Here is a 72,089-nt window from a genome sequence, read left to right as displayed (position 1 = left end):
ACATCCAAGATGTAAATATTTCATTCTGCTTGACCCAACCACATTATTCTAGTTTGAGTCAAACAGTTTGTAAAATAAACACATTTTGAGGGGGAAAAAAAAGTACTTTTTTCCATTTGACCAAACGAAAGTCAACTATTTGCTTGATTCTGTTTGTAACCAAGCTATTCTCAAAACAACAGCAAAGACACTGACTCATCTGTATACTAAGATCCTGACCTTGCCAGGAGTAGAAATCTACTCTGAAGAGCAGCCATGCAAGCCACCAGCCATCAGAGGAAAGCAGAAGTGCAATGTATATGTCTGACACAATGACAACTCTACACAAATCATGAACTCGACCTTCTCTTCTTCAGTTAGTTACGTAAAGCTTAAAACAGCACACTAATATACAGTATACAGAGTGCAAAATATCCCTGGATCAGCCTGCAACAGCCACACATAAAATATTCCATAGCATTTACATTTTCTAACCTCTTCCTAATGGGTCCTTGCCTTTGTCCAAAAGCTTGTAATGCAAATATGAATGTGTCAATGCATCTCTGCTGTGATTCATGTTTGTAGTAGCTAGAGGAGCACAAAGGCACCTGCACAATTGATGTGATGCTGTTTGACTTCTGGGAAGTTGTTTACCCTATGCAACTCTGGTTCTTTCAGAAATGGCACTCTGTGTCTCCAGGGCACGCTGCCAGAGTAATGTTTAGCGGATTCAGTTATGGATGTTGTCAGAGACTAAAGAGTTAGTGGCATTTTTGAAGCCATTACTTGTGCCTGCTTTAACAAGTGTACTCCTATTCTTTAGATTGCTTACACAAGAAATGTGCTCACTGAAATATGTCAGCTGGATTCTTTCTATTTGTTAGATACAGGACTGTCTGGAAGATTCACTGTTAAAGAATAGCGAATGACCCTGAGTTCAAGATGATGGAACATCTTGCCACTGTTCATAGAGGCCAAAGATTTCACCATAGCTTTGGCACTTTATTATCATGTTTGTCTTTATGCCTCTGCCTCTGGTCCCTCTTGCACCCCTAGCTAGGCTCACACATTCCTCGTAGTCAACACTGGGATTTCTGCAGATAGTGAGGAGGATGCTGATGAACCACAAGAAATCATAAACATTAATGAATAATTGGATTTCAATGCAACATGAATGGCAGGGAGGAGAGGAGTGCCAACGAACCCATGACCCTGAGCATTCTTATCACAGAATGAAAATCAGATAGAGGTAAGGCACTGTACATGTGCCTCTAAGCCTTTATAAATCCCTAAATGGATTGTGTGCTGTATAAAAAGAAAGGGAAATGGGCCAAGCTTGCACTGGGCAGAAACCTGAAAGGCCACAGCAAACAATGTGCTTGAGTGAATTGCGGTGCTTTGAGACTAATGCCTTTGGCTGTTGTCCCTCACTGCTGGAATGAACAACGATGCTACAGCACCACAACGAGGCAACCCTTCATACCGCTCTACTTTCACTAGAACTCTTTCCTCAGGGATATTTTTGTCCACCCAACACTTCTTTTCTCCCTGCTCAACACGATATTTTGCCCAGGGAGACCTCTGAGGGTTCACAAGCGTCTTTATGTGGTCTTACGCTCTGTCTGAGAGATTATGTGCGTTGCGTGCTGAGCCGTGCCCTTTTGTTTCAGCCAGTCCTGCAATTTCCCAGAGCAGCGCTAGCTGGATTAGCGGCTTTGTGAGCGCTCGGCAGTGGCACCGGGGCTTTCGCATGGAGATTCTGCTGCTAGAACTGGGGAAAGAGGCTTTAAAAAGAGAAAGATACATAAAAGATAAAAATATGTTTAAAAAAAAAAAAAGATACTTTACCTTTACCCTTAGCAGTTGAAAGGCACTGAGTTGAATAATTGAAATATGCATTATGTTGCTTAACAAAAACTTGAAAAATATACAGATATACTAGTAGGAGGCAGGGAGCAGATGCTATGGGTGTTGAGAATTCCTCTGGCATTCCCCATACATCCTCATCCCATGGATAGGGATTGATTTTGTCCAACTACTGTGGTCCCCAGTTCTCATTATCCAGCCCACATCATTCATTTTTCTTTTGCAGTAGATATGTTTCTAGATAGGAAGGATTTCTCAGGTTCCTCTGCTCTTTCCAGAGCCCATCTGCATTACTCCCATCAGAATTTTCATCAGTAATAAACTCAGTGCCCCTGAAGAAATAATTCAAAGTGCCTTTAAAAAGACAGGAACAAAATGGAAGAAATAAGAAGGGTGAAGAGTCAGAAATCCTTATAATGCATACATGGAGCCCTCATAGGGCCATCTCAAGGCTAATCCTAATGGAGGAGTGAGTAACAGTAACAGAACCATCATCAGCAGTTCAGAGAAATGCTTAATAGGAGAATTGTTCTGCCAATATTCAGAGGGGATTAAATGAACAACCAGAGTAATTACAGCTCTCAGCATGACACTGATCCCAGGCAAAATATTAGAAAGTCTGATATGATACTCAATAAAGAGTTAGAGGGCAATTTAATTAATGTCAATTAGCATGGCTTAAAAGAAAATAGATCATTCCAAGCTAGTCCATTTTTCAATTAATTTCAAATGTGTTTGCTGGGGAAAATGAGGCTATGCAATGTGATTCTGTAAGGCATTTGATGTTGCACCATATGGCATTTTGATTAAAGAACAACAATAATACGGTATCAATATTACATTATTCGCAAAATAATGAAAACATTTAAGAACTGGATTAAAAATGTGTGTTGAATGTGGCTGCAAGTGGAAAACCTTCATCAGGAGAAGAAAGAGTCTGGTTCTTTATCCTGTTCTGTTCTTGCCAATGAGTACAATACATACTGCTTTCTGATTAAGCCTACAGTAACAGAAAGCAGCTCAGAAAAACTGGAAGATCACAAACAAGGGGCACATGGAATTACGCAAGAGAAGGTCCAATAAATAATGGTGTCTTTTGTTTACACCCTACTGCACAGACATTCAGCCAAAAGCCAAAAATGTATTTTTCCGTTGTTTTATGCAAAACGTAGCTAGGTAAATTCTCTGCAAATGCTCCATCAAAAATACACTCATATTACCTGAAGATGGCTTCAGCAGGACATACTACCTGCACTGTCTTTCTCCTTGATGGATTCTTGTTTGGTATTTTGAGGTAATGCATTCAGTTCTGCTTGTGCCCAGGAACCCTGACTTTGTAAACCAGCTCTCAGCTCTGTTTTTATCAAAGCCACGACCTTTTCGTATAGAATTTTAGAATCACTGGGGTTGGAAGACACCACTAGGATCATCTAGTCCAACCATCAACCCATCACCACCGCGTCCACTAAGCCTGTCCCTCATATATTCCTGGCTACTTCAGTACGGCTCCTTTTTCCTAAGAGCTTTGCAAGTCTTTTCCCCAGTTACTGTAAAGTTTCTGTCTAAATATTCAGTCTCAAGAGGACTTGCCTTGAGATCCCCATCTTTTGGAATTACTCACTTCCATGGGTGGCCATCTGACAGACCCATCAACCAGCCAGTTCTGAGATATTTCATGGTTTTACACTAACATTAGAATATGACTGCAGATCTGGGCAGCTCTAATTGTAATATTACTTGAATTTCTCTGCTGAAATGACATTAGTCTAGTGCTTAGATGTACTGAAGCTCTGTGAATTATACAATCATTTGGAAAATTACCACTTGGCTCTGCAATCCATCTTCATCACCATAATACTGATGCCCCAACAAAACAAACAAACAAACAAAAAAAAAACCAACAAACCAAGCAACAAAACTACATAAGTACACAGAAACAAAACCTGATATCATCAACTGCACAGAAACACACCAGCCCTGCATAAATAGGAAGGTAACAGTAAACTGGGACCACAGATCTATAATATGCCATTGTGATGTCTATGGACGCAATCTAAAAGCTGCCAGATGGATTATAAAAGATGACTATCAAATTGCACAGATAGATAGACTCATCTGACACAGCTTCACTGCTACAGCTGGTGATGGTTACTGCCTTCTGCTCTCACTCTACTTGCAGTTTCTCCTGGTCTTCAGAACCACAACAAAACAGGAATGTCCCAATACACATTCCCCACCCCACCTCCCTTTAGCCCATTGCCAGGAAGTGTAACTCCATTGCAGTGCCACTGCTTTGTTCTCTAGATTTATGCAGGAAAACTGGATTTATTTTAGACCATTTTCACCAATTAATTTCCTGTCAAAAATTTTTATGCTAGCTATAACTTAGCCTCTGCTCCTATGGCTCTTTTTCTTCAGATTACATATGGCATAACATGGGAAGATAGAAGACTGTAATTAGGAAAACATTAGTCTGCTTGGAATAATTAATTGAAATAAAATGTTAATAGGAAGTCTTGTTTTGTGTCAAGAGACTGCAAGTGCGAAAGAGTCAGCAGAGAAGTATGTAGCACAGAAATCACTGTCACTGGCAACTGAGCCAGTTTGGTGTACCTGTAGAGCTTCCTGAGTGCCAGAGTCCTACTTGTCCCTCTGCAGGAAGAGGGGCTCCTCAGGTGTAACCACAGACCCCTCTTGGAAGAAGCTTATGGGGCACAAAGACAGAAAAGTCACCCAGAGGAGCCAGTTCATTGTTTTGCCTGTGTGACCCAAAAAACAAACTTCCTTTGAAGTATAATACTGGTGACCAACTTAATTCTGGGCACATGCAAGAAAACACATCAAGCAGACACCTAAAATTTTCACAGAAGGATCTGAATGGGAGACATCAGCACCCAGTGCCCTGCCTCCTTCTGTTGCTGATCCCTGCTGCACCAAAGACAAAACAACAGGCCACCTGCCCTTTCTCTCACCCAATCATACCATCTACATTTTTTTATTAGTGGAATCTGGTATCTGGTTTCTTCCCATTCCTAGGCATGGTTTGGGAGCCATGCATTTCATGACACAACCACAGCCTAGAAATGATGTATTTACCACCTGTCATGATTTTACTTTCTCTCTTTGGTCTGCAAAAATATCGGAATCTTTATACAGGTATGAACTGAGCCTTAAGAGAAAATCTTGATGTTTGCACTTCCTCTCTAATCAGTACACAGCAAGGAACAGGCTTGACTTCCTCTATGATCTACTAATAAAGTCCTGAGGGTACATTCAACTCTTACTCCTGGGAGATCTAATTCAGACAAGGTTTCTCAGGGCCCTGTACAATTTTGGATTCCTCCAAGTGACAATTCTGCAGCCTTCGTGAGCAGCTGTATCTTGCAGCTGTCATTACTGGGGGAGGCAGCGTGCCCTGCACTGAGCAGGGAGCAGTGATTCAGCAGGGGACAGCCAGCTCAGCAAGGGCAGGAAGGACTTGACCTGCAATGAGCAGAATCTGCCCAGGAAAAATAGAGCACCAGATGTTGAAAAGGAAGGGGCTATAGTGTCAGGATTGTAATGTGGTAGATGAGCTGTGTTACAAGAAAAGCTAGTGTTTGTTGTTTTTTTCCACTTACTCACATGGTTTTACCATTGTTTCTTATTGTCCCTTCCAAACCAGGTCAATGCCAGTTATATGAATCCATGCACATCCCCCATGCACTACAGAGGTCACATGCTGAGAACATTGCAAAGAGTCACTGATGTGTGTGATAGCAGTGCCAGGGAAGGGGGGCACAGAAGTTCTGCCAGAAAGGTCCTAGTGGCCAGTAAGGGGAAACAAGATGAAGAATTGGCAATCTCATTCACATTCCTCAGTTTTCAGACAAAATGAACGGGATGCATGCATCCCCACGAGCACAGGTACACCCATAAAATAAGAAAGCCTCAGCTAACACCCTGACATAATAAATACAGGGTTTGTGTGTTCTCACATCATCGCTTCTTGATGCACATCTGTACTCTTCCTACATTTGTCCTTTCTTTACCCTCTCTGATCATTCACTCTATTTCTTCTTGTGCTTTCAATCTGGAACACTGCCTTAGTACTTTTTTGCTTTGCCAGCTCCCTGCAGTTCTGGGGGTGAGTTTGAGAGTGAGCAGGCAGCGGCACAGGCAGGAAAGTGGGCAGTGGTGCAGGCAGGCTCCCACCTGCTGGAGACAGGCAGCTCTGCAACCACTTCTCCCGGCTGCTCAGCATTGCTGTTCCTATTATACAGCAAGCACCAACCCCCAGTCTAGGAGGTGATGGAGGTGTATCCATCACTTTGGTTGACACATCCTTTGGGTTGTGTCAAGAGAAGCTACCCCAGCAAGAAAAAGAGATTGCAACTAGATGAGTGTTTGTATCTGGAAAGAAACAACAAACCAAGCAGTTTCCAGGGATAGAAAGACTGACGAAGAGATATCAAAAACAAAAGAAAAAGTGCCAAACCTTTTTCCTCTATCCCTCTCCCAAAGACATCACAACAATTAGGGAAAGCTGCCCAGCAATAGGGGTCTTGTATACGGCTTGTGTACAACCAGGAGTTTCACTGAACCATCTTAACAAGCTTGATTTCTTAGGTCAAGAGGGGAATTTGTTATCAGAGACTTGATACTAATGGCATTTGAATGCTTTATCTTTAAAGGCAAAAGGTGTTGTGTTTTTTTTCAGAGAGAAACCCAGAGCGAACCTAATAGAAAGGGAGACATTGTTTCGGGATGCTCTGAGTGAGGACCCAAAAAGTGGACAGCTGGAAGATATGCTGATGTGAGCCCAGAAATTCTCCAGAAGCAGCAGAAATATCTCCGGGCAATTCAGCCCTTGGTATGTAGGAACGTGATGGCTGAGTTTTGTGCTGAATTTATAATGAACAAAGTCTGGAAAACAAAGCATCATTATCAAAAGAGTGAATATTCTAAGATCTAGCTTCATCTTTTTAACAAGAGAAGGTTGCTTTCCCATGATCAAAAATGGAATTATGACATGATTACTCTCTTCCCTGCATAATACACCTGGAAACACTGTAGAAAAAATGGAACTGTGTATTCCTTACAAGCAGACACTTTCTGAGTGTTACTGAGGGGCTTGGGATGTGGTCTCATACACCTGATTCTTCTAAAACCCCAAAGTCAAGAACACCTCAGTGTTCCTGCAAACTATTGTCTGATCTTTTTTCCTTTCTCTAGTGATGGAGTAAATTAACTATATATATATACATATGGTTAATTTGTGCATGCTTTTTGCATGTAGCTTTGTATGTGGCTTCTGCAGCTATTCAGAAAACTCATCTCTCCCTTAAAGATGGACAGTGTGCTAGATCCAAAAAGCCACTTACAGCCTCCAGGCTGGCAGCCCTCTAACAGGAACTCCTTTTGTGGGCCAAAGAGTTAGAAGACATTCAGCATGCTAGAGGGATGATTAAGGTAACCTAGCAGGGCTGTTTCTTCTCTGATGTCAATAACTGAAAGCTACTCATGTCACCGCTCACTTTGTGTTAGTGTCACAACTTATTCAGATGTTTATGGATATGCCATGTAATTTCCATTACATCATATGCAGGCTTGGACATGGGCAGAAAGGAGGTGGATTTTGCTTTGTGCTGAGAAGTCCAGAGCTGCTCCTGGGCTTCTCTGCTCATCCAGGTCTTCTTCCTGTACCTCACACAAATGGCAAGAACTTGAATTAATATCTCAAAAAGGAAAATGAAGCATTGAGCTTCTCTGAGCCCTTAGCAATTACAGCATTAATCACCTGATGCACCTCTTCGGAAGGCTCTGCTGTGAAACTTCTCCCTGCCAGCCCTTCCTGCTCCTTGACGCCCCTGTTTATGCAGGGCTGGCTTTGTTCTATGCTTCCTTCAGGTTTATCTGCTGCCTGCAGGTCTGGCATCACTGCAGGAAGGCGAGGAGAAAGGAAAAGAAGAAAGAAAACTCAAACATCTCAGACACCCCATCCCTTTCTGTCTCTTCCCATTTCACCTGCTGATTAGTCTCATCTGTCCTTGTCTATTTACATGGCATATCTTGGCTGCAGGGGGTCATACTGTAGGAACATTTATTTTGTTTATGTCAAGATACTGTGAAATATTAAATGCTGAAATAAAATGAAGCGATTCTCTCTTTTAACTACAGTTGTGAATTTAATTCTGGTTATTTCCTAGGAGATTATCAGTAAATCAGTAGGAAGCTGTCTGACGATAAGTAAGATGAAAGGCAGTAGAAGCCAGCACTCATATGCACAGTTCTCTTTCCCTTCCCAGTGTGTGAATCACATCTATTGTATTAGCATCCTTGTGTCACAGGATAGCCATAGCAACATTTCTTTGTGACTAGATTTATTACTGACATTACTCAATGATGTTTCAGTGGATCTGGCATTCATGTTGATTTTGCTTTTCATCTCCCAGCTTTGGGGCACATCTCAATCCCTCATTCCTGGCTGCAGAGTCCCACTGGTGCCACCTCCTGCTCCCACATGCTGCTTCTACACAGGGGGCTGTGGCCAGGGAACCTCCTGCCTCCACACCTCCTCCACACTCAGCATCGGCACTCTGTGGTGAAGCACACTGTGCTCTTGAGGACACAAGTGCAGATGTCCTGGAATTAGGATCTAATTGATGTTGGCTGAGCTGCAACCTCTCTCCATATATACATTTTATCTATACTTCCTGCAGTGGAACAAAGCCGGATTTGGAGGTCTGCTGTGGGTGGATGATTGCAACCTCTGGTCCATGGCCAGAAGCGTTACATTACATAAAGAGGTTTTCTCTTCATTAGGGATTAATCTGTGCTAACCAACTGTCAGCTGTTGGTAACGAGGGGTTATTAACATGCTGCCTGCCCCAGGCTAGGAGAGTTCATCTGACTTATGACATTAGATGCAGTATGAAATTGCACTTATCCATATCCCAGATGCAGGAGCCCAGCTCTTGGGATTCCTACACCAGCAGCACTGAGAGGAGTGAGGGCAGGGCTCTATCACCTGGCTATCGTTGCTTGGTTGGGAGGGACTGTGCTTGTCCTCAGCAGGCATCGAAATCCAGCGCCAAAGTTGCACGGCTCCTCCTTCTTTGAATATTGTTCCCTGTGCAACGTCCCTACCTATGCTGGGAAATGTTACCCTTGGGCAGAGAGAAACATGATGGCAGAGACACCTGTGCCAGCTGTCATGAGCTATGGACACAGAGCATGCAGGCAGGCCATCACTCAGCAGAAAAGCAGGTGGAGCTAAGGCAGGCAAGAAACGCATTTAAGAAACATTTATATGCTGTGTTAAGGTACATGGTTTAGTAGGGAAATACAATACAGACAATTGGACTGGATGACCTTTGAGGTCTTTTCCAACCTTGATGATTCTATGATTCTAAGAAGCTTTGTTAGGCCAGTCTATGAAAAGTCTGCAGTTGGATACCCATCCATAGAGATCCGTCCTGCTGCTGCTCCTGCAGGAGGGAAGATTACATGTTGGCAGGGCTGCAACAACGGGGTTTTTGTTGGGATTTCCTTTATACAAGCTGGGGAATCTTCGGTGTGCTATGCCAGAGCTCTGGTGCCCAACAGCTCTTGACTCCAAGCTCTCCTGAAGCACCCAAGGACTGATCTCAGTGACCACCCAGCCCCATCTTCCCACATCTTGAAAATCTCTGCAGCCTCTTTTCCCTTCCTTTTTCACCTGGCTGCCACTGACCTGTCTCGGTTCAGTGCCTACTCACCTTACAAGGGGCAGAAACTGATGGCAGACACCAGCAGATAGCTGGAAGGGGTTGGCAGCCAAGCAACATGAAGTTCTCCCCTCTGAGTTTTCTATCTGTGGTATGAAATGAAAACAGAGAGCAGGGAGGTAATAATGATTTGCTATGCCTGAGACATAGCAAAGTGTTCACAGTGTTCAGGCATGTCCACACTGAGGGATCAAGATGGGAGCTGGCACCAAAGGCAGTTCAGCCAGTACAGTGCTGAATAACCAGTGTATGCAAGCCTGAATTTGTCCTCCAAAACATCAAGAGAGGACAAGTAAATCTGTGCAGAATATTTTTTCTATTTGCATCAAGTTGTTTCACCTCCTGCCAATTAACTTGGTTAAATTAATTGCTGATTGGATTGACATGGTAAGGAAAAGGCCTTGTGGATGGGGTTTGTACTGCAAAACAGCCCTAGTGATCTCTCCCTTTGGCAGAGCACTGGAGCCATTAGTCACATATTTTCATGCCATTTGTCACCAGCTGTGACGTGGGAAGAATATTGACATGCTGTAATTTTTACATCAGCTCTGAGAGGACTAAGGGAGAGAAAGCACAAATGTTACAGCCATGGTTAAAGAAGAAATAGAGAAGTAAGGAACAGCTAACGGCTTGGCAAAACTCTGCCTTTAGCATGGTCACAGTAATACTTTCAGTTGGGATGGGGGGAAGTGTTTCCAAGCCTTGCCTCTTTCTCTTCCCCCTTTTTCTTTGTTTTTTATGGAAGCTGTGTCCTCCTAAGCTCGGCCTGAGGATGGTGAGGACAGATGGTGAGAACCCTCCTGTGGGAGGGCTGAGCTTGGGGAAGAGAGGCCAGGGGCAACATCACCCCTGGGCCACATCGCCTCAATGCCAGGCCTTACTGCATCGCTGAGGTAACAAATGACATGCACTGAGCTCATGCTCAAGCCCAGCTCTGTACAAATGTCGGAGAGGGCTCTGGGCAGCTCAGCAAAGTGCTATTTCCATCTAACAGCTCCACTCAAAATTGAGTTACACGGTTTTCACTTCTTTGATCATGTAGGGCACAGAGTGCCCGAGAGCCTGAGGCAGGCCAGTTGGCTGCATGTCATCAGCAAGTCCTCCCATTTCAATCCTGTTCTTGCTTTCTGTGCTATATACCAGCTGCTCTTCAAACTGGCCAACCCTATGAAGCAAGGGCTCCCCCTCCTCCCCTGGGCTTTCACAGGTAGGTATGGCAGGTCTGATATGACAGACATCTGGCAGCAAAGTCTGCAAACAGCCATCACACCGAGGCACTGAGCTCCTCCATGGACAAAATGGAAAGGGCAACCCCTGCCCCCTGAGAAAAAGAAGCCTTTCTTTCCACACACCGACTTTGGGGCAGAACACAGCCACCTGGCAGCACTGACCCCACAAAGAAAGGGTGCCCATAGGGGCATAGTGTGTGGGACCACGAGTTGAGGAAATGTCCTTGTTATCTACCTTCTCCAAGGTAGTGGTTTGCATCCATATCATGGTCACAACTGGGGGGACTCTCCAAGCTGGTTATGGTCTCCAGATCTGACCCAATCAGACCTTCTCATGCATACAAAGTCTGCTTGAGCACTGCACCGAGCATCTAGCAACTCAGCAAGGTGTGCTAGCCAAGACCACTGCCTCCTGCAATTACATGGCCTTTCACTTGTGTGGCTCTTTGAAGAGTGTCGTTTCTCCCCACCTAGTTGTTGAATAGTTCCACCTTTCCCATTTTCTGTCCTGAAACAGCAGCTGGCAAAATAGAGGTACTTTTAATTGGAGGCCATTGCAGTTACAGTCAGCATGAGGCAGTAAAGGTCTCCTCACAAATTTACTTATAAAATGTGGTCATTATGCACTTTAATAGTAGATTTAAAATTTCATGATTGAAATGAATTTATATCATAACAAAAATCCAAATAAAATAGAAAGATCCAAGAGGCTAGAGACTTTCACAATCCCAGCATTCTGTTGCGTTTCCCAAAATATATTCGTTCAAGTAATTGAAACTATCATTACCATTAACTTGTCCTTTCGTTTTCTTCTCTGAATTCCCTCTAAGCTAAACAGACAATTTTTGTCTATAAATCTGTGTGACAAGTAGAGAAGATTCTTTTTTTCCCCTTCATCATTTATATGCATTTTCCACAGGTTGGGTTCCCAGGCATGTTTCCTAAGCTGATTTCTATGTTTGTGAGGGCACATATCAACACTCACAGCACCCTAAAAGACTTGTGGGAGAAACTCCATTTGATCAACTAGCCAAAATAAGCCTTATGTGTTTTCTCAGAGGCAGGAATCAGTCTTCTTATCATTTTCTAAGGACTTTCTAGTTGCTCTGAGGAGTGGACAACTCACAGTTGTCCTGGTTAGGGAGTCTCTAGTGAAAACAAGGATGGGGGATGCCCTTCAAGACACTCCAGTATTATGTGGCTGCCCCATGAACAGCTGGCTAAGGATCAGGTAACAACATGCAGCCAGAACTGTAACCCAAACCTTCTGTCAAAACAGCAACATCACTGTGTGCCACCACTCTGTACCACTGCCTTAAGGCTTGGGGATAACCCACCTCTTCAGAACTGGGCCCTGGGGCTGCCAGCTTGTAGCAGAAATGCTAAGTCATGGCCTGAACCAGTGATTGAGTACCTGGTGGGAAGGCAGGGCATGCACCTGACTGACCAGAAGGGCTGGAGCCAGGATCGACCCCCTCCCAGACCTCATTTAAGGGTTGGCAGCAGAGGCGAGCATATCTTGCTGGAGATCCCTGCCTACCTGGGGTCTTTCAAAGGTAAGCAGCTTTTTTTCCTTTGTTTCTGTATCCATCATTGCTACACTTGGGCTTATCCTCATTTGCTGCAGCCTGGGACTCTGCTACCCTGCTGTCATTGCTGTGCTTCCCATCACATTATAGTGTTATACAACTGAACACAGGATGTGTGAGAATAGTAAGATCATCACATCAGTCTGGAAATAAGCCTATGGCTGGACCCCACTATGTCCTACGCCCACCAGCTATCACAGTGTGACAAGCAAAGGCTGACTTTCAGCCCTAGTTTGCTGGTCACTAGCTGCGATCCTGCAGCAGATGCACAATGGCAGGTGAAGTATTCTTTCACTGGCATGACGAAAACTAGCAACAAAAGCTAGTGGCACAAGGCACAATACATCTGGAGAACAAAGCTACGTCTGAGCCTGAGCACCTCTTGCAAACCAAGAGCCAGAAGCCTTTCCTGCCAAGGGCCTTGTGTCGTTCTAGGAGGCAGCGCTATGTGGGATGTCACTTTGGGGCCTTGTTCATTTCCAGAGCAGTGCCTGAGCTAAAGGAGCCAGCAGAAGGACTTGTTCCATAGAGCACAGGACAGCTCCTTGCACAAAATACAGTAACCACATAGTGATGTGTGATAGTCAGGCATCAGCTGCCCAGGAGAGCTGGGTCTTCTCCTCCTCTCCTGTGGGTGTCCTGCATGGCTGCAAAAACTGGACACAAAGAGCAGCACCTGCCCTGCTCGTGACTGGTGTTTCTCCCCACTGTTCTCACTTCATCTGAAACGGCAATTCTCTAACTGGGAGAGTAATGACCCTGGTGCATTATTTCAGATGTCATTTTTGTGAAGGAATTAATCAGCTTAGTGAGTCTGGATTACATTTTAATTTTAATAGTGCTAAGTCTTGCTGTTTTTTTAAATGCATTTTTCAGTTCTTTAAACTTCAGAAGGGTAGCATCCCAGTTGGACTCTAATCTTTTGGCTGGGGAAACTTAACAGACAAGAGCCATTATTCAGTGTTTCTGGTATCAGTCTAGCCTGTATGTGTTGCTTTTCAGTTGTATTGTCTGCATGAGGGATAATAGCGAAGATTGGGCAGCTGGGGCCTATGGGCACTTTTATCTTCCATTAGTACATACGGAGAGAAGCTTTTCAAAGCACAAAAGAGGAATTACATGACAAGATTTCATTCATAGTCAAATGAAGACTGAGAAATCTACCTTGCCATTCAGGCTTTTGAAAATGTGCCCTGAAATTTTAATTACTAAAATTTCTTCAGTTGTGAGCTGTAGTTATCACAAAAGATCTCTGTAGCTTGTAGCAGTAATTAATGGCTTTGGTTTCCCAAGGAGCTTTATATACTTAAGAACTTGCATGCTTCTACTGAGTTTCTTCCACCTTTTGAGACACTTTTTATTTAAAATCAGTTACAAATAAGATGTTTATTCAAATATTTTACCACTGGTCATTAACTCGCATGTAGCAGATTTTGGAAACAGAGTTTAAAACATACTTTAAAATTCACACCACGAAGTGGACTCATTTCCATCCTTTCCAGTTGCTATTTAATTACCAGGTTTGATTACAGTTATCAGCACAGTAGTTTGTACCCATTGTACAGTCAGATTAGTATCAGCCATCTTGAAATCTTTTCAACGCATCCTTTTTTCTGAAGAAAAACATGAGAGCACACAGAAATTATTGTTTATAGAATAATTGACCAGTGCGTTTTTTTGTTTGTTTGTTTGTTTTTTGGTCTTTGACTGGGAATAAGAGCCTTTCTCCAGATCAACATATTCTATAAGTTTTTCTCAGGCATGGTGTAATTTACATTCAATATGTTGCAATTTCACATATGTATGCTATTTGACATAGGTACACATTCCAGTGTTTTCTTTTATTTCCTACCTGTATGTACATTATATATATTTGTGTGTGTGTGTGTGTGTGTGTGTGTGTATACGTTGTGGGTTGTATTGCTTTTTTTAAATACATGATTTGGTAATACAGAAGTAAGAATATGATGCAAGCAGACATAGGAGTAGGACTGACATTCTGTCTCCTCGCAGCTGAATTGGGTTATGCAGAGATGGTGTACTCATTAGTAGGCTTTATTTCCCCTAATCCCTTATGCACTTCTGGAAAACCTGTCCTTTAGTAGGTTAATTGTCCAGATGCTCAGTGCTTTACAGAACTGGGCTGCATCCATCATGCAGTTGTCAGAGCCCAGCTTCTTCAGGCACTATTTTCCAAAACATTGGTTGGATCTTGTGGCTGCAAGTCAGTGCTCATGAAGTCTCTTGTAACTCAGGAGAAATGAGAGTTGAAATTACTTCTCAGTATCATACTTTAATATTCATTCTAGCTTCATGTCTAGCCAGGCTCCTGTTAATAATCAGAAAAACAAAATTCATAACCTGGCAGAGGTGGATGTCTTAGTTTTATTCACATCTATATTTTTCATCTATTGTTTAATGAGTTGTAGTTGTAAGTGGTGCTCAAGATAGAGATTTTGTTTTTCTTTAGTGAAAATATACCCTCCTTGATGATGTTACATGCTGTAGAAACAGATGTGAATTCTCCAGTACATTCCACTCTATCAGTCATGTACACCAGCATACACAATAACAGTAAGGTAGTCCTGTTCAAAAATCATAACTTCTCTGTACATGCCCTCCTTAAGTCAGTTAAACCCCTCATCACCTCCTGAGGTAGGTAGATGTCATTGCTCCCCATTTTCCTGATGGAGAAGCAGAGGCACTAGGAGACTGAATCCATGTGCATGGGAAGACAGCAGCACCAGCAGTGCAGCCCTACTGGCTCCTGCAGCATTCATCCCACAGCAAAGATTTCTGCCAGCTCCACTTGATCACTTCAGCACCGTGCTGCTCACCGTCTCATGCTCAAAGTTGCTAATACTGAAGATGTCTCTCCTGTTTCATTCAGGCTTTAACGTCTCAAAAGTTGAGAGGGCTTTTTCTTTAGCGATTTTTATCTCTTCGATGTAGTTATCTTCACCTGTTGATGCTTCAGGTTTCAGCTTCAAGGGTGATGAGTGGTAAATGCATGAATCCGATGGCTCAGGATAGAAATGTCATAGAAATGTCAGACTGGGATGCAGGATGAGCCTTCCTCTCAGATGCCGCCCTCCCATAGCTCTCCTTCTCTCCAGTGGTTTCAGGGCTGTACTTTCCTACTTGTATATTCACATAGAACTCCATTAAATCCAGTTATTACTGTGGCTGATGAAAGGAAAAATGTAGTTCCTCATTTCAGTTTCCCTGATCGCTTCTGTTTCCAGTAAGTGTGACCATTGGTGTGACTTAGGCAGCAATATCTCAGGCACAAAGAAGATTCTGGGTGTTGCTGATAGTCTGGAGGTTGCAATTCGCAGCCCACTTCTATGTCCCTTGAGATTTCAGGTGCAAGATTTACTGCTGTGTTAAGTTTAAAACAAACAAACAAAAAAATCACACCAGTAAATAGTTACAGTTTTACTAGTGTTATGTGTGTGTGTTTGTTTGTTTTTCCCTACATTAATGTGATTTAGTTGAATTTTCATGTCCCAACCCCAGTTACATGTAAAATTGAATCTTATCATTGAATCAGTGTCAATCTTCAGTCCTGGGTCTTTATACTTCAGTCTCTGTCCATTCTGCTGCATTTCAGCTTAACAGCAAACATTTTGATGAGCACACTCTCCTCCACAGCCAGAAAGCCATGATGTTTTTCAGAAACAAAAGGTGTGCAAACCTGGCCAACATTGTCTAGTTGCTATCATGTAGAAAGACTTGGGTTTTATTCTCGGCATTTTCAGCTGACATAACAGGATGAAAAATGAAAAGCCAAGTACCAAGGCTTGTTACAATGCTCTCTAGCTGCTTCAAAGTGCTTACAATGACCTTGGAGCCAGAGGTCCGAGAGGGTTTTCATTGAATCCCACAGTATTATTCTTGGCTGCTTCAATTTCTGGCATGCCTATATTTCTGCAGAAGGATATTCTGGCAAGCATCTCTCCCCCTCAATCCGAAAACTCTAAACAAAAGGGCAATGTGCTCGTTTGGAGAAGCATGTTGGAATACACAGTTTCTCTGTGAGCTGCATTTTCCTCGCAGGGATGAGAAAAATCTTTGAACACTACTAGCACTCCTCTTGATAGTTTTCTGCTTTTGGAGAAAGTGATGGGTCCCAGAGATGCTGCCCATTCCCATATGGTGACTGTGCATGCTACACACGAGTATTTTAATTACCTGTGCACCCTGGGAGATCTCTTCTGTGAGTCTGTGGGCTGTTTTGCTCTGCTTTATCATCGCTCCTTACTTCACATCTCAAAATAAAAAGACCACCCACTCAAACATACCACCAGCACTTTGGTCAGCCAATGTTCCTTCTGGAATTAGTGTAGGCCCTGTCCAGAGAGAAGGCAGTGTGGACCCTAAAAGGATGTCTTGTTCATAAGTCAATGGAAAGAAATATAATTCCGACACTTCCATGAGATTCTAAGTTGCATATGTCTAATCTCCCAGGAGAGTCTACCTCAGTGGTAGTCCATTTCACCTCCACTGTTGCAAGCCCCAAGTACACATACAGCACCTTTTGGGCAAACAGAGGGCACAGATTTTCAAGTATGAGAAACAGCATGTACCACAAAGCCAACGAGAGCTGGAGTGGGGGTTAGAGAGCAAGTAGAATAAGCTCCTCCGTGATGCCTGCGCATGGAGCTGCCCATGGTTGGAAGTGTCCTCCTCTTTATCCTCCAAAGCAGCAGTAAAATGATCAGTCTTCTAGTAAAATTATCAGTTTTCTGCATTTGCACCCAAACTGGACTTTAAGAAGTACTAAAGTTTTGTAACTGTCTTCTGCTTCAGTCACTGCTGTGCCAATATGCCTAGCTAAAGACAGACCAATATATCAAATTAAAAAATATGTAAGTGCCTGGAAATATTAATCTGGAGTATTTATCAATTGCATGAGTGTTCTGGATGATGCGCAAACCCACATGGCCTTTCAGGCCTCTCTTCCTTGATGAATTAGAAGCATTGCTCATGGCTAAGTGCACAACCATCTTTTCTTGTTTTTCTTCTTCTGGGACCACCTGGCTTCTTGTGTAACCTGCCAGGCTGTTGGTATCTGATTCACTGTAGTTTCCATCCAGCATCATAGTTTTTGAATGAGGTATCCCACACGTGCAAGGAAACTGGAACATAAGCGAGAAATACAGCTCAATATTAGAAGAATACAGAGCTAGAAGTGGTGAGTTTCTTGTAGGAGACAGCTTGTGAACAGTAAAGTTTGAAGTGTGAGTTGGAAGTGTCATAATGCAAAATAACTTTGGGAACAAAAACAAAAACAAAAAAAAAAAAAAACCAAACTTTTTTTTCCTTGTTCCAAAAGGAAGAGATGTGGTTTAGCTATACTTGGCAAGCAGCTTCAGAAACAATTAGAGAAAGTAATTTTGCAGATAGAAAAATTAAGTGAAAGATCTTAGCTTCACTGTCCAACTTCACTGTCTTGAGATTCCTTGCTATGCATTCATTGTGCTTATCACTCAAGGGCAAGATACAGTGTTCTGTAGCAATGTCTTATTCAGTACACACTATGGGGAAAAAGTGCCAAGTTGTGGTTTCACAGATATACACAGTATTTTCTATGTAAATATGTTTTTGTTTGTTTGTTTGTTTTTTTAATAAGACAACAGAGAGTTACAAGAAGGGTGTAGAACCCACCTCTTTCGAAGTCCATTTCAAAACTCACAATGATTTCAGCAGTGCCAAAATGCATGCCACAGTAAATGCGGGAAGAATTTTAAATAGGAAATAGTCTTCTCACAGTAAAAATCTATGTTTTCTGTCTTAACAATACAGATAATATGTTTGTATGCAATAAAAAACAGCCTTCTTTCTGCAAGTTCCTGACTCTGGTTCCCCACAGTCTGCTTTGTCTGCTTTCCTCACCCAGTAATACTTTGCCCTCTGTTCCTTCTTCAGGCAGTTTTGACATTTGCATTATCCAAGGACTTTTTATAAGGACATCATTCAGCCAAAATAATGAAGTATATATACTCAGAAATACAGTATATTCAGGACGCTACTGAAAAACTCCACACTCAAGGCTTGCTCTTCAACTTATTTAACCAACGGCTCATGCTGCTCAGTGAAAGCTTGAGAAACAGTGTATGAGCTGTTTTCTGTGTTCTAGTCATAACCAAATGCTTTGACAGCAAATGGTGTGAAGAAAAAAAAAAACATGACAAGTTTATAGCCTGTTTGCTCCACTCATTAGATCCAGGACTTTTTCTGAGCAGTCCATGGGTACAGTTGAATGGTTGGGTTTTAAGACATATGTTATTATGAAGCAGATGTATCTGAAACTTGAGGGGTTTTTTGTTTTTTTTTTTGTATGAAGAGAAATTTAATTTATCTTGGGAGAGAGGTAAAGTTATATCACTTGTGTCTTCCTCTCCTCACTGTCAAAAAAATACTTTGTCATCATCAACTGGTGACACATCTGGGAGCTGGAGGGTAGAAGGGACAGCAGGTAAAGGCAATAAGTTTATCACTGCAGGACCCAACAGAGAAAGAAATTGTGCAGATGTACTTTTAGACCCAGGTCAAGCCACAATTCCTTTGGCTTAATGTGCTGATGGTCATCCTCGTGGACATGGGAGCCTAACATATTAGAAGCTCACCTTCGCTCTATCTTAAATCACCAATGGACATGTAGAAATATTCCACATAATTTTAGTCTATGTTGACATTAATAAATTAAATATTGCCAGAGAGTTTCCCTGGGCATAGGAACATTACTGACAACATTACTGAAGTGTCAGAAAGGTTTCTGGCTTCAATTTTGTCCAGACCAACTAGCACCAAAAAATTTCTACGTATGGTTTGGACATTAGCATGGAAACATCAAAAATTACAGGCATTACCTTGGCTAACTGTTGACGTTTGATGTCAGGGAACAACTCTAATATTATATTAATTGAATCCAATAAAAATATCAGATTAAAAAAAAGAAAAGGGTGGGGGAGGGAAGGAATGAATGGCTATCATACCTTTTCCCGGAGTTTCCTCTCCTTTCTCTCTTGCACTGTGGTCAGGTAATTCACTGCTGCGTATTCCAGCACCGAGAGGAAGACAAACACAAAACTGACCCACAGGTAAATGTCCACTGCTTTGATGTAGGAAACGCGGGGCATGGAGGCGTTCACCCCAGTGATGATCGTAGACATGGTCAGCACGGTGGTGATCCCTGAAAAGAAACAACAGAAATAAATGGTTTTAGCTGATGAATTCTACACAGCCTTTAGTCTCTAGAAAAATAGAACTTTGCTCTACAAAATACTCTATCAGAAATTAAATGTGAAGTATTTAGTATTAAGTCTCTTACTGATGCAGAGCTGTTCTGCTGCCTGCATTTCAGCTCACTAGAAGGGCTGGGTTTTGAGGAGTGATAGGAATCAAAACATTTTGAAAGTGACCACTATACTACATATACATACATATCGATGTTAGCACGTGTAGGTATTTATACATACATATGTATGTATAATTGTATATGCAATATGTATGTGTATAGGGGTGTTTTGTTTGTGTGTTCATATATTTAGATAGATATAAAATCATTAGAAATAGTGTATTTGGTTTGGATACTTGTGGAGATAAATGTACTTGCAAGCTGTCAAAGCTACTGAAATAGAGAAAACAGAGCCAAAATGCATTCATAGCTTATATAGCCTTTTTAAAATAGTGACTGCTACAAACACAGCTACTATTGCTCATTTTTTTCAAGAGGTTCTTGATTCTACTTTTTTTTTTTTTTTTTTTTTTAATATCCAGTCTACACATTTCTTTTGATGGAGTAGATTCTTGACTGCCTCTTCTCACAGGTTTGTGGCAGTGCATAGCTTTCCAGTCAAGTTAAGGTGCTGGGCTAAAATACTGTTTTATGCTTTTAGCATTGGAAGCCGTACATATCAACATTCAGAGATTTTTCTGCTTTTTCTAATCTTTGCATAGAGTGATAAACTAGTCAGCTCTTTTTATGCTCAGATAAAAGAATTTCCTCCAGCTCTGACACAGAAAAATCTTCTCCTGTCTTTAGACATCCAAAGTTGCAGAGTGGTGCATGCAGGATTTTCAAGCAGCTCCTTCTCTCCTTCCCATTCCTCCCCACTCCAGAATGCCTGGGCCATTAATGCAAGGCACCCTTGGGTGAGAAGACATGTACATTGCCAGGATCCTGCTCTGAATGAAAGTTATAACATAAGTTTTCATCTCAGTTCAGGTGCCTAAACTTTAAAACACAGCTCTCACTCGTGGGTACATGAGTCTCAATGCTGCAGGCTTGGACAATGAGGATAAACCTTGATTCATTGGCTTATAAATAAAGAAATCTTTCCTCTCTGCCCACCTTCATTTTTGAAACCACAGCTCTGCCCTGAGCTAACTATAGATCAGGATTAATTGCTAAGACTGCTTAGCAATGAAGGACTTAAGACAAACTGCAAGTTTTGCATTAATTATTAGATAAAAGACAGTTGTTTTCCCCAGAAACTTTGACCATAAAAATGAACAGTTCCCTTTCTTGCCAAAATCTTCACATTCAAAGAATTTCACAAAGCTGTGGCTCATTGTGATTGCTCTCACCCAAAGAGACTCTGGCAGGAACTGCCCTGCGATCAATCCAGAAAGACACCCAGGACAACATGACCATCAGAGTGGCAGGGAAGTAGGTTTGGAGCAGGAAGAAGAAGATGTGTCGGCGTAAAGTGAAGCTTATGTAGAGACGATTGTACCAACCTTTGAGAAAGAAGGAAAGGCAGAATTGGTGAGAACAGAATGAATGGTAGCCAAAGAGAAAAAAAATCTTTTGTTTCTGAAGGGCAGAGGAAAAAGAAACTGATCTTTCAAAACAAGCATGGGAGAATTCAGAACTCTCTTGTAAGTAGGCAGTACAGCATTAGCTTCAAGAATAGCCTTAAATCAGAAAAGACCAATACCTGTACTACTGTAGAAAGCCAGTCTTGATGTAGTGTGGAATTTTTGTATCAAGAATTGAGACAAAGAAATTTTCTCATCCGTTTTCAGAGATTCATTCCCATTTTTCCAATACAGCATCAGATCTTCATCAGTGTAAGCATCTTAGGGAAAGAAGAAACACAGTGTAGTGTGGATTTAGTTTAGATGGAAATAAAATGTTTTATGGATTCAGAGAAAATTAACAAACAGAAAGGGTCCTTTAGCATGCAATAGCCACAAAAGTTTGCTAATAGCAGTGAATGAAAAAGATCTTAACATGTGATATACTGTGGCAACAACAAAACAGCGCATCCTAATTCAGGAAATACATCCTCTTTGCTTCAGGTTAGTGAAACCACAGTACTAAAGCATGCAGAGTGAAAGGACAAGGCAAAAAGAATACAAGCTGCAGCAAGGGATTTTTTTCTAAGGCAATTTTTTTGTAATGAGAGCTGTCAAACATTTGAATATGTAGCAGAGAGAAGTTGTGGAGCCTCCATTATGTTGCAGATATAAAACTCAATGGGACACAGCCTTGAGAAAACCTCTCTAAAGTTCTCCTGCTTTGAGCAACACACTGGGCCAGTTGACCTCAGGACCAACCTAAAACTCTTCCCCAGTATAAATCACCCCATCATTTTTGGGATTCTGTTGTTTCTAAAGGACAATTTCAGTTCAATAACCAGGAAGACTTGAAAACAGTTAAACATTAGCCTGTAACAATGTGGAGAGGGTTTGCAGGACAGCCATGAAAATCATACTGTTCAAATCACCTTCTCCACAAAATAGCTCCTTTTAAAGAAGTTGAACACAAGCCACAGTTTGCAGGATCATGATTATCATACATCAACCATATTGGTGTTGAAATACAGAAAAATCAATGATCATTATACTCAGCTTTTTACTGTGGCATCTGAAAGCATCCCTTCCCGATCAGAAATACAACTTCTTCCCCAAATTTCTCATCAGCAAGCTGCTGAGATCCAGTATATGTTGAAGACCCTTGCTGATGGAGGCTTGGGGGTTGTTTTTTGTTGTTGTTGATTATGCTGTTTTTTGGAAAGTGCAATTCACCAAAACTCATACAAGAGTTTTTCCTTGCAAATTCTCCTGTCTTGCAGTGTAAGGTCCAGGTATGCAATCCAATAAGTTAATAGAAAAACTTTCAGTGACTTTGGTGAAATTGTTTTAGGCTTTAAAACAGTCCAGAATTTGTGAGTGCAGCAACTGTGTAGCATGCCTAACTAGAAACACAGATACAACATACAGCTTTCCAGCTCCAGAGAGCATGTCTGAGAGTCCAAGGGGAAGCGGCTGAAGTCCATGTTGCACATGGCTGTCACTGTGATCCTGGAAGTCAAAAATGAGAAAGGTCGTTTTCTATGAGGATTAATGAAGGGACATATAAATAGTTTGGCATCTTTAAAGACAGCAAAAATCTGCAAGAAAATGCTTAGCATTTCTTGTACTCCCGTGGTAGCTGTAATCTTAATACCTATCAAAGAACTAAAGTGCTATTTATTACATTGCAGTAATACTGCCAATACAGACACTTCTCTGCCATTTATATCCAACTATTTCCTTACAAGGTAACAACAACAACAAAAAATACTTCACTCTTTACATATCAAGATCACATTTTGTCCAGTTTGCTTGAGGTTTTCTCATTTTCCCTTTGCTTTTTTTCCCCCGTGGTCACACCAACAACCACTAAATCTAAGGAACATGATAAGCCTTATTGCAAGCCACATGAAGTGAACTTAGAGAAGCTTTTCATTCTAGAAAGTATATTGTTGACTTCCCATAGTTATGTGGAGCAATTAAACGCATAATGTAACTCCAACTTTTTACAATGTGCTATTTTCTTCCCTAAGGGTCACCTAAATTGTAGCACAAGCTGTGATCATTAACAGTTTGTTAGAGACAACACAGAAACTCAACTCATCAGTAAGATATTCCTCAATTAGAGTGCAGTGTTCAGGTGGCCTTAAAAGCACAAGATCCCAAAAGGGACTGAAATGCCCCTCAGCTCTATACCAACCTCACGGAGGTATCTCAGATATCTGAGGGCATATCCAGCAGCACTGAATGCTCATGCTTGGGCAACCGCATCTTGTTCTGAGACTCTCAAACATTGCCAGTCCCAAATATCATGCAGATTCTCATTATCTTTGGATTTTATTAATTAATTATCAATTTAACTCTTGTATAGTCAGCCATGGTTGCTCACGCTCTTCTCTCTTGTGACATTACAAATTCACATCTCCCTTTTGATGGCTCTGAAAACTTTGAAATTAAATGCTCTGCAAGAGAGCAAATGAGAAGAACTGAATAGAGCCAACATTGCTATTAAACATACTCATTCTTCATTTTGGTAGTTGAACACTGCTAACAAGAGGAGTGCTGCTGGTGTCTCTGCATGACAACTGCAGGTCAAGAGCAATGCAACTGATACTTAGCTATACTGAAACATCAGTCAAAAAGACCTCTGCCCTCCTACTTCTGCTCTTCTCCTGGCAGAACTGACTCAAGTTTACATCAAACATCCCTCTTCATTTTGTTCTGCTCCCTTGTCTCTCATTCTATATGGTACTTTTATCCTCATTTAGTTCTAATAAAATGGACAGCATATTGAGCTTATTTGAGGTAGTATGCAATAAATGGGTTCAGAACAGAGGGCAGGTTCTGAGATGCTTGAACAAGGTGGGATTTTATAACTCAGTAAGATAAGGCAAAATTAAGTAACTGTACAGTGCATCTCTCTCTCCCCTTTTTTTTTTCCCCTACCACATAAATTCCTTTGTGGCTTTAATAATTTGTCCACAATTTGTTTTCAAATAAATTCATTATAATTGCAGTTGGAATGTGGAACCAGCAAACTTCAGAGCCCCCTAGTTTGTTTAGATATCGCCTTACTTGGGAAAATATTGCACATTAATTATGCTTATTCTTTAAAGAGAAATAGCCTCCTGAATCAATTTTTTTTTTTTTTTTTCTCCCTCTGAGGTGTGGGGGGTAGTGGAGGGGAAACACATCTTTTAGATTCTGAGCATTATTTTGCCATATCTGAAATGAATAAGATCCAGGTTCTAGAAAATAAATCCTTGTGCTATGGAACATTTGAAAATCACTGTTATTGACAGCAAGTTTCCTGTCCCGTGGAAATGTCCCTCTGCCTGGGCTCTTGAGTTTTTCTCCTATGGCAGTGTATTTTTCCCTGCCTCTCTTTTTGTATTCATCTGAAGGAAATACAGTCAGCTGGGATGTGTCTCAAGATTCTTCCAGTCAACGTGCTAAAGAATCAGGGATTCCGAGGTGTCTTTAACACTGCTGTTTCAGCTTCAGTAACCTTACTTTGTATCAACATGCAAACTTCAAACAAAAAAAAAAGGAAGAAGTATTTCCAGACAAACAGGAAGCAAAATAGGATAATTATAGAGGTCACCATCTGGTACATCAGCAGCTTCCAGTTTAATCACACACTGACCCCGGGACGAACATCCCTGCCTGACTAAGCCCTCCTTTGACCACAAAGACTTAGGGAAATGCTTCCCTGGGGGAGATTATCCTGTTATTGCCCACAACATGGTTTCTCTCAGCTTCCTGTGAAGCATCTGGTACAGGGACCAAAGGCCACAGAGCTCTGCATTAGCTGCAGGAGTAGCAGTGTTGGCAACAGAAGTCCTGGAGGTCACCAAAGTCACACCAGGGCAAAATGGACAGTAAAGGCCCAGGGTGTAGGACCTTTACCTCATGCTGTAGAGGACGTGACCATCAGGGAACACCCGCAGCATGATGTTATCCGTGGTTGTGTCATGAATGAAGGACCTTTTGGAGTGCACGAAAAAGACGTCTGGGACCCAGATCTTCTTCACCAGCCTGCCATCAAAGGTCATGCTGTTGTTGGTGGTGCTGGGAAACGAGAGACGCTCATCCTTCCAGTAGTGCCTCAAGTACAGAGTCATGGTGAAATCCTCCATGAAAAAAAGAAGATAAGCAGAAAGGGATTTGTCAGTGCTGCTTTTCACATCTCAGAAACACCAGAAAGAAAACTCACTCCTGCTAGGTAGATGAAATACATCCCTTCTAGACTTTTATTCCTTTCCTAGACCAATGCTTGTTCTAAATGGATATTCCTGACAAAATCATTTCAGCCAAAACAAAACATAAATCCACAATCAGTGTATTACTGTACCCAATAACACACAGTCCTAAAGGTGATATAAACATGTGCCAAGAGAAGCACTGCCCTGCAGAAAGCATTCTTCAGTCGTGGCAAAATTATCTTGAAAGACTACGGCATCAAAAGCATGATAAAGAGGAAAACCTTTCAAAATAAAATAAATGGTCAGGCTAAACAGAAGTAATTTATCTCTAAAGGAACTAAATTGTGGCAAACAGCACCCAAGTGGAGAACTGCTTTTCCTATCAAAGAAGCATATAAATAAACCTCTCTTTTAATCTCGTCAAGGGGTCAGGAGCTTCACTCACACAAAGGAAAACATCTGTTGATTCCAACCTGGCAGCTGTTGCTTTCAGAACTGCATCTACTCCTTCATGCTGAGAGATCAAACACACCGTTTTCTTTATATTCTCTATTAAGAGAGTGGTTACAGTAACTGAAGCTGCCAAGACTGGACAATCAACAACCCAGGCTCAGATCCCTTCCTAACCACTCAATTGCTTTTTAAAATTGCTACCACCTCCTCCTCTTGTTCTGCTGACGCGCCAAGCCATCGATTAACCTGACTTTCCATTTCAAAGGGCTCTTCTGGCAACAAGCTCATATTGCCTTCGGGTTTTTCAGGAATATGTCAAAGAAGCCTCCAGCGCCCAAACTGGGACACTTTTGCAGGGGCTGGTGGATTTTCACAGGCACCACTCACGCTAGTGGAACAGACTGCTGGAAAAACAAACTAACGTAGCCTAGGCTGATCTGACAGACTGTCTTCCTACTGTGAATGCAAATCAGCAGCTGCTAGGGGAAGTACTTGTCCTGTGGTGGGAAACTGGGACTGCAGATCTATCTATAGCAAAGAGAGCTGACTTCACAGCTTTCTGATAGGTGAGACTTCTGTTGAAATCAGATCCTCTGAAGAGAAAGCACTGAAAGAAATTTACTTGTACTAATTAGTTTTCCTCACTACTGTGACATTATCTTGATCTATTAGAGCTCCAGAGCTTCTCGTTACAGCCCTTTCCCATCCTTACAGATGCTTTCCACACTGTTCATTGTGTGCATCTCCCAAACCCTCTTTTTCAATATCCAGGCTGGCAAGCCCCACTCTTGTGATGAATATGTAATTGCATTGCAGTAAAATGCAGTCAGCCTAAATCTATTCCAGTAAGCCTTCGTGTTTTCCATGTACACCACCATGGATGGTGCCCAAGAACAAGGAGGAGAAGGCTGGAGGAGGAAAGAATTAAAAGCTTCCTCTTCTCCTCTACATTCCCCTTCCCACTTCTCTTTTCACTACTTCCATTATTTCTAGCCAGAAACAAAAAACAGCAAACCAGGAAAATGCTTACAAATACTCCTTTCACTGATAATATCTTGAAATGTGTTGAATGTTATACTTCTTATATTTCTTCCTTTTTTTTTAAGTAACAAAAAACAAAGATATCAAAACACAATTGAATTCAATACAAATTTCTTGAACAGCTTCAGTGACTAAATAATTACTTGGTAGAGGTGGCTTAAGCTCATGCTGACAGTTCCCCATCATAGGAGTAAGGTTACTCCTGGTGCCAAAGAAGTAGGAACTGCTCATTCTCACTTGTGATGCCAACTCTTTTTTCTAATGCACCTCCTCAAGTCATGCATTTTAAGAGATAGATTCAGTGGTTCCCTAGCAAAGAAAACTCTTGCAAACATGGCTTCTGTGACCTTCATCACATACCTTCAAACATTCCATACAGCTATTTACATTTTTTTTTGCTGTGATAGATCCTTCATAGCACCAGTTAAATTCTCTTTATCTTCTGTAGTTCTCATCTGAAGATACAGTGATCAGCCTTTGACATTCACCTGGTTTTGTCAAGTCTCTGTGAACTTGCCAGTTACTGCCAGTACTTTCACCTGGCTAACAATTTGAAACCCAGTTGTTTCAGGAGGGAGGGACGTTCTCTCGTTCAGAGCCTAGCCATAAGAGAGGATCAAGAGGATCACATACCATGTCAACCTCAGAAATACTGTCCAAGCTTTCAACTTGCACATCCACCCCAACAGGAATTGCAGGGCCTGTAAAAGAATGAGATTTAGGTATGTAAATAACTACTATTCTGTATCACCTGCAGTTGATTAACATCATGAGGTAGCATGCAATACATTTCTGAGCTCGTGGTTTCTTTCCTGTCCATGATTCTTGAAGCAGAGAGGGCAGAGAGAAAAGTCAGTTAATAATCATGTGAAACCCCCCATGAAACATCGCCTTCTCTTCTCCATAGCATGCCCTGCAGTGCTGACACTTTGGTGAGCTACAATGAAACATCTGCATATGTTTCTAGAAGCCGAGCCATCTCATTATACATTTTACATCTTTATGAGAGGAAATTTAGCCCTGAGAACCAGAGACTGAAAGGAAGAAGCTGTAAGCAACGTGGTCTTCCTTGTGGATTTCTCATTTCTCATCAAGACAGCTACATTAATCTCTCAAGAGCCCAGCATCATATTCATTTGTATGACTCATTGATGACGTTAATAGCTTTTCAAAGCAGTGTTAAAATTAGCAGCCAGAGAATTCACAAAGAATAAATAAGCAGAAAACACGCTATGATAAATGCAAAATCCTCTGTTACTAGAAGACCCATATATCCAGGTTTCTCTGCATATTGCTGCTCATTAACAGCCAAGAGCTGCTCAAATTCCCTAAAGTGTATCTTCCCACAGCTTATTCCATTTTCCACTGTAGACAACTTTTCTCCCTTTTCTTTTCCTCTTCTCTGCATCTGAACTTGAGGAGACTGAATTGCGAATAAAAAAACATGCTGTTATTTGCTCCAAAATTGTTCTGCACTGTGCCTGGAGAGTGCTGTTTTTATCTGCTTACTTTGCTTCTTAGTCAGAGGAGTGAGGAGAGTTGACAAAGCTGCGTACCACAGTTTGTTGTTGTAACATACATTGATTCTGCATATGTTCTGGAGATATCTCCTGGTATTCCATCTCTCCACTGTGCTGAGAAGTTAAGTACACGCAGAGACTTGCACACCAAGCACACCAAGGAATTCCAAAGGAACAGCCTGTGTGGATCCAGTGCTAGCTTCATCTCTCAGTTTGGAGCAGTGGGACTGGTAGCTCTTGCACTAACACAGGCATCTGGAGCATGCCTCCAACCTTGCAGCTTCACTGGGATAGACTGACAGACCAAAGCAGTAGCTCTGCAGACATCCATGTGACTTGCCCAGCAGAAATGAGGCATCAGAAGATTATAGTAGCCCTCATCAAGGCTTGCAGGAACTTTCAGGACCTACAGTGTTGGTGTTTTTTCAGTCCAACAAGGTGATCCACTCTTGCTTCCTTTTCTGGTTCCAGTACTGTTGATTATATACCATAAGGCATCACCGGAGGCCAAGGAAATTATCTCCTTTTTAGTATTTAGTTCTCTTCCTTCTATTTATTCCTTGGAACCAGGAAAACCCACAGATTCCCCACCTGCAGCAGCTGCTGAAATGCAGACATGGTGTGACAACTTTCAACAGCAAGGCTGAGAAGGGCTGATGGCTTTTCCCCTTGTACACAAGTCTTCACAATCTAGGTGTGCTTATTTAACAGATGAGAACATTCCCCAGCTCCCTCCTCAAATTACTCTGGGGAGATCTTTCAGCAGAGGGTGATATTGCACAGATAAGCCATGGGTCCTTCTCTCAGACTGTTGATCTCACTAATCCATGGAAAAGCAAACCAGCCAAAACCAAAGCAGCAACAACAAGTAGACTAATTTATTCCAATCAGTGAAGAGAATTAGCTCTGAGAAAGTCCTTCCAGGTGCCCAATTTGGCCACTGGTATCAGAAGAGACAGGCATGGAGGAGAATAAGAGTCAGCAAGCCTTTTATCTTTGGGAGCAACAGCTCAGCTCCCCATAAACCACTCTGCATTTGATAGACCAGGAAATGTGCCCAGCTCCTAAAATCTGGATGCAGGACATGATGGTTCATCATCATCAGGTTCTCTCTCAGACCACTGTAACTCATTAGAGAAATGCAAATCCATGGCAAAACTACAAATATGATTTCCTTGATTCCCTTGCCATAAACCCTTTTTCTGTTTTGTTCCTTGCCCATCATGGGAAGAGAAATTGCTTAGGCCTCTTGCATCTTTCCAGTGTGCAGTCCAGCAACCAGCAGGCAAGGACCAACACGTGGCCATTCTGTCACCTCACAAACACTCCTGGTGTGACCGGAGACAACAGCAGCTTCATTAAGTGAAAATACTGTGGCAATGGTTTTGTCCTCTTCAGTTGAGTAGTTATGAGGGATGATAAGATTTAACAAGCAAATTAGCTCCCATAGTGCTGTTATTAAGGAGTTGGCTTGTTACTTTTGGCTCTTTCAGTTGAAAGGAAAAGGGTTGTTTTTTAAAACAAGACAGACTTTTTGTAGCAAGAAGCAGTGTATCTGTGCTGATAACAGCTTCTTTGATGTGCAGGGTAATCAACATGGAAAGAGCACAAGGCTGCTGATAGGTGGTGCTCTGTAGATAGGCAATTAACCTTTCTTTGCTCACGTACTAAGTGAAATTATACACAATGGTGAAGGGAGAGCATGGGCAATGATTCAGTACTTCAGTATATCCCCCTGTTGCCTTTAGTTAGCCAATAGCTCCTTAGTGTAACCATATTTTTGACGTGTAACTTGCTGCTGTAACAGAAATCCTCAACACTCAAGAGTAAGATGCTTGTCTGCTTTGCTCCTTGGTGTCGATCTCTTCCTCCCTTCAAAAAGCACAGCATGATGGAGTTTAGACCTGATTTGTAGCAAATCCAGTGATGTGATTACATCAGATGATGCAGCAGAAGGATGATTACAGGCTATTAAAACCATTCAAGTCCCAGTCTCATAAGAGTTCAATCTGTACACTAGCACAAAGTCTTTCAATTAAATCTCAGAAGGATCAGCATATTTTATGTTCCTATGATTGATTGTTTCTTAAGCTTGTTTTGCTTCCAAAACTTCCAAAAAAAAACCCACCCAAAATGCAAACGAACAAACAAAACCACTCCAAAACTTGCTGTGACATTGTGCTCTTTATGTGAAGCTGGAGCACGGACTCTCACACGATGCTGCTTGTCTCCATTTGGCTCAGAAAAGCTCCAGAACCCCAGGCAGTCCATGCCGGAACAGGCACAAGGCTGCCGTTAGCCTGTCTCTTGTCATTTGCTGTTACACACAGTAGTTGGAATTGCAGCAGTGCCCACTGGCTGCCATCCCCAAGCAGCCACACCAACAGCAGACACAATGCTCACAGAGAAGAGGCAGCCTCTGCCAGAGCAGCCTTGCAGCACCATCCTGTTGGCTCAACAAGGAAGGCAGTCGTCAGCAACATACGTACCGCTGGGTCTCCCTGGTGCTGAGGGGCTGTACCCCCCCAGCTTCCAGATGGAGAGAGATGCTCTCTGTGCACGAGTGCTTAATTTAGGCTCCATTCAGGAAATCGCCAGCCATCCAAAGTCTATTTATTACTGCAATTTCCACGCTTGACTCAGCACTAATCACAGATTTAAAAACAAATAACAACAGAAGAACACTGCCCTCCTCTTCATTCCTTCCCTAGCTGCTCTCAGAGATAATATACCATGTCAGTATTCAGAAAAGAAACTTCTTTTATTCCATGCTCCTCCACCAAACATTCAGCTTGGATCCCAGATAAAAAGCCATTACCTCATTGCAAGGAGAGACCAGGTACCCGTCTGGAAGCTGATGCAACATGAGGCTCCAGTTTTAACCACTATTTTACAATGATTTATATGCCAAAATTTCAAATTGTGCATATCAAGGTTCTAAGGCCAAGTAAACACCATGCTATCTGAATTGGAGAGCAAACATTCTGCATATTCACTTAGCTCATCACCCCTCCAAAACTCTTACCTAGATGCCATTTTGCAGACACACTTGGTGTGAGCAATATCAGAACTGCACACAGTGTTTGAAGCTGAGCAGAAGCCCTGGAAAGAAGTGCCCTCCTTAAACCTCATACGAAAATCTGAGTTTCCCTTAAGGGTCACAGCCTGGCTGTGCACAGAGCATATCACTGAATTAAACAGCTGTTGATTAGACACAGAAAGAAGCCAAGAGATTTTTGGTCTCGCTAATCCTCAGAGCCAGTCGGGATCTGCTAAACTTCCAATCCTGTCTCTCCACAAACTGAAGTGTCTGAACACTGGGGCCTCAGATGCTTCACCAAATTCCTTATCAAATGCTACTAGTGATGAGTAAATAGACAAAATGTCCTTACTGGAGGGGAGCAGAGGATGAGAAAGGAGTGATGGGAGGCCAAACAGATCCCCAGCAAAAGCAGTGGATCTTTTGTCCAAAGCCTGCAGCCCAGCAAAGCTTTGAAGATCATATTTTTGGGTCTCTGAGAAGCACCAGTCCAATCCATGGGGTTGTTCAAACATGAGCTCAAATATTTGAAGTTCCAGGTCTAGAAATAAATTGTATAGCCTTCATATTTCCTCCAGAAACAGCAAGCACATCAGCATCAGTCATCGCCAACGCTGTCCACAGCAACATCTTGCATAACACAAATCCTTATTCTGCCAGAAACAACCAGCCAACCAACAAACAAAAAGAACTCCACAACTTTGTGTAAGTCAGACTTTTACATACAATATAAAAATGAACTCATCTATCCATCTATAAACTATTTCTCTCACATCTCTGACACAGTTGAGAGTGAGTTTAAGTGACCTGCAGCACAACCCGAGGCTGATGGGAGCACTTTTCCTTTTATGCTCCTTTTCTTGCGTAACTAGAGATTGGATGAGAGCTGATGGCCTCAAGTTGTGCCAGGGAAGGCTCAGGTTGGATATTAGGAAAAATTTCATATTCAAAAGAGTAGTCAGGTGCTGGGATGGGCTGCTCAGAGAGGTGGTGGAGTCACCGTCCCTGCAGGTGTTCAGAAACATTCAGATGTTGTACTGAGGGACATGGTTTAATGGGGAGATATCAGTGGTAGATGGACAGTTGGACCAGATGATCTTGGAGGTCTTTTCTAACCCTGGTGATTCTATGATAAGAGTAACATTGCACCCATTCACTGTATCACCTTCCAAAGCTGGTTCTGCCTCGTTCTTTTGAATGTTTAATGGCTTTTGCTGAAGAGTAGCTCACAAAACTCAGCATTCTACTGCAGAAGGAAGAGAAATGAAGGTTAAAAGATCCGGGACAGAAGACCTTTACAGAAGGCTCATTTTGCTTCTTCATTCAGTGGTCAGACAATAACAGATCAGCCAAAAGCTCGGACAAGCTTACGTGTGGGGTGGTTTCTGACACTGAGAAGACTTGGTGGCTCAACTTGCAAAAAATTCCTTTTTCTACACCAATTCTGTCCCAAGTTGTGTGGAACATCCAGTTTAGGGCTAACTTCTCTGGGGAGCACAGAAGCTTCCACAAATTCAATTCAGGGACAACATCAGAAGGTATCTAACACCAAAGTCTGTCATATCCCAGTGCAGCAAAGAAACTGAACCAGGTTGGTCAGCTGCCCACAGAGCAGCAGGAGGTTGAGGCTTCAAACATGATGTTTATTTTTAACACTGAAGTAGGTTTGAAGATAGGGAAAAACGTGCCACCGCAAAAATGCTTGAAGTCAGTTTTCCACTCCCACACTGAGACTAATGCTTTGTGAGAGCTCCTGTTTTTTGTTGTTGTTTTTTTTTTTTTCTCTTTGGCAGTGATTTCAAAGGCTCATTATTTTCTCTGAGACAGTCTCTCTGTACCCTCCCCTATCCTTGAAGGGTTCAGGCAGACTTAGTCTCCAAGACAAAAATATGTGACATGAAACAAGCAGATAGTTTGTGTATCCCCAGAGACTTGCAAATACGAGGTTTTATGTCCACATGCCATAAAACAATCTTCAGTGTTTCTGTGTGTGAACGTATATACAAACATATACACACAACACATATGTATATATGCATCTCTGGGTCCTTTGCGTGCTCAGCAGCTGCCACACAGCTGCAGAGCCCTCACGTTTGCTGATGTGTGTCATCAAGGGATGAGCAGGTCTTATTCCAGACAGTGACAAAGCTTCATTCACCCATCCTTATGGAAATACTCCCCAGAAAGGGCAGTGGGGACAGCTGATGGAGGCTATTAGGCTATGAAAGAATATGATAAAAGTACAGCGTGAGGATGTTCTGAGGCAGAAAAGATACAGCTATTTTAAGTATCAACTAAAGCTGCTTATTCACAGGCTCCCTGTAAAATACAACATGTCATAGATGAAATGCTTAAAATGGACGTTTAAAGAAGGCAGCAAAACAAACATTTACATAATCTTTAAATATTAATATTTGTAAATAATACCTGAACATCTGCTAGCTGGAACAAGGTCACTGACATGGAGATAACTCCCCAAGGGTCACACCAAACTCAGTCTATTTTAGGCTACGGAGGCTACTTTGAACAGTAGCAAAGCAAAAACCTTTGTCATTACCACTGTGCCCAGGGGCTCTTTAATGGGCTGAGAGCAGGCAAGACAGCCGTGCTCACTGGGCTGTTAGCAACATGACTTACACAACACCCGCCTGCTCACTTGCTCTTCACAAAAGATACTCTTACTAGAAAATCCTTTCACCTTCCTCTAATGTTTAGTTGCTGTTTCCTCTGGCCGCAACCTGCTCTGCGGAGTGCTCATAGCTGTGCTGGGCAGCATCTTGCTGACTGTCTGCTGGGACCAGCGAGTCACCATAAGCACAGCACAGCAGCTACAGGTTCTGCCACCTTCTTAAAGCTCAGTGATGAAGCTGTGTGCTGGCCACCACAAACTCAATTAACAACTATCCGTTATTCCACTAAGTCTGGGAAAATCACATTCACAATATTGGATTTTAAAAGAATTTTATTACTTAAAGTCCAACATTACAGTTTGCTTATAGTATCATTTGTTTGGTTTGTTTTTCAGAGAGATGAGTTGCCTTTTCCCACTTGGAACATGATGTCACAGTGCAATGCCACAGGGCTGCACTCTCCATTAGGCAATGGCCACTGAGCTACATTTAGAGAGCAGAAAGTGTCCAGGAGCAGTGAACAATTGCAGTCACATGTGTCCCATAAACTCGTCTGCTCTGCTTCTGCAGTACGAAAGCCTTTGTAATCACATGCAGGTCAGACTACAACAATTTGACTGGCATTATTCCTGCAAAAAATCTGAAGGAACTCATAGTGCATAGCAAATCATAGCAAATCACTGCAACTTCCTGATAACGTTTCAGAAGAAAACACAGGGATCACATCTTATCGTGCTTTTGTTTTCTTTCCTTTATATTTCTACATCAAATGTATAATCTGTCACTAAAAGCACTCTTCATCACTTTGTTTATCTGTGCATGAACCTGAAGCACCAAGCTATCTCCTTGTGCATGGGTCATATTTTGCAAGGCTAGAGTCTTGGCTAAGTTGTTGTCATGTTTTATTCCTTATTATGTGCAACTTCAGAGCAATTTTGGCAATACTCTGTTCCAAGTAGTTTTGCAAAGTGAGAAGGTTTTGAGAAAAAAAATATGGAAACACCATTCTGCCTTTTTAAAAAGTCACTTAAAAGTATTTTTTCTTCGATGAGAGCTGGGAAGCCCATTTGCTGTTAAAACTAGTTACTCAGCCTGGAGTCACCAAGTCATTTAAAGGTCCCAGAGCTGCACCCTCCCTGTGAGCTGACTGTATTTCTCTGCTTGCTCTATTCCCCTCATAGATGCAGATGAAATATGACTTGGGTGGCCACCCTTGAGAAGACCACAGAATCATGGATCAGTTTAGTGATGACTTGTCTCCTGAGCTAGCAAAGCAAAAATTTGGGATTCTCCTTCTTCCCACTGCTTGCTGCATGCTTACCAGTCTGTATGCAGTCCTTTCTTCTCAGCACTAACAACCATGCACAATGCATACTGGAGCTGTCCTCAGAGCTACAAGGCTGGCTTTCCATGTGCTTTCAAATCTGAGTCTGCCTCTGCACTTTGCCCCAAGAGACCTATTGGGACAAGCACATGGTGGTGGTGGTGAGCAAGGATGATCTTCAGCACCACGAATACCATGAGGGAAAAGGAACCACTCTGGTACACACAACTAGCCTTGTACCAAACAGCAAAGGTGGTCAGAGGAAAACATTTGTAGCCAGATTATATTGTAGGAGTTCCTATTTGAACGTAGGACGAGAATAATCAAGACTCACAGAATATTCTGAGTAGGAAGGGACCCACAAAGATCAAGTCAAATTCCCAGCTCTGCACAGCACCACCCGAAACTTAAACCCTCTGTCTGAGAGCACTGTTCAAATGCTCCTTGAACACCGGCAGCATGGGGCTGTGCCCACTGCTCTGGGCAGCCTGTTCCAGGGCCTAACCATCCAAGACAAGAAATAGTTACTGCTTCAGAAGCAGCCAGAGGAACACTCCACATTTCCCTCTTTTAACATCTTGGGAAAGGGAGAAGGGCAAGGGATCTACAAGGATAGTAAGGGGAACCCTCTGAGCTTGTAGCAGGCCAAGGCATGCCTGGTATTTAGAGATGCACATGCACTGGGAAGCTCAGTCCATGCTCTGGGAAACTCCAGCAGAAGGAGCTGGCATTAGCAGAGGGAGAAGTGAAGAGTAGCTATCTGGAAGTCTTCTCTTGAAACCACTCCATTCTTTCCATTCATATTGGTGGAATGGAAAACCATTAAAAAAAAAACAACAGCAACACAATAGGAGTATGAAGTTAACAGAACCACTTGCTCCTCACCTCCAAAAGCTGGCCGCATGGTGAAATCATGGTCATCGACTCTGAGAAGCTGCTCTGTCTTTCCCTTCCGAGTTTTGGTCACATCGTGGTTCTTCTTGTAGATGTGACTGCAAAAGACAACAATAGCTGATTTCCAGCTGTCCGGTCTCACAATCCCTGCTCATACCCATGGCACGAGGTGAAGCTTTACCATGAAGGAAGGAAGCATGACAGCCAGCAGCATCACAGCGCGGCAGGCCCAGAGCCTCACCCAGTGCTGGCCAGGTCGCACTGCAGCCCAGCTTCCAGCTGATATGCCGCAGGGCTGGAGCATGGCACCTTGCAAGGAGCCAGGACGCAGTGCAGCAAGGAGGCACACCTCGGTGCAAGCAATGGCCCCAAGCAGGCAACAAACAAAAGCCAGCTCTGCCCCATGCATCACCTCGTTGTGCCTTGGCCAGGCACAAGGGCATTACCATGAGAAAGCTGTCTTTTTGGATGGCGGCCATGAAATGTCATTTTATACCATGGTGAAGTGACTCGTAAGTATCAGCTGAGTACCAGCTGTGTGTGCGGGCATAGGGCTGTGTCTTATGGCTTTAAACAGCGACAAATTTACTCATTTCCCTCCACTGCTGCAGGACATGTTTTTACATAAAGTCAGTAAGATCTGCAGTCCTTCACTTCTCTGAATGCCTCTGGTGGGAGGAGACATAAAATAACACACTTCTTATTTGAAGATCAGAGACTATATATGAAAACAGTAGGACAGAGGTGAAAATAGGGCCCTGGTGGAAGGGCAAGAAGTCACTAAAATGGCAGAAGTGGATAACTGAAGAACAGGCAGAAAGATAAAAGCATCGAATCACTAAGATTGGAAAGATCACCTTGTCCAGCCACCAACTCATCACCACCATGCCCACAAAATATACCCTCAGAAGAAAGCCCTGCTCAGCACATATGGTTGGGCCTCAGCAGAGCAGGAAAGAGGCCTGAACCATGACATTCCACAGCCCCTTTGCTCTGGGCATTAGATCTGGCAGAGCAGTAAACACTGATGCAATGAGTCACTTGTCAGCTGTTATGGAAAGTAAAAACAATAATTAGAAAACTGCATACAAAAGGTGAAGATCCTTTTGCCTGTTCGGGAGGAATATTGTTCTTTACTGACTGGTTAAGAGCAAAATGGAAGAGAAAATAAAGAGACTACACAAATAGATACAAAAGACTCAAGTAAATTAAGATTAAAATATTAATAAAAAACTGAGAAGTTACAAAACATCGCTGTGAAAAGTTCACGGATGTGCTTAAAAGTCATTAAAATATGAGTCACGATGAGTGCATAAATCACAAATCTGAAAACAGTTTCCTCCCAGAGCATTCAATTTAGCAAAGAAGCAGAAGAGCAAGGGACTTTGATAGCTGCCACTATCAATTGACAACAATAAACAGCAATAAAAAAAAAAAAAAACCTTTAGATTGCATGCTATTTTTAAAAACTGTGTTATAATGCTGTCTTGTAAATTAATGGCACATCCTCACGGGATCACCAGACTCTGATCATTCACTTAAATTCCATCGAACAACAGAGGGCATGCAAAAGGTGCTGAGAACAATTCTGAAGCTGAGGGCTTCCAAAGGTGGGCTAGGGGCAAGGGCAGGGTTAAAGGAGAATACGGTGCTCCTTGAGAGCTTCCAGAGCCAGGGGCTGCCTTTAACAGCCAGCACTGTTCATCTTCCTGCACAAAGAGCTGTGCGTAATGACTCAAAATCTACAGGTGTAGTAGAGATCTGCAAGATCAAATCCACTGACAAAAATCAACCATTTAATATAAATAACCGCATCAGTTATGGCGGTGCCTCTGACCTCTCCTGCAGGGAGCTGTGCCACCCACTGGTTGGGAGTAGGAGGCCTCTCACTATCAGCAGCAAATGGGATTGCAATGGGAGTGCCTTTGCAGAGTTGCTTACAATTTACTCAAGTGGGATGAGTTTAATGAAACTGCCTTTGGTGAGGGCTTCGAAAAGAGAAGGGGACAGGTATCCCATTAAGTTGTTGTAAAGAATTCGCCATCATTTATTTACAATTTTCTTTCCAACAACTGTTCCCCAGAAGTCTACATAACTGCATAATATGGATCCCTTCCATATTGCCAAATATATTGAAATTAAATTTTTATGGCATGAGAAATTGCAAGTAGCAGCTTATCAGGATTCAGACAAGAGCTGGACATCATCAGGATATTCAGAACTTTTCAGAATAAGATAAACAGCTTATAAAATAGCCTTCGTGTATTAGGTAATAAGCCAGCTGCTTAAAGTGGAGTGACTGACAGTAAACTGAAAAGCTGGCCCATGTGGCACCAGTGCCTGCAGCCAGGGCTGGAGGAAACCTGCACCTCCTTCTGCAGAATGCAGGGTTGGCTTTTGCCACAATGAGGTGGCAGCCCATAGGCATGGTACATTGGCTCTTGTCACACTATTTCACACTGGGGTTTGGAAAGGTGTTCTATGGTTTCAGTGAAAATCTTGCAGTACATCAGTGTACTTTCTGAAAAAAGCATTAGCTGGAGGCTTCGCTGGGTGGTGATGCATTGGAACAGGTTGCCCAGAATGGTTGTGGATGCCCCATCCCTGGATGCAGGCTGGATGTGACTCTGGGCAGTCTGGTCCAGTGGTTGACGACCCTGCCTGTGGTGGGGAGTTGAAACAAGATGACCTTTGAGGTCCTTTTCAGGACCAAGGCCATTCTGCAATTCATTTACTTTGTGTAGCACCACGAAGGGCAGAATGCCTCCTCTTTTCTAACCCATGCATCATACAGCTGCTGGAAAGTTCTCCTAATAGAAAAATGGGAAAGACAGTACAGTTAATATTTATGACTGTCCTAATAATTACTCACCCCTTGATTAGCATCCCCAATTTGTTCTCCCTAGCCAACAGATATGAATCTTTGGGAATGGAAGGAGAAGGCAGCATGGGTAGTGGTTCACAACCAGAAAGAGGCAACCACATTAAGCAAGTCCATCTGAAAACCAGAGTCACAACCAGTACCACTAAAAAAGTGAGAGGTGTAAATAATTGGAGACTGTGCTGGAGGGCACTGAGGCACTCATCTGCTGCCTAGCTAAACTCTTCAGAGAAGTCTTCTGCCTGCCAGGGGCCCTCATTACGTCAGGAAGAGGATACCAGAAGGAAAAAAGCCATAGGACTGCAATCCACTTCTGGTCTTTTAAAGTCACACAAGGCTGTGACTAGGAAGTTAAAGAACATCAAAGAAGATTTTACATCACTTGGGAATATGCTGAAGGAATCGAGAGTGCAGGCAGTGTTCTTCTCAGTCCTCCTGGTTGGAGACTGGGATTCAGGCAGGAGGAGCAGAACAGACCAATTGAATGAATGGCTATGTGGATGGTGTCATGCCCAGGGTTTTGGCTTCTACAGTTTAGGATGCACCTTTGACAAATCTGGAAGGTTGACGTGGGATGGGCCACAACTGACCAGGAGGGGCAAACAAGCTAGCAGGGATCATCACCAGGGCTTTAAACTAGATTTGATGGAGGAAGGAGATGTACTGATGATGGAATGAGGAGAGTCAGAGAACGCTGTTGCTTTAAAAAGCAGTGGGGTAAAACCTCAGATTTGTCCCAGAGGTTTCAGGAAGGGCTCCTCTAGGAAGGTAATGTGGCTAAAGGCCCAGCTGAAGTGCCTCTACATCAATGCACACACCATGGGAAATAATCAGGAGAAACCGGAACCTGGGGGAGTTGCCCCACCCTTAAAACTAAAAGATGGTAGATTTAGGTTAGCTTCTAGGAAGAATTTTTTTTATTCAGAGGGCAGTGAGGCACAGGCACAAGGTTTCCCAGAGACGCTGTGGATGCCTCATTCCTGGAGGTGCTCAAGGCCAGGTTGGATGGGGCCCTGGGCAGCCTGAGCTGGTGGGGGGCAGCCCTGCCCATGGCAAGGGGTTGGAACTAGATACCTTCAAGGACTTTTTAACCTAAGCCATTCTATGATTCCTTTTATGATGCTGTGTGATATCAATTAACTCAGACCACTTGGGCCTAATTACAGCAGAGTATTTCCTGGCAAGCTCAAGGTCCTCTATTTTAGGGTGGTATCCTCAAAAAGGAAAGGGAAGTGATTTTCCTTTCCAGATTTTTAGATAAAAAAAAAAAATCAGAACCTGGAATGGAAAACAATGGAGAAATTCACACCACATGCACTATCACTGTTACTGTACCCTTAGGATTACACATTATTCCATGGTCACACTCCCAACACGCCTTATCATCAGCTACTTAGGATCCTCCATTTTGTCTTCAAATTATGAAAAATATTTTCTAAACAGAAGTAAATAATGAAAAAAATCTGTTCTATCGTTGTATGTGTTTTTAAGCTTATTACAGATTATTACACAGCACTACCCAGGTGAGCAACCCACCCAAAAGGAACCAGTTATCACCGTATTTTAACCTCCAAGCCACTTCCAAATATCGCATTTATGAGAGACCCACAGAATCACAGAACAGCCCAGTTGGAAGGGGCCTCAAGGATCATGAATCTCCAACCCCCCTGCCACATGCAGAGCCACCAACCTGCCCATTTAATACCAGACCAGGTTGCCCAGGGCCCCATCCAACCTGGCCTTGAATACCTCCAGGGACGCGGCATCCACAACCTCTCTGGGCAGCCTGTTCCAGTACCTCACCACTCTCATAGTAATGAACTTCCATCTGACATCCAACCTAAATCTTCCCTCCCTCAACTTAAAACCATTTCCCCTTGTCCTGCTGTTATCTACCTTTTCAAAGAGTTGACAGACCCACAGAGAGCACGGGGATCTGCCCTGAGAATTAAGGCATAAACGAAATAAGCTACGTCACTGCTTCCAAAAATCAGTTCAGAGGGACTTCTGTTCCAAAAGCACAGTGTTTCTGCCAGCTGACACACAAAGTGAGGGTGCAGGAATAAGGGAAATGCACGCAGCTTTGCATTAAGTATTACCCATTCAACATGGAGAATGAGGTACCACTCACATAGAAAAAATAATGCCTTACAGCATTTAATTACTTCCTTTGCTTGACATTAAGTACAGCCCTTAAACTGGCAGTTCTTAATTGAGGTTGCAGGTTTTACAGCCTAGCCTTTCTCATAGCCTAGCCTTCCCCATGAAGGGACACGTTCATCTCTGCAATCCCTCATCAGACACTGTCCCAGAGCCTGGAGCAGCACAGACACCCTCGGTCTTCACTCTTGAACCTCTGCAAAGTCTTCCCATAACAAAGAGGAATTTTGCATAGGCACAACCCAACCAAGCTTCTTGATATTAATACAAAAGAGCTGCAGACAAAGTTGACATGTCAACATAAGAAGGACAGAATGTCAAACTTCTAATACAGGTTCCCTAATATGGGAATCAGGTTTTTTTTTTTGGCTAAGTAATTCCCTGTAAAATAAATCAGCTTTATTCCTGAGAAATGATAAACAGAAGACACAATGCAGCTACTAGAAAATTAGCACAGCTCTTTGCTGGTTTAGAGACAACTTCATTTTTTCTTTCTATATGACTTGACATTTACGGTATAAATGTCATTGCTCCATCTACTCTTTTTTTTTTTTTTTTTTTTTTTTTTTTTTGGAATATTGCAAAATTCCCTGTCTTTAAATTGTCATTCACATTTGATGTTTCCAAATATTCAACACTATATGTCGCTATAAGCACAGAACGCCGTATTGTGCAGGAATTGGTATACAACTATGAACACATCAGGGACACTCTGCTTTCAATTGTATCACAACATGTCTTGCTGAAACACACGTTTAACAACGCCCTCCAAAATGACAACTTAAGCACTGCACCAAAAAATAAAAAACAAAACCAAAAGATAAAGGTTTACAGCCCAAGAGAAGCCATTTAGTAGGACAGATTAACCCCATTTAGTCTTTGAGCCCTCAGAAAATGAACAGCCTTGTCAGATATAATTGCCCCTGGATAACATAACTACAAAAAGGATAACATCCCTCGGGCTGTGCAGCAGGTTTGGAAGATTATCTTTTCCAATGTAAACCTCTGCTCAAATCTCACTAAGAGCAAACCTAATAAAGTTTACTGAGACCTTTAACCCCTTTGCACTTGCATGCATTTGCTTGACACTGAAGTATTTTTAAAATGTTCCCACTTCATTCTTCAGAACACATCTCTAATTTCACCATCGCTGGGTAACTACGTGTTATCGATGCCACGCATGCAAACCAATTCCTCTGGCTGTTAGCCACCGCCACCACCACATGCTGAGGGAACAAAGCAGCAGGGGCACAACAGCAGATGGCACGCAGCCCACTGCTGAAATGTCTCTGCTGCCCGACACTGGCAGAACGCACAGGTTTGGACACCGTGGTTTACTGCAGGGTCTCTGAAATCTCCCTGCAGTTCAGCTGTTCAAGTGCACTCTATGGACAGCTTTGCCATGGAGCGTGCAGAAGTTGCCGAGCTGGCTGCAAACCTTTCCTCACTGACCCTGCCCGTATATGGTTAGAAATGAACACAAAGACTATTTGTAAAATGTCGTTTGTAAAGGTGCTTTCACGAGACGCACGAACACACAGACAGGGCAGGCTTTTAGGAACATGCACATTCTTGCCACTCTTACCCAGCCTTCTGCAACTCCAGCTGGCTCGTCCACCTCCTCCTCCTGTGCTTCCTGCTTTCCACAAGCAGCACCAAGCAGAAGATTAACAGAAGCAGTTTTGCAAAGTGAGGCATCCTGCCGGGCCCGGCTGGACACACCGCACGGCCGTATCCACCCACAGCACAGCAGCCCCCAGCTCCGAGCATCGGAGCGCCCCAATGCCAGCACTGCACGATAGCAGTTCCAGACAGGCTCTCAGAGGCTTCTCCCTGGGAGCCGTTCCCTCACCACGCTCAATGATTGGCCATTAATCCCCAAGTTTGCCTCAGCGAGCGTTTCCACTGGGTCCTAGAGGATGTTTGCTAAAGCCATTATATAAAAACGGCAGTTCGGCACGCCAGCTTTTTGCTCAATCCCCTAATCTCAGGGCAGTGCTGTCCTCCTGCCAGGCTGTGGAAAACTGGGCTGTCCTTTCTCATCAGCCTCTCAGATTTTCTGTTTACTCACAAGGTGTCTTTTCCAACCGGGCACTGCCCCTGCCACCACGTTCTGCTAAGGACATTCCACAACAGTGCACATACTTTGATAGCCCCCCAGGTTCTGGCTCCTCATGCTGTTGAAGAGAAAAGATAGGCTATTTCCACAGAAAATTGTTTTATTTACTGTTAAATTTCAGATAAAAATTAAAACACAGCCTCCCCCCCTCCCCCCCCCCCAATTATCTACATGCACAGCAGACTCTGCACATAAATCAACAGCCAGTTGATATATGTGCCAGTGAATAAACATTCACGTTTATTTTTCTAAACAACAAGTGTGCTGGCACAGCAGCATGGCTCTAGAAACAGAAATGTACACTCAGAACAAAGCTTCCAGAGGAGCAGAAAGGCCAAAAACCAGCACTACACTCCTGTGGGTCAGACTTCTCACACAGCTCTCTTGTGAGTACAGTGTGTGATACAGAGCAGGTATCCAAACAACACACCAACCAAGAATACCACTTTCAGAGACTATGGGACCTCCGAATTATTGTAAACATTTCTAACAAAATAAATTTACAAAGAGGAAAAACACATCACTTCATAGAAGACACCAAACTGTTCCGCAGTGGAATGTGATCTGTATTTTTCTTCCATCTCTGTTCCACAAACAAGAGCATCAACAATGCTATAAAGGTTTGTTGTCTAAAAAAAAAAAAAAAAAAAAATTAAAAAAAAAATCAGATGTCAATAGCCCCGTTAGACATAGAATGGGCTTTATTTATTTTAGAGGTTGCTACAGCTACATTAATGTTTCAAACCACTGCCACATACTGTACTTCACAAAATTTAGGAGAGCTGTAGGTAGTTTAATAAGTACTTGCCTAGAAGCAGCATGAAAACCTAGCTGAAGTCTGTGCTATTTGACAACAAAACCAAGATTAGTTACAGTAACATGGGTGGAAAATTATCCTTTCTTTTACTTCACTGCAATGCCTTAGAAGATTCCGCAGACAAAACCTCTCAAACCTTAAATTTTGGTCTATTCCCCAAATATGATTTCACAGCATTCATGAGTATCTTACCAGTTATTTATTTTTAATAAAATAATAATACAGAAAGTCTCTGGGTCCAATATTGATTTCAGGCTACAAACCACCAAAACAAAAACAAATAAAAAGCTCTGAGATACTTAAAACGTAACCGAAGACTGGCTTGAAACAGTTTGTTACTACCAAGTTTTAATAAATAGTTCTCTTAAGCATGTTCATATATATGAGAGCTTAAGTATAATAAGGTTTATGTTTTCTTTAGGAAATAAAACCACAAGTGAAACATTTGGCTTAATGCACTATGTATACTTCTGGTATAATTAAAAGACAATAACTCTGGGTAAATAATTATATTACATATTTATAACTATTGCAAGAACAGACATGTTTTACATTAACCTTCCAATTTTAAAAAAGCAAGATATACAGTTGAGAGTATTAGAAGAGGACATTCAAATCTTGCAGAAGATTATCCAATCTTACCTACAAACAAATTTAAAAAAAAAAAAAAAAACCACAAAATAATGCAAATAGTTTTCTGGCCCCTTCTTTCCTGCCCCACTCCTTTTCCCCTTTCACACACACACAGAGCAGAATATCTCAACCAATTTGTATGTGTTCTGCTCTCTAGAAATGTGTCACAGTAAATAAAAAGTGTTACAAAGCCGTATCACCTCTAAATTAAGAGCTCACTGGGCCCCAAAACATTGTACTGATTCATTTTATAATTTTGTCTCCAATGCTAGGTCTTATGCTAACTTACCTGGGGTCGTTAATTGCATTTATGTTCCATTAAAAAAAGTGAATCAGCCACTTTTTAAAATTGCCTTTTTCTAATTAATAAATTACTGTACCACCCCCCTCACACATCCCTTAGTCTTACTACTTCACCACGCTCTCTCCAAGAACCTGTTGGGCACTGAGTTAACACTTCTTGCAGTCAGACGTCCAGCTTGGCTTCTCTTACAAGTAATGTATCTGCAGCTACATTAACATTCGTAAGGACGTAAGCGTACATACAAAAGTAATCTTTGTAAACAGTTCTCACGTCAAACGCAATACAGAATGTTCAGCAGAGCATCCAAATGACTGCTCTTACAATAGAAACAACCTTATAACTCAAATATGTACTCATTAGCCAAGCACATTCTCCGAAATATAAGAGCCGCAAGCGCAAAGGTCAGAAGCACGATCAGAACGGTGGATCCAGTGTGGTTGGGGTTGGCCCTGGGCTGCTGCACCCGATTAAAGTCAGTTGAAGCTGGAGCCCACCTCTGGCTGTGCTGCTGGGCACGACGCTGCCGAGGACTCAGGGATGTGTTTGGGGGCCCAGACGGAGCACGCTCCTGACCAGCTGCCGTGCTGCTGGGCTGAGCTTCTGACTGAAAGAGAAACATGAAGAGCTGTCAGGCAAGGAAGCACGCAAAGCTGGTAACAAAGACAATCTGTAGAACTAAAATGGCTTCTCCAGATAATTCTTAATACTGATTAAAATGTTACTGGTACTTATTACATTGTTATGTACAACCAGTTTGTCCTCACACCACCTCGAGAAATCTATTTCAAGCAGTTCTAAGGACGTGAAGTGTCTGAAGAAAGTCCGCCCAATAATATTTGGGATCTAGCTTAGTTTCAAATCCAAATACTTCAAATACCTTTGCCTATGATTTGCTCAACTCCTTGCAGTTCAAGAAATCTTTAGTAATCAATCAGGCAGTTAAATCTTCGGATCTTTGAGTCACCTATACTGATGGGGAAACAAGTTCGGTAAAGCAAGGAAAGAAGAAAAGCACAAAGGGCTGAGATTAAACACTGCTGCACTGCTTCCCGTGGTCAGTTGGCTCCAAAATTCTGCTCTCATCGTCATAAACATCTCTGGGAAAGCACAAGACAAAACAAAATCCCCGGAAACCAAACGCCCAGCTGATTCCTGCACCGTGCACGCACACAACTACTGCCCTCTGCTGGTCACACGTTTGGCTGCCGCTACGCCCAGTGACAAACGAGCTGGGGCAGCTGCTGCTCCGCTCAGGAGAGCATCATCCTAAACCCGATCCACTCTCACTTTGTACGTCTGAAGCCATGGGATTTGACCTTCCACTGTCCCAATCCTGCTTCTAGTGTTGAAAGGATAAAACTTGCAGTGTTACATTATGAAGAACGGTGACACTGGAATTTAAGATTGAGCCTTGTCAAAATGTTCAAGCGTTAAAACAAAAAGGTAGGTCTGAAATGGATGTTTTCAGTCCAGTGCAACTACTTGACACATTTGACAGCTTGCCTGTTTACTCAGGTTTCTTGCCCAAGTAAGCAAGCTGCCTGGGATGCTCCAAAGAAAAATCTTTTAAAATAGATGAATTTCCACCTGGGGTTTTTAATCAGCAGAGACAGCCAAGAATAAGACAAGCAGGTTGGGGTTTAACACTGGATAAGCAGTTCAGCTCTACCATGCTGCTCTCTTCCTCTTTCCTTCTCAGAGAGGAGAAGAAAATATGTTTAAAAAAAAAAAAAAAACAACCAAAAAATCCAATGCTGCGAGCTGAAAAATAAGAGTAGTCTAATTCAAAGAAAAAAAGATCACACAGAAGCAAAAGGAAAATATGTACTTCTATAAATCTCACGTATCAATACACAGCTTCATTTTCCCCACAGAAGCTGCTCTCTCAGTAGTTGAATATTGACTTTAGCTGCACTATTTCATTACTCTTACTCTTCATCCAGTCAGTATTTTAATACTAGACACTGCCACAGAATACTGCTTAGTAACAAGTGAGGTTTAATATCTTCCTGATTTATAAAAAAAAAATGCAATAGCCAGTTTTTAGCCTGACACTTTGTAATTCTTACCAATTTTATTCATTAACTGCATACACCAAGGTGGGATATCTACACATCTGTCCACCCACATTTAGTGTATTAACATGGACTGCACTTCATACTCCCATAACAGTCCATAGGACTAGCCAGAACATCCAGAGGGATAGAAGGGCAATGTGCCCTACTGGTCTCTGCATGGCTCTCCAGCCTCCAAGAACAAGTCCACAGACTACGATGAGAGCACAGGTACCAACATTTAGGTGACCACTGCTATAGGAGATGGTCTCTCCAGCCCCCTGCATGCTTTGAGAAGATTTCTATCATTTTTAGCTTGAAAAATGGCAACCCTGCACTTAGCAGGGGGATTGAAACTGAATGATCACTGTGGTCCTTTCCAATTCAGGCCATTCTAAGATTCTATGAAAATGGCTCCAGAAAATTCCTAATATCCAAGAATTAGCAGCTCACAAATACAGGTATTTCTTCAAAATCAAACTAATGCCCATTAGACAGTGATGTTCTGATCCCTTAACACATGAATTAACTTTTTGTTTACTGTCTATGGCATAGAAACATTTTTAAAATATTATTATTATGTTTAAAACATTCATTCCACATGGGACTATTCTGCCATAAATTAAGTTGGTAAGTGACAACAAAGACAGCATCACTGACTGAGTTCTCAGAAACAGAAGTAATTTAAAAAAAAAAGATCAATTTTGACTGAAGTTTCCTTCCCCATCCCCACTCCCCCCAAGAAAATGCCACCAGTGCCTTGGTATTTTGGCCAGTTCTACAATGTAAGCCAGGATTTGTACTGAGAAGAGTAAAACAAAATGGTTTATTAAATTCTGAGCGGTCTGGAAAAATCCTTCTTGTGGAAAAAACCTATGTTATTAGCATGTTTATATTTCTACATAGCTTGAAAATATGTTGCAAACATGCAACAGATGGTCTGACGTTCTTTGATGTGTTATAGTTTTTTTAACCAATCTGCAGCCCCATCCTCTCTAGAAAACACAGCTTAGCTGGGATTTGTCTGCAATTTATCAGTGACTTTAGATTGCATTTGCCAGAGTCATAACAGCAGCTGCCTTGGCCCACTACCAGGCCTCGGTCACTTCTGAAACTATTATGTAAGCTCTGTACCTAGCAGCATGAAGATGTAAATGCCATGTAATTTACTTCAAATGTAAGAATACTTTAGTCAAATTTAAAAGCTACAAATTACCACTGCAACATTTTTTCCTTTCACTAAGAACACAATTGAAAAAAAAAAAAAAATCTATTATAGATCAAGCTGTTGGAGTAGGTCCAGAGGAGGGCCACAAAGATCAGAGGGTTGGAGTACTTCCCCTGTGCGGACAGGCTGAGGGAGCTGGGGCTCTTCAGCCTGGAGAAGAGAAGGCTCCAGGGGGAGCCTTACAGCAGCCTCCCCATACCTGAAGGGGGTCTGCAGGTAAGCAGGAGAGGGACTTTTTATAAGGGCATGTAACTACAATAGGACAAGGGGAAACAGTTTTAAACTGAAAGAGCGTAGGTTTAGACTAGATGTTAGGAAGAAATTTACTCCGAATGGTGAGACACTGGAACAGGTTGCCCAGCAAGGCTGTGGGTGCCCCCTCCCTGGGAACATTCACGGCCAGGCTGGATGGGGCTTAGAGCAACCTGGTCTAGTGAGAAGTGTAGCCCATAGCAGGGAGGTTGGAACTAGACTATCTTAAAGGTCCCTTCCAACCCAAACTATTCTATGATTCTATAATTCTGCAGATGGTAAATAATATCTAAGACATAATACTTTAATGAAGAGTAATCTCATGTATTTAATGAGCTACTGGAAAAATAACTGCTAGAGGAGTATTTAAATAGTCTTATAGTTTGGTTTTAAGACAAGAAAGTGAAAACACGAGATCTTTGTTTTCAGAAGTCATCCTGCATGATGTTTGCTGAAGTTCACATAGAAATGTAGAAAATCGACAAGAAACACATGGATTGCATACTGGTAACGAAGCCTCCTATCAGTTCAGTAGTGCAGATTTCACATTCAGACAATGCACTGATAAAACTCAGACATGGACCATACCATTGCACTCGCTGGATCCTGGAATGCTCGAGTTGCACCATCCTGCTGGGGCTCAGGTGAAGTAGCAGAGCAGTTCAGTCCTGCTGAGTTTGAAGATTCTGCTTCTGACTTCCTGGATGAATTGACTTCTGCCTGCAAGTAATACATACACAAGCTTCAGAGATGAGATCAAAATTGAAAGATTTATATTTTCCCAGAATATTCATTCCAAGAATTATGCCAACTGTATTTCAACACACCAACAGGTTTATTTCATAAAAGTTAGATTTTCATAAGACTACAGATAATAAACACCAGTTTAGATAGTATCCCAGTTTTATTTTGGATTTTCTTAGTTCTATTTATTTGTGCATAGTAGTAGGCATAACATTAACAAAACAACACGTGATCAGAACAAAGAAGAAAATTCTTCAAAAGATTATTATGCCAGAAATAACACCATCTTTATAAAGCTTCTCTTTCTCACGATGCTTAAGTAAGTGCTGACTGTACTGTCACACGGGAACTAACACAGCCTGTTTCTCACCAGGGCTAATTAGCCTCAAGTAAGTGCTACCTTGAGTTTGCTGTAGTGGTTTGAGTACTAGGATTGCCTCACAGCCAGAAAGCATGCATGTGCAGGGCACTACCCTGCATCAGGCAGTAAGTTTTCATCAAGTCTCAGTGCAAGAACTAAAATAGATGTACATACCTTTATAATACTGTATTACATACACATATAAAATGCCTAATAAGATAATTTTTCAGAATTAACTTTTCACACTTTTGGAAATTTGAGATACTGAGATCTGTAGGAACATACAGAGAGTTGTTAATAAGCCCCCTCCTAAAACAGTATGTTTGCAATACCCATTAGGGATAGAAAAGGACATATCACCATACTCCTGAATTAAAACACTTTACAGCATATATGTATCCACATTTAAAAAAAAAAAATTTTTTAATCAAAAGGTTGGGACCAGATAGTCTTTCCCCCTCCCCCCCCCATGAGCAAGTCTCTCTCCCTGAAGAGCATAACATTACATCTCCCAAAACCTGTATCAGGATCTCAACTTATTCCAGAGATTACAATTCCAAATTTAAGGATTGGTACCTGACTTCAAATGGGAATATAAGTAAAGGTAGCAGGAAATACAAATCGGTTAGAAACCAACCAGTCATGCAGGTAACAAGCTAAGATGATCACAAAATAATATTCTTCCACATTGTTATTCTGTGTGGGGAAATTATATTCCCTGCTTCTTGACACTTAATTTTCTGATTTTCCTGGAATACTACTGCCACTGAAACGATCTGAAGATGTTTTTAAGATTCAAAAATACTTACAATCTGACAACGATAATACTGACTTCTTTTTACATTTGACTGCTATGGACTCTAATATTAGGATGGTTAAGATAGCGCAATTTATGACTCAAATGTGGATCAGAAACAAATCAACACAGAATCATGGAATAATTTAGGCTGGAAGGGACTTCCAGACATCACTGGATCTAAATCTACCCTCAAAGTAGGGCCGTGTCCACTCAAGTTTGGAGACTCTTTGAAGCTGGAGATGCTAAGGTTTGTCTGAGAATTGTGCGCTGGTGTTTAACATGGTACCTTTTTCCAGCCTAGTTTCTCTTTTCTCCAGGATTTACCTTTGTTCCTGGAAAATCTAGAGACCTCACAGAAAATTGAACAAATTTAAACATAATAATGAAAGTGGATGGAAAACTAATTTTACTGCATAATATGCCTTATAATGGCAACGTGTGGATATAACATATTGTTTTACAGAATAAATTCTTATAATGCATGTATTAGTCATATCTTTTAAGTGGAATGGAATCTATGGTATATAACATCTAAAGTGCACAAGATTTGCAAGTCATGTTATTATGTGAAAAACTGTTGTTCTCTGTCAAACACGTCAAAGCTCAAAGAAGCGGGAAAACTAAGGGAACACCTTTTTCTCTTGAATTTCACACTCTTTTCTCAAGACCAAACATGAGCATTTTAAAAAGTTATCATTTTGCTTAAGGCTGGTATGAAAGAATTTCTTATAATCCTAGGACCTAGAAAAAGTTAGGGAATCTCTTCTACAAGGATGAAGATAATGTAGATATTGCTTATATTTTTTATTAGCAGAGAGGCTCACCCAAATTACACACCCAATTGGCTATTTAATGAGAAATCCTATTCCATAAGCTGACATGAAATGTACTCACATTATTAAAAACTTCTGTATTTCTCTGCCAGTAATTCATACTACTTTGCTACAACCAGACAAACTGTGTGTCTCAGTCTAACACAACATGAATGATAACAAAGCCAACAACAGAGACTTGAAGGACTGTAAAGAGAATGTTAAAACCTGAATCATGTTCACTTATTCCTTTAGTGTTTTTTCCCTTCAGAAATTGAGTTAAATACATGGATACATGGAATGCATCAATGGTCTTTAGAGACTGACATCCTTAAATCTTTCATTTCAAAAAATGAAAAAAGTATGAGAGGTGAGTTCTTGAAAAAAGAAATTGTACTGAGATATTTGTGCAATAAAGACTAGCAGTGCTTAAAAAACTAAACTCACACTTTTTAAATCTTATATGCTGTAAAGAAGATGGACAGTGAATCTAATTTGCTTTTCTGGGTAGCTCAGCTTTAAAATTCTGTCTGTAGTTCCTCATCCTCAAAAATATCTGTATGAGTTTTTAACCACAAGCACTACGTGTGGACTCCTATATTAACACGTGTAGGCGTGAGGTAACAAAGGAATGCACCTGTCTTGCAAAACTGGCAGCGATGCAGGAATCTTCACTCTCATAGCACACAAAAAAACCCCAGCCTTTAGGACAGTGTTAGGAAAAAAATGGGTGATATAAGAGGACATACTAGCACTACTTCCCCGAGTGAGGATGCATTCTACACCACTGCCACATTGTCACATTATATTTCATTGTTGATCCCTGCATTCACGCACAGTGCCCTTCCTTAGTGGAAAAATACAATTTTAATGCAAAACCCAATGAAAAAAAAAATATTGTACATGCAAGACATGCAATTCCCTAAGGCACAGATGTCGCTAAAAACCTTACTTTCACCAAAACACAAGCTAGAAAACATATTTTGGGTTAAGAGCAACTTTCACACCAGAGTTCAACTTCCAGTATCTTCAGCTGCAGAGCAGTTCAAAAGCATTTGCAACCATTTTTCAGTCATGTTTTATTCCTTCCATAAGCCAAAAGAAAAAAAAAAAAAAATCACAAAGAAAAACAATTTTTTTAGGTTAGCTTTGCCCAAATTTTCCTAGCACATTTCTGACAAAGTCTGGAGAATTTAATCATATTATTAGTGAAAACATACAACTGAATATATGCTTTTTTTTTTTTTTTAAACCAGAGTAGCTATCACTGAAATTATTACTAATTAATCAGTACTTGAGATGCACAGTTTATTAACTGTCACATTTCCAGAGATCCATTCCCCTTTTTCTCCTTCAGTTTTTCCTAAAAAACACAAGTTTCCATGTAGTAATTTATGAAGGTTTATGAAACAATTTTTTTTCCACAATTTATTTTTTTTTTTCCTCCAAGTTCTGTACAGCAGACAAAAAAAAAGTGTTTAAGCAGTTACTACACCTTGAAGCTAATTTGTCTGGCAAGTTCTTTAGCCTCCTTGTCTGCCTGGCTTGATCCACTTCCTGACGTTAGTGGTAAGAGGGCTGTCTTCATAGATGTGCCACACATTTCACAACAGAAGTCTTGTGACCTGGCCACAAAATGACAGAGCTCAGAATGACACATCCTCAGAACATTCTTGTATGCTTGGTTAAGCAAAGTATTTGCAAAGCAGTCCATATAATGACGCAGTTTCAAGAGCAATAGCTTTAAAAGCCTCTTTCCCATCCCTCATCCCCCATAAACTGCATTGCCTTGAAACGCGTTGAATAGAATCTATACTACAAATACATATTCTCTTTATCATTTAGGAAAATATTAGCTTACCTATACATTGCTATTATCTATTATTAGATTAATAATTCGTAAAGACATTAAAACTAGTTTAATGTCCAAAGCAAATAAAAAGTGTAAACTGGAAACAGTTGACTATTATTAAAAATTATAATAATATATTATAATATAATAAATAATAAATTGACTAATATAAAATTAAATGGGTCTCAGGAGTTTGTACCTCAAATCCAAAAGTTTCTGCTAAAGCATTACCTTCACTCTTGCACACAGAATTTGTCTATAGCACATACTGAAGGCAGTTCTTCAAGCTGACCAGAGGCCAAACAGCCTTGTTAACACACTATCCAGATCAATTCAATAAACCCTACCTCTCAGCAGGGTTTATTAGCTGTAACGCAGTGCCATGCTGCAGGCTTCTGATCAGCTCAGAGTACAGGCACAGTAAACTCACAACTGTGTGTTAAAAAAAAAAAAAAACAAAGGCACTTGGCCTCTGGTGATCATTTAGTTCAGCTTCACTCCCTTCAGTAATTCCTATCTACATTGTATCCTGACACAGCCACAGCCCAGATCCAAGACTGCAGATGTGGCTCACTAACACTGAGTAGAGAGGAAAGATCACCTTTTTCTCCACATGCTGGTAATGCCATTCCTAACGGCCCAGGAGGCTGCCGGTCTTTGATGCAAAGGTGCATTGCTGTCTCACAGCTAACTTAGAGTCATCATGACCCCCACTTCTTTTCCAGCCAAACTACATTCCTGCTAGTTGGTCCCAGCTGATACTGGCATTATTTCTCCCCAAGAGCTGTACTTTGCATTTCTGTTTGCTGAACTTCTTGAGATTTCTCTTAGCCCATTTCATCAGCCTGTCCAGGTCCCTCTGGATGGCAGCACAACCCTTTGGCATTTCAGAGGCTCTTCCCAGTTCTTAATAACCTGCAAACTTGCCAAGGGCACGCTATGTCCCACCATACAGGTCATTAATGATGCTGAATACCTCTGGTCCCACCATCAACCCCTGGGGTACACCAGTAGTGAATGACTGGCCTCCAGCTGGACTCAATACCCCTGACCAGTCGTTTGAGCCTGGCTGCTCAGCCAGTTCTCAATCCAATTCAGTATGCACTTACCTAGGCTATGTTTCACAATTTTTCTCTATGAGGATGTTGAAAGGAAGACAGTACTAAAAGCCAATCTTAAAGTAGAGATAAACAACATCCACTGCTCTTCCCCTGCTTACCAAGCTAATAATTTCATTAAAATCCCAAATATAATTAAGTTAATTTCCTAAAATTATTCAAAAGCCATTACTTCAGATTTTGTTGTTGCTGTTTTATTATGTTCCTGAGGGAAAAGAGGCTTTGTTGTTTGTTTTCTCTATCACTCACTCTTACTCCATCACATTAATTTTCCTTATGCAGTACGATTACCACTGTATCACAATGTTACTCACATCTCTACCAAACAAAATACAGATGAACTTCTAATCTGACCACACAACGTTGGCAGGAACACAGCCCTCCCCAAGTAATTTGTTCATCCATAAGCCCTCAGCTTGCACAATATTCAGGAAAAGAAAAACATGTAAGGCACAGAATATTCCACTGTTTTGGTTTTGTTTTGCTATTTAAATAAGTGCAAGAGAACAGTCTCCTGACTTACACTACTTACTGCTCAATGCCTTACTCAAGAAAAGACAGTATATGTGTATTTATCACAGTAACAAAGTTAATACACACTTCTTCGCGAGAGCTCTTCTTTCTTCTGGTGTATAATCCAGAGATCCTATTGCTCCTTCACCTTTGGTTGGCATAAATCCAATAATTGCTAGTAAAGCTGTTCTTACTAAAATAGGAAAACAGATATAAATAAAGTTGCAGAAATAATGGCTGCTTCATCTTACTTTGCAGTGAGTAAGAAGGATTACAATACTCCCATAAAACCTCTGTTTGGTCCAACAAGTAGAGCTGTTCATTTCTAAATCCAGAACATGACTTCCCATTTTTTGAACTTCACATTATAATGCAAGTCAAAGTCTATTTTACCATCAGCCAACACGGAGAAGGAAAGCTAAGCTGTCACAAAAATACTGCATCAGTATAGAGCTCCAAACTTTACTATTACGCTCCAAATAAAAAATGGATATATAAATGATAAGGAAGAAAGATGCAGGTTCATAAGGCATCCTTCTTTTTGTGCATATTTCCTATCAGACAAACATACTGCAATTTAGTGCACAGAAGCTCAGTGATTTTCTTTTATGAAGTGTATTGCAGAATTTGTTCCCTTTATGTCTTCATGTTGGGTAAGGAACTAACTTAAATACAGATAACTCGTAACAGAACAGAACTGTTGCTTAAAACATCTCTTTTTGGGAATACTTATCCTCCAATTCTGCTTTACATACGTTCGTGAGATTTAAGAATTCAAAGCAGTTTGCCAAAAGATTTGGTAAATAAATATAATATGAAAAAGCATCGCAAAATAAATATAGGATGCATGTGCATTCCTATTCCAAAGACTGTTTTGTGCTATTTGAAAAAAAGTAAAAGATTTGACAGTACTTGAATTCCTACGATCTTATCAACATTATTTAAAAAATGCAACTGATATCCAAAGAAATAACTGATATCCTGTACTCAGCAAGACAGAAGTTACACATACATACATACATACACAGAAACATCACCGTGGATCAAGTGTGCCAACTCAGAAACTGTTCACATAATAAAACTTTTGTAAAAAAAAGCAGAGAAAACATTCAGTTATTCTCAGCTTAGATCACATATCTTTCCTCTGGAGTGCTCAGAGGTAAAGCATTAGAATGAAAGCTGACCCCTCTCCTCTCAATCAACACTCAGGCTGATTTTAGTGACTAGACCAAGGGGAAAAAAAAAAAGTGAAATAATGGAATTTAAAATATTTATGTAAGAATGATTTTTAAAAGCTAAGAATATCTTAACAAGTCCAAGAATTTTTATTTGGATGCACAAGCATTAACAGCTTATCAATACTCCTCAGTTTCTCAATCTTTTCAGCTTGTGTTTATTGACCATAGTTTCCAAATCTTCCTGCATCCCTCTTTCACAACTTCACATTTCTACAACTCTCCCATTCTTTTGCTCCCTCAAAAATCTGCCTCCCCTCCACTATAAGCTCTATTCATTTTCCCACACGTGCTGCCCCTGACAAAAATAATTTAAGAACATGGGTGTGTTTGCATGGGGTAGAACACAAGCAGCAGAAATTGCATCTCCTATTCTTACTCAGAGCTAGGAAGGTAATCTTTCTGTTCTGCTTAATATTTGCAGTGTCAATGCAATTTCCATTTATTCTCCTAATATCATAATAAATAAATTAAAAAATCTTGAAAGTAGCAGAACTGCTTTGTAATTCAGTCAGGTTTTGTCAAACAAACTAATGCAAATAAATAAATTAATGTACACAAAACCATGAAAAGAGGTTTTTTTTCCTGCTCACTCCTCAGTGAAGAGCACAGGTACAGCAATTCCAGAGTTTCTTAGAATTCAGAGAAGCACATGAGAGGAGTTTTGGCATGTATACTAAGAATTAGTCCAAGCATCAAGAAAGATATTAATGAGGTAGTATTGTAGTATTCTTTGTAAGATTTTTCAGTGTAAAGATGATTTTTAAATAATTTGTTACTTACTACTCCATGAAGGCTGCCATGTTTCAGGATGATGCCCTGAGATGCTTAAGCAAATTTTCTTCCCCACTTCAAACCTGCCATTAGCCTTTAAAGAAAGGAAGATATAATAAAACGTGAAGTTATTTTGTACAAAGAAAACGAGTTATCAAAATTATCATAAATCCATATGCAAATAATACTTGTTACTGTATTACTACCAACCTCACAAATATGGCATTCAGCCTTCTGAACAAAGAAGTCTGCCACCTTCATTCATGCACAAAGAGACCCCTACCTGGTATGGCCCAGTGTGACATGAGGCTTGCCTGTTGCTCCTGTAATCAACACGTGTGGAGAGTGAAAATCTAGAGCTGTATGAAATTACACAGAAATACAGGCCTTCACCCATATCATAGGTGTGCTTTACACACGTTAACAGAGACCATGTAGATCATGTAAGTTCAGCTAGCTCCAACCCCCTGCTATGGGCAGGGACATCTCCCATTAGGCCAGGTTGCTCAAAGCTCCATCCAGCCTGGCCTTGTGCACAGTGGTGGCAGGCTGACAAATGGACAAGGTGATTTTCGTGGTCATTTCCAACCATAATTACTCTCTCATTCTATGACCCACAGAGACAACACAAAGATTAGACATCCATATAAACAATTAGTATTAGTCTTGGGGAAGCCTTCCACTTGTAGATGCAAAACTTCATCTAACTACAGAATACCAAAGTAACTTTGAAAGACTTCTGTCACTAGATAGGCAGCATTAATTGTACTATGTCCCCTGTCTTATAAAAGATAATGTTAACTCAGGTGACAGGAATCTTTCTCTCAGATACCCAAGGTAAAACTGAACGTGTAAAAAAAATGAAAAACTAGTACATATTCTTACCGTCAGCAAAATAATGCTTGGTGGTTTCATGGGATATTCAGGTGGAAGTACTATTCGTCCGTGATAAATTCCTCCATCAAAATCTGAATCTGGAGGACCTCTCACAGTAAAGTGCCATTCAAAAAGATTATCCTAAAATACCCACAGCAAAGGAAAAAGAAAAAAGTGTCAAGGAAGTTGACATCTAATCATCATTTCTTTAGCCTCTGTTCTAAGAAAACAATGAATGGCAAGTTTCAAAAGAAGAAAAAAAAAAATCAGATAGAGATTAAAATAACCAACAGTATACTAACACTTCACTGAAAAGGATAAATGAAGTAGCTTCCTGATAATTTTCTTACCATATGACTCAGTTGGAAAATTCAAATGTATCATTCAAGGTCTTCACCTCTAGTTGTGCCTATTATTAGAACAGTTTTATTTCCTGACACGTGGAATATAAGAGTCAAATATGGGAAAACTCAGTCTTTGCCCCAGTTATACAGAGCTGGGAGGCTCACTTCAAGTAAGAACATTAATCACAGACTTCTATGTCATGATCTCTTCTGTGCCAGGGCAACACAATGCAAATTCCTGAGAATTCCCATCCTCATTTGTTTTTCCACAAAGACTCACCACTATCCTGCCTTACTGCAATACATAGAGTTTGAATTTCAGAATATTTTCATCGGACAAGGAAATAACTTCTTAAACATTATTTTGGGGGGCTCTGAATTTGGCTTTGTACTTTAGACATCCTGATGCTCATGATTCCTTGGACAAAAACAAGACGAGTCCTACTATTAACACTGCAGTCCAATGAAGCTTGCTTTTGTTGAATAAGGTCTCCTAACTAATGCTGAACACAGATATCACATGCCTGTGACTGCTCATCTTGCTACAGCTTTTCCCAAGGAAGGGAGCTGTCAACATTTCCAGCATTTCTTCTCACTGTTCACCTCTCAATGAGTCACCGTTCAGACTGCAAAATAAAGTTTTCATTTCAATTACAAGTAATAGCATGAGCTAAACCTTACGTCTCACCTCAGAAAGAAGAAAACGAGGCACAGACCAAGGCGAATCAGTAGTAAAACAGAAACATACTACCAGCTACAAGCATGTTTAATATGCTACACATTTCTGTAAGCAGTTAAATCAATTCCCGAAACTGAGCCTAACATTAACTTTTATTTTTGTGATTATTCCAGAAAAATCAGAACTCGTTTCTTTTTATGCTTCTAAGCACCAGAATTTCACCATTCTTTCAACTCAAAACCCTCACGTGATGCCATGTTCTGGATTTGGGATGAAAATAGTGGTGGTAACGCTAATTTTTGATTACTGTAAAAAAGCTTAAACTTAATAGTCTCAGGAAGGAGAAGGGGGAATAAACATATTGTACCCATGTGACAGAACTACACAGAATGTGAAAACACTATTATTGTGTACTTTCACTGAAAATCTCAGTCTGTAGTGCTGTTAACTATAGAATTCTGCTCTTGCTTTCCAAAACATCTGAAAAACTAAATTTACTTTAAAATTGTTTGCTGCTATTTAAATTAGCATGTTTAAATGTATATAGAGGACTTATAGCATATACTACAGAGCCTCATTACATGCTCCTGCAAGCACATGGGGAAACAAACCTCCAAAGGCTGTGCATGATAATGATCTGTAGGATCCTTCAGTTCCGCAGCCTCTTTCATCAAACGTTTGACAGCTGAAAGAAAGAAAGCACGAAACATGAAAATAAAGAAAAAAATAGCACATACTGCACACAAACATACATAAACACTTTGGAAAGAGCTCCTTTCAGCTAACTAATACTTTTACCACATCACACTTTTTCACTAAATTAATAACTCAAGATACAAAATAAATTACTCACGCTGAATATATCTTTTAAATGACTCATTCAAGCACAGAGTTATGAAAAACATTGCATGGTCACAAAGTTTCTCAAAAGAAAGCCTTAGCAGCAGGATTACAGTAGCATTGTATTATTAACTTCACCAAAGACTAAGAGGAAAAACAAGTATCATTAACCGAATCTCAGTTTTTCAAAAAGATGTAAGAAACTACCAATCCTAGTATTTTACCATAAGAGGTATATATTCATCTTTAAACAACTGCTGGAAATCTTTAACCTGACAGCTCTTGTGATTATTACGTGACTAGTTCCTTAATCAATCCAAAGGAGATCACAGTAAGACTTGAGAGAAGCCAGCACACCAGCAACGCAAGGAGATCTGTGTTTATACCAGATTAGAAAACAGATTCACCCAGCCAAAAAAATTGGCACAGTTCTCTGTAATCTAAACTTACTAACGAACATGGACACAATGGTATTCTTCTATTCTAAGTTCAGCATACCTTCACAGTTACTCTCTATCCTTCTTTTCAGAACAACCAGCACCATCTCTCTTTCCTGCATCACCTTCTTCCTTCCCCTTCAGTAATTTTTGTTTTCAGTACTTGCCCAGTCAGGTGCTCTCATGAGCATCACGCAATAACTCCCAATAGGCCCAGCCAATCCAAAAAGCAGACTGAATACAGGAATGACAGACAAGAAACTGAAGGATGTCACCTCATGTGCAAGGTTAAAAAGGAAGTCATTACCACCTCCTGCTGCTCAAAAAAAAAAAAAAAGAAGACAACTAGCAATATCAGTTACTCCTTTAAGAAGATGTAATGGCAATAGGACGCTCTACTCCATCAGCCACAGCCAGTTCAAGCCATGGATGTCTCTCCCACTCATGTAATTATATCCACAGAAAGAAAAAAACCTGCCCAAGTTTCCTTTTACCACAGCTTTTGAAAACACTGCGAGCAAAGCACAATTCCCGGATTTACACCACCCAACTCTGTGACTTGACTTGCTTCCACAACACTATGAGGGAAGCCACCTCCCCACTATTTTAATTTCAATTTACTGTGAGAAGTTCTTTTCCTTCTTTATACTTCCTGATAATTATAAACAGGACAAAATCAATTCAGTCCAGAAAGCAAACATACTCCACAGGAGCTCTCTGCTGCATCAGGAAGTACTGGCAACTCCTCACAGAGCTCCCGAGCTCATCCACTCCGCAGTGGATCAAATCCTACCAAGCAAAACTGTGAAAAATCTGAAAAAATGAACATAACAAAGCCTACCAAGGCTTGAATAAACAAAGTTAGTTTGCACCTAGCCTAAAAGGAGGGATCTGGGCACACAGCAGCACTTTGGGCCTGTCCCACCAGGAGCAGCCTGCATGCCTGCAGCACAGGAACACAGGGATTTGCACCAGGAATTAACCCAGCCAGCTGCCAGGCGTGGAGAACAAGCAGCTAGGCTCCTGCTAAACTTCTTATGTTGAAATTCTGTCTAAGTTATTTCTTTTAAACATAAGTCAGACTATAGATATAAGCCTGCAGAACACATACTGAAAGAATACAAAATCCTATTCCACTCTTGGCACATGAAACACACCAAAATATACTGCATAGCTTTTCTATATCAGAGATAAATTGCTTGTAAGAAGTTTTTGATATTAAACAGGGTAGTATGTCTTCAGAAAAAGCAGCATATGTACTTCCACATGTGACAGGTACACCTGACACGTAGAGGAGATCAGGCTTGACTGACAGGGTTCATCCTGACAGCATAGGATTTAGTGTTGTTCAAAAGCCCTGACTTCATTAAGTACAGCTGCAGAATGCATAAACACAGTCCCTCCTTTAGCTACAGGAAACTACAATGGAAAAAATGAAAGTAATTCCTGCAGTCTGCTAGCAACAAGTGCATGACACTCATCCAAACTTGGTTTAAAAGAATCTTGATGTGAAACATGGCATTTCAACCCACTCAAAAAAAAAAAAAAAAAAATCACACTGAGTCATCTGAGTGAGGGCCTGGCAATGGCAATTCTGAAAAACGAGAACAATTTGGATTCATTCAATACAAAGAACTGCAAACTGTTACTAAGTCAAGAAGTATCGCTAACTCTCGTGGGGAGGAATATCACCACTGACAAGCAAAATCTGTGTGATGTACACTTGTATGACAGTAGGTTTATTCCTATTCAAAAAGTGTTTTAGTTAAATCCTACTTCTTATGATGAATAATTCATCCTGCAGTTTGTCTTGGACCATGCCTGAAGTCCTATTCATGTCCTCCTGCTACTGTGCCCAATTTAGAAAACTCTGCACCTGAGAGCTCAGGAAAACACTATACAAAGAAAATGTAAATGATCAACTTCCTAAATGTAAATATTATTGCCTGTGATGGAATTTGAACATCTGTGGTATTTATCTTAGTAAAATATTAACAGGGTTCTAAAAATAAGGTCTATCATGAAAATAAAGATAGCCTTAAAACAATTGTATTTAGCCAGAGAGCCTTGTTTTGATACAAGTGTTCTGTACTTAACAAGGAGAGATTTCAGTTCATTTTTGCATAACCAACGAACACTATGCATTGCAATCCAACGAGCTGACCAAGATAAGAGCGTTATATCAATGCAAATAAGAGAGACTGATTACAGCATAAGGAAAAAGGCACTTTCGTTCACTGGAAGCCTAGCCTAACACTCAGAAAACAAAAGCCTCATATATCACTACAAGCTTCCTAAAGGCCTGCCCTAACATCCACACAAAGTAGCAGCGCAGAGCTCCAGGACAAGGGCATCAGTGAGGCAGGCTCAGCTCATGGTGTAAAACCCACAGCAGTGCAGCCTCATCTTTCATGTTGAGTTATCAAATAATTTCAATTACAGCTCTATTACATGGAGAATTGTACTTTTCCAAGTTGTGTTATACTCCTAGAGACTGGTTTATTAGAACTACGCACAGGGAGCCTAACACATAACAGTGTGTGTGACCTGCAGTGTCACCAGGTAACCGTGGGTGATTTTCCTGGACAGCTTCAAATCTGTCAATTACATGCGATCACAGTAATTAAAACAATAAACAGAGTGGATAGGGGTCAGGAAAGTAACATGAAATAAAAGTTATAATCTCTCTGCAGAACAGTGTCTTCTGCTCTAGAAACAGGGTACCTGGTGGTAACTACTCTAGAAATAAGACTACTGCCAAACTTACAGGTAAGCAGCACACGGCTAAAGCTTTTGTGCTCCATTTTTGCATTCTTCCTGTCCATTCATTTTTAACCTCACTTTTCTTATCACTGAGTTAAAATATGCCTTCAACCAGATTTTTTTTTAATTCCTTTATATTTTTGTACATCTTTTCACAAAAAAAAAAAAAAGGATCATATTTTCCTAAAATTTACACAGCTGTTTATAGTCACTCAATTCTGAACTGAGACCACATTTAAAATTTCCTTAGAGGACTGAGATACATTTTTTTTTTTCTTTTTTTTCCCCAAGAAAAGTTCACATCCCAGTCATATCCACCCAAAAATCGTATGTCAAAAAGACAGATGATTTTCCAGTCACCCCAGTCTTTAAGCCACCAATGAGGAAAACATGCTAACATGCTCCACAGTCTGTTTCTTTAATGCTCTTTATCAATGCATTCCCTACTGCTTCTATTTGTGATGGGACTAAAAACTCTTTACTCTGAAAATTCAACAACAGAAGCATGTTTAAAAAACAAACAAACAAAAAAAACCAAAAAACACACATACTTGCATCAGACCGAAGCTCAATTACATGCAAAGATGCCCAGATTTTCAGAAAGACAACAGTAGAAGCAACTCATAGCACTGGTGACCACCTTACCAAACCTACCACCTCCAGCACTAGGGGAATGGGCAAAGTGAATAGGAAATTAAAAAGCTGGTCTCAACATTTTAAAAGTCATCTCTAACCAAGATCTAATTCAGTTTCTGAACCACTTCAAACACCTTAATGTATGCAAAACAGTTTCACTACTACTATATTAGAGAAATCACACTTCTCTGTCTAAATAAAAGCAAACAGACACAAGGATGTCACTCACCAAGTGCTGTTTCCTGCTACATTCTCTACTAGAGAAGTTCCCATCTTATAGGCATCTTTTGAGATAATAACAAAAAAATCTTACAGAACTGAAACATGCAATTGCAGAATTCTAATATCTGGGGCAGCCACAGGTTCCAAAACTGCTTTTATTTTAAAATTCAGTTTGACAGTTGCTTTCCATCTTCGGGGCCTCACTGCCATCCTCTCCCAAGACCCACACTCATGCAGAGTATTGAGAACTGAGAGGAAAAAACAAACAAACAAAAAACAGGGAGGCTTTTATTGAGCCTACTCTCTTTCTTCTCACCCTCGGGAGCAACACACCTTCACTCTCTGTTTCCCTCAGAACAGGGAGCTACATTTCAAAACAACTGTTCAGTCAACGCAAAGTAGGATAAAGCTTATCAAGGGTAAGGTGCTTGTTGAATACACTAAGACCAAACAATACCTTCAGCCTGCCTCAAGTTCTTAACATCCATTCAACTTATTTCCTTTACTTTCTATTGACTGTTTTTAGTAACAGAGAACTAACACACACTTGGTGGCATGAAATGCTTCCTTACTTGCACAGAAGTACAGAGTGGAGAGAAAAAGTATAGTTTGTAGGACAGCATTTCTTCACCCTGCAGTAAATGAATTAAAGATGACAGCTAAGAGGATCACCACCTAGGCATATTATGCTCCCCACGTATCAGGATCCAGAGGCACCAACAATAGCAAATGTAGGACGTGCTCCATGCCTCACTCCATTGCTGTCCGCAGCCCCTCAGGCCCACACCAGTACATTTCTACGTAAGAAGCCCTGCTAAAAGGAAACAACTCTAATAAAACCACCGTTGTTGTTTGCAGGTTCCAGGTGAGTCACTAAGCAGGTGGTCTCAGTTCTGTGTATGTGTCTGTGCTAATACCTGCTCCTAAAAACCAGTAATGTTCCATGAGAAATAGGAGGCCAAGGAATCCTGTCACTGCAGGAGAGTGGCTGCAAGGTTTGACATCACGTTTGAGGGTCACAGCATTTAGGGGAAAAAGCAAAAATAAAGATTAAAAAAATGGTAAAGTGCTTATTGCAAGTAGCTGTCATAAATTTCAGAAATAGAGATGTTCTCTAAGCGCAAAGAGGATGAGGTCTGTGTTTCAGTGCACTGAGCTTTACTACTAACAGGAGCAGTTTATCAGCCATATGGTAGCAGACTGATATACACTGCCTAATCCATTTTGAAATTTCAAGACAGAAAGCAGCTTGTCCTTTTAGAAGTGCCAAGAACACAAAAATATGAAGCAAAAAAATAAAAGGCTTTGCCTTATTGAGGCAATACAAAGAAGTGTGAAGCACAGAGTGGTGAATTTTTTTCTTTCATAGATTAATGATGCTTTGGGGAAGAATTAAAAAAAAATATATCACATTCATTGATTATGTGAGGGACAGCTTCAGGTGGCTGCTCCACACCTCCTCACCCCTACAGAGGACAGGTGACAAGGGCCAGCAGCAGCTTCACACATCAGCCAAGCCCAGACCCACAGCACTTCTAACACACCACTCTGGGTGAATGGGACTTGCTGAAGCACCTGTGGCATTGCCCTGCTCGGCAGCAGGACAAAGGTGTGCAGCAATAGTACTCCTAGGTTGAGCTATATGAAAGCACACAAAAAAAAAAAAAAAAAAAGGCACCAGAAAGACCAGCTAATCCTCATCACGAGTCCAGTGTAATGCACCTCCTCACAGAAATAGTGCCCATGTAGCATCACTGAAGAACTTCAGCTCATATCATGGCTTTACAGCAGAATCTGGCTTAAGATCAACAAAAGAACAAGTTTCCTTCAATCAAATTTTCTTTAAAATGTGTTCTTCTCTAATTGCAAACAATTTTTGAAAAAGTCTGCTATCACTTTTAAATAAACTTTTCCTAATCTTTCTAAGTAGCATTTGCCTTCTTTACAACTATTGAGCAGACAGAAGTCAGCATCTGGAACCAGAGTTTGCTCAAGTCCAGAAGCAGATTTCAACAGGCAAAGCCTCTTATGCTGGTACAAAACAGTTATAAGAATCACAGAATCATAGAATCACCAAGGTTGGAAAAGACTTCCAAGATATGCAGTTCAACCTTCCACCTGTCACCAACATTTCCCACTAAGCCGTGTCCCTAACTACTATCTAAATGCTTCTTGAACACCTTCAGGGATGGTGACTCCAGCAGCTCCCTGGGCAGCACCTGATTGCTCTTTCAGAAAAGAAATTTTTTCAGATATTCAACTCTTCTCTGGTGCAACTTGAGGCCATTCCCTCTTGTGCCATCACTAGGTACATAGGAGAAGAGGCTGACGCCCGCTTTGCCACAATCTTCCTTTAGGTAGTTCTAGAGAGCAATAAGGTCTTCCCTGAGCCTCCTTCAGAGGAAACAGCCCCAGTTCCCTCAGCCCTCCCGTAAGACTTGTGCGCCAGAGCCCTCACAGCTCTGTTGCCCTCCTCCAAACACGCTTCAGGGCCCCAGTGTCTTTGTTGGGAAGGGCCAAAAACTGGACACAGTACTCGAGGTGCGGCTTCACCAGAGCTGAGTGCAGAAGGATGATCACTTCCCTGCTCCTGCTGGCAACACTACTTCTGATACAAGCCAGGACGCCATTGGCCTTCTTGGCCACACTGCTGGCTCACGTTCAGCTGAGCGTCGACCAATACTCCCAGGTCTGTTTTCTCTACACAGTCTTCCAGCCACTCTGTCCCACGCCTGTAGCACTGCCTGGGGTTGTTGAGGTCAAAGTGCAGGATCCAGATCTTGGTCTTGTTGAACCTCATCCTACAGGCTTCAGTTCAGCTATCCAGCCTGTCCAGATGCCTCTGTAGGACCTTCCTTCACCCAACACTCCCTGCCAGCTTGTTGTCATCTGCAAACTTCCTGAGGGTGCACTCAATGTCCTCATCCAAGTTATCAATAAAGACACTGAAAAGGACAGGCCCCAATACTGACCCATGTTTCTCATTACTGGAAATGGGAAACATGGTGGATTTGTTATCAAGTATTTCAGCACACTTACATTAATTGAAACCACCTTAAAATTAGAGCATTGTGCACTTCTGTCTTCAGCCTTCAGTTGAATGGCAATTGTAAAAAAAACTACACTGTGTTTACTGCACATTTAAACACAACAAAAGAAATTTGTAAAACATACAGGAATATTAAATAGTTGAATGTGCTCATCTACTTGCTTAGCAGAAAGAAGTGCCAGACTAAGTGCTTTGTGTAGAAATAATTAACTCATGTTGATGGGTAATAACAGTTGAAGAAACAGTATTTACTTGGAATTTCTTTTTGGTATTTAATATCTTCTGTTCATATTTTTATAGGAAGATTTAATGTATCATTGGCTTCTGAAACAAGTGATTTTAAGCAAATCTTTAACGGGTTTTTACCAGCCATATGCTATAGAGCATGTTTGATCTGGGAAAGCAGTATCGACCCATTGTATGAGTCATTTATTTTTCCTGAAAGAGGTTTGTTTTGCAATAGAACAGCACAGGTGGTGAAAATCAAGTCAGTATAGAGAATTTTCACTTGAAAACAAGAGAGTGGAAAAATGCTTCACAAATATTTGCCATGATCCCAAAGGTACATCATCACCACTACTTTCAGTGACGTGGCAAACCTGAACTAGCGCATATGTTTGCCTGCCCTTGAAGTACACATGTGCAGCATATCAGAGACTTAAAAAAAAAAAAAAAAAAAAAAAGGAAATGAAATAAATCTGCCTTCCTGGTATTTCAAAATATAACGAGCACATCACTTGCTTTGTGCTCCTCATTACTCAGGTAAGTTGGGCGTGAGGAGCAAAGAGAGAAAAGAAAACATAATTTAGCAATAGACACGAGGCATGTTTTGTCAACAAGCCTGTCATTTGCATTTGCAAAACACAAGTCATCTCGATGCTAAGTTTCTCCCCGCCTCCCATGCTGGTAATAGGACAGCATTCATCACAGTAACATGAAGCTGATAACACCTGCTGCCCAAAGGTGGGCTGGAGCAACAGCGGCAGGACAACAACTGACACAGAAATGCACCCAGTCCCAGAAGCTCTGCTTGAGAAGCCACAGAGGCACACAGACAGGTCGCTGCCCCAGTATGGCCCTGCAGGAGGGAGCCCACCTGGACTTGGGGCCCTTGCTGGGAAGGAAATCCCTTTCTGCCCTTCCTGTGCTGTTTCTCAGGACATGTCTTCAAAGAATCATAGAATGGCCTGGGTTGAAAAGGACCACAATGATCATCTATGCGCAGGGTCACCAACCACTAGACCAGACTGCCCAGAGCCACATCCAGCCTGGCCTTGATTCACCTGAGGAAAACCATCGTTTAAGGACTCAAAATACTGCGTAGTACTGGCAACACAAGAATTTCATTGCAGAAGACCTCAAACCCACATATACGCGCACATGTAGGTGTGGCACATAAAAACAGCACACAACAGCTAATGAAAAAGCCTCACTGCACAGACTTAGCCAACATCAGCGCCTGTCCCTCCCCACCCGCAGGCCCGAGGAGCCAGCAAACACCTGACAGCACGGGCACAGCCACGTTCGCACACCAGCAGGCAGCAGTTCCAACCTACGCGTCCACCAACCACGAAAAAGGATAAAAAGGCGTGGACACACACAGACACAGCAGCGACCCGAGATACTCTGTTCCCCTCAGAGAGAGCTCCAGCGTCTCCAAGCACCGCGGGCCGACCCGCCCTGCGCAGCCGGCATCAGCAGCAGCACGGCCCGGACCCGCCCGGCCCGCCCTGCCGCTCGCCCCCCTGCCGGCTCTCGCCCCCCCACTAGCGCTGAGGCCGGGCCGCAGTTCTGCCCTTTGTTGGGCGAGCGCTCGGCCGCCCCAGCCCGGCCCCGCTCCCTCCCGCCGAGCCGCGGGCCGAAGGCGGCTTAGCTGCGGCCTACCCGGGCTCTTGAGGTTGTAGCGGGCCTCCATGACAGCCGGCACTGCTCTCCCTCCGCGGCGTCTCCGGTAGCGGGGGCCGGGGGAAACCGAAGAGGAAGAAGACGCGGTTCGGCCCGCCTCGCCTCGGGAAACTCCCCTGACGTGGCGGAGGGAGGCACCTGCCGTACCGGCGCCGCCTCCGGGGCCGCCCCGCGAGCAGGGCCGGGCTGCGCGGCTGTTGGCTGCGGGCGGCCCGTGCCCAACGGCGCTGTGGCAGCGGCCTGCGGGCGTGATTCCTTCGGGAAAGAAGGAAGAGGTCGGTGGCAGCCTCGGGCTGAGCGCGTGGGCACCCGCTCACACAGCCACGGGCTTGGCTGCCTTCGGAACGGAGTGCTGCCCGTGTTACTCCTGGGCTGGGCGGAACGCGGGGCCAGGGCATGACCACCATTCCCAATGTACGTGGATGGCAGTGATGCTATACTGAAGCTACCAGGCCTGGGGCTGGACTGCTCTCTGTTCCCTCTTTGCAGCATTGCCTCTTTTTTCCTGCAAAATGTTGGAGGTGCTCCGGAGCAGCAACCATGCACGTGCCTGGAAAGAGGAGAGGTGTGGAAATGGGCTGTGCCAAGGCAAGGAGTCCAACCGCTGGGTCATGGCCTTGCGTATCTCCATTATGCCTCTCCATCTCAAGCTGCCAGTCATGGCACAAGGAACTTGAGGACCTCACAGCCAGAGTGGGGTGCTTTGAAAACCATTGGCTTTCCACCCCCCTGCCAAACAGACAACTCGTCCAAAACAGTTAACGGAGCTGTAGGATGTGGTAGCATCATGCTTGTTTCTTTTCAGGATCAGACCAGACTGAGACAGGGCCACACACCAATGACCATTGGTTTAGGCATGAACTACCAGCAGAAGCCTTGACTTGATGAACAGATCAGATCCCTTTTTCGATTTCACAGTGCTGGAGGAATTCTTGGTTGCATTTACAATATTGGCTTCTCTGCTGCCTGTTAACAGCTGCAATACATTTGGGATAGCACTTTCATCAACTTAAAACTAAGGAAAATAGTACCAAATTGAAGTGGTGAAGTTCTCAGCAGCTTCAGTCTTCCATTAATTCACTGAAAGATGCAAGAAAATTGAGCTTTTACATGCTTGTCTTCAACAACATAAGCTCAACACTCTTGTTTCTAGATCTTTAATTCCCCTGGATTTTACCTTGGTTACTTTTATACTGAGATGGCAAGCTGCAGGCACTGGGTGCCACATTACAGACATTCTTAGCAGCTATGTCCCAGCTTTCCTCACTTGCCCAAGCCACCTTGCCATGCAGTGGGAGAAGGGCTCTCAGATCTGACTAAATCCTGTCCTCCCCTGAAGCAGCACAGTAGTATTTTGCAGTCAGAAATTGAAATTCTATGTAAAAAAAAAGCCAAACATCTGGGATCTACTTTAATAGAAGGTATCTCAAATAATATATGATCACTGGAATAATGGCATGAATTGAGAAGAGTGATATTTATTATGAAGAGCAGTACAGAGTTCAGCATTCTCTTCTGGGCTCTGGTTTTGAACCAGGCAGCACTTTCAGTGTAATTTTACACTGAACTCAAGGAGGAAGCACCTGTAACTAACATGAAACTTGGTTTTTTAGCTAAAAAAAATATACATTAACTACATAGCAGCTAAACACTACTGAAAATAAACTGAATAGACATAAATGTTGAGTAACAGAAATTCTCTGAAGGGACGTAATGTTTTCTCCATTTAATTAAGCTACTTCATGGCCTGTACTGGTGCTGGATAATCCCAAGAAATTGTGCAGAACTAGCAGTCAGAGAATGCTTTTATTTTCAGACTCATTGCCTGACTGACAGTCGAGGCTACAGACGACGAACGCTGCCAGGTGATTCAGTTGTGAAACCACTGATGCCTGTGAGACAGTGTTGTAATGTGTGCATGGACAGAAATCTGGGGCTTACTTTCACAGTGCTGCTTGTCACTGGCTGCACATGACAGATAGGAGCAAGCATTGCACAGCCTGGGCATAGTGCTGCCAAAATAGTCAGCTTGCCTCCGGTTCCTTCATGTGACCGCGAATGCCCTATTTGTGTTTTCATTCTCCCTTTTGTTTAGACTTTTGCACAGAGGGGCCATTTTGTTCTAGAACTTTTTTTTTTTTTTTTTTTTTTTTAATGCCAAATATAATAGCAAAACTGCAGTCAAGTCCCAGACATTAACAGCACTTCATTCTGGCTGTGTATCCTGTCATATGATCTACCACCCTGGTGGAAAATGAAACATGCTCAGCTGAAGCATATAGAAACTGAAACTTGGCCAGAACACAGCTACAACACAGATTTCCTTATTTAATAATGTGCTAAATGCAATATTAAATCCTGCAGATTTTGCACAACTTCACCAAACTGACTGCAAAGCAGTGATAATAATCACTTTCAACACTTACAGTGAAGTGTGCCTTCAGTTTGACCTTAAAGAAAATAATCTAAGATATATATTTTTTAATGTCTGGTTTCTGAGAAGCTGATTTTGCTCATGTTTCTAAATACTTTCCTGCAGTCATGGTCTACTGATACTTTTTTTTTTTTTCTTTTGGATGAAAACAGCAATTGTGGTACAGGCACCATGCTTCAGAGCAAAGGAGCTAATAGGACTTTCTATTGCAAAAAAAAAAAAAAAAAAATGCAAAATTAATGACAATCATAAGATCTGATAACATGCATAAACCTTGAATTGCAGCCATGCCTACTGTGAAAGAGTGAGTGGCCATGTGGGCAGAATTCCCCTGGACAATTGCAGACCACAGATAAATATTTCTGCAGTTCCCAGAGGTTCACTCTATAGCTGGTGGAGAAAACCGGGAATTTCTATAGCACAGTTTATCTGACCTGAAACAGATGTCAGATGTAGATTGCCCTGCCTATGTTTTTTTTTTTTATTATTATTAAACTTGTTAATCCTGATACAGGTAAAAAGTAAAAATAAACATTGAAGCCTAATTCAGCTTTTGCCCCTAGATTTGATGCATCACAGTATATTCTAGTAGATCTTGGAATTAAGTTAATAATGTGGCAGTTCAGAGTGTTTTTTGTATAGAATCACAGAATATCCTGAGACTGCAAGAATCACTGAACCCAAGCCCTGGCTCCACACAGGACCACCCAGAATTCAAAGTTTGAGAGTGCTGTCCAAACACTCCTTAAAGTCCGGTAGCTTGGGCCTGACTGCCCTCTGGTGCAGACCCTGTCCCTAACCCCCAGCTGCCCCTCCTCTGACACAGCTCCATGCATTGCCTTCGGGCCCTGTCGCTGTCACAGAGAGCAGAGCTCAGCGCTGCCCCTCCACTCCCTCCGTGAGGAGCTGCAGCCGCCATGAG

At 41.7% G+C, this 72,089-nt stretch overlaps 2 protein-coding genes across 3 annotated transcripts; both read right to left on the bottom strand.

Annotated features, from left to right (window-relative positions):
* Window positions 1-13,754: 13,754 nt before the first annotated feature.
* On the bottom strand, window positions 13,755-43,629 carry GABRR2 (gamma-aminobutyric acid type A receptor subunit rho2). 2 transcript variants are annotated; one of them, XM_003204352.5, is made up of 9 exons: window positions 42,953-43,629; window positions 36,318-36,424; window positions 27,552-27,619; window positions 25,129-25,352; window positions 22,646-22,728; window positions 21,360-21,500; window positions 21,007-21,159; window positions 19,413-19,609; window positions 13,755-17,552 (listed from the first exon to the last, which is right to left on the bottom strand). In XM_003204352.5, the coding sequence occupies exons 1-9, from the start codon at window positions 43,135-43,137 to the stop codon at window positions 17,244-17,246; spliced, it is 1,467 nt and encodes a 488-aa protein (XP_003204400.1). In that variant the 5' UTR covers window positions 43,138-43,629; the 3' UTR covers window positions 13,755-17,243. The 2 variants fall into 2 exon arrangements, with proteins under 2 accessions (XP_003204400.1, XP_085073773.1); XM_085217647.1 differs by lacking the exon at window positions 21,007-21,159.
* Window positions 43,630-43,697: 68 nt separating this feature from the next.
* Window positions 43,698-68,880, bottom strand: UBE2J1 (ubiquitin conjugating enzyme E2 J1). Its single transcript, XM_085217650.1, has 8 exons — window positions 68,713-68,880; window positions 59,493-59,566; window positions 57,868-57,999; window positions 56,992-57,076; window positions 55,061-55,166; window positions 52,986-53,115; window positions 49,363-49,494; window positions 43,698-45,844 (listed from the first exon to the last, which is right to left on the bottom strand). Exons 1-8 carry the CDS (start codon window positions 68,741-68,743, stop codon window positions 45,575-45,577), a joined length of 960 nt encoding a protein of 319 aa, XP_085073776.1. The 5' UTR covers window positions 68,744-68,880; the 3' UTR covers window positions 43,698-45,574.
* Window positions 68,881-72,089: the final 3,209 nt, after the last annotated feature.

This window comes from Meleagris gallopavo, chromosome 2 (genome assembly GCF_905368555.1).
Source record: "Meleagris gallopavo chromosome 2, MGAL_WU_HG_1.1, whole genome shotgun sequence".
In the NCBI taxonomy this organism is placed as follows: domain Eukaryota; kingdom Metazoa; phylum Chordata; class Aves; order Galliformes; family Phasianidae; genus Meleagris; species Meleagris gallopavo.
The sequence above is the reverse complement of the archived record's forward strand: the minus strand, read 5'-3'. Positions and strand labels throughout refer to the sequence as shown.

Excerpts from the sequence above, each read along its gene's own strand:
- GABRR2 (XM_003204352.5), bottom strand. The coding sequence starts at position 43,137 with ATGCTCGGAGCTGGGGGCTGCTGTGCTGTGGGTGGATACGGCCGTGCG. Across the intron at positions 36,425-42,952 it reads CTGGAGTTGCAGAAGGCTGG|TCACATCTACAAGAAGAACC; the intron begins GTAAGAGTGGCA and ends TGTCTTTTGCAG. Across the intron at positions 19,610-21,006 it reads TCCTGCCAGAGTCTCTTTGG|GGATCACCACCGTGCTGACC; the intron begins GTGAGAGCAATC and ends GTTTCTTTTCAG.
- UBE2J1 (XM_085217650.1), bottom strand. The coding sequence starts at position 68,743 with ATGGAGGCCCGCTACAACCTCAAGAGCCCGG. Across the intron at positions 57,077-57,867 it reads CAAGCATTATTTTGCTGACG|GCTAATGGCAGGTTTGAAGT; the intron begins GTAAGAATATGT and ends CTTTCTTTAAAG. Across the intron at positions 45,845-49,362 it reads AGGATCCAGCGAGTGCAATG|TCAGAAGCTCAGCCCAGCAG; the intron begins GTATGGTCCATG and ends TTTCTCTTTCAG.